General features: G+C 32.3%; 6 protein-coding genes across 6 annotated transcripts in view; 4 read left to right on the forward strand and 2 right to left on the reverse strand.

Moving 5' to 3' along the window:
- The window catches only part of Skel (DM13 and DOMON_DOH domain-containing protein skeletor), a 16,376-nt gene extending 7,971 nt beyond the window's left edge, over window positions 1–8,405 (reverse strand). The window contains exon 1 of the mRNA XM_070646557.1: window positions 8,141–8,405. Within this exon, the coding sequence (XP_070502658.1) occupies window positions 8,141–8,177 (37 nt within the window). The 5' untranslated portion in view covers window positions 8,178–8,405. The remainder of the gene's footprint in view (window positions 1–8,140) is intronic.
- Window positions 8,406–15,955: 7,550 nt separating this feature from the next.
- Phyhd1 (Phytanoyl-CoA dioxygenase domain containing 1) lies at window positions 15,956–22,877 on the forward strand. The gene is made up of 5 exons (XM_070646633.1): window positions 15,956–16,271; window positions 21,010–21,138; window positions 21,197–21,432; window positions 21,492–21,766; window positions 21,998–22,877. Exons 1-5 carry the CDS (start codon window positions 16,248–16,250, stop codon window positions 22,165–22,167), a joined length of 834 nt encoding a protein of 277 aa, XP_070502734.1. The 5' UTR covers window positions 15,956–16,247; the 3' UTR covers window positions 22,168–22,877.
- Window positions 22,878–28,375: 5,498 nt separating this feature from the next.
- Window positions 28,376–38,803, forward strand: LOC139095338 (solute carrier family 7 member 14). Its single transcript, XM_070646672.1, has 9 exons — window positions 28,376–28,738; window positions 34,099–34,292; window positions 34,372–34,525; window positions 34,586–35,177; window positions 35,243–35,408; window positions 36,555–37,020; window positions 37,077–37,214; window positions 37,277–37,677; window positions 37,741–38,803. Exons 2-9 carry the CDS (start codon window positions 34,167–34,169, stop codon window positions 38,056–38,058), a joined length of 2,361 nt encoding a protein of 786 aa, XP_070502773.1. The 5' UTR covers window positions 28,376–28,738; window positions 34,099–34,166; the 3' UTR covers window positions 38,059–38,803.
- A 4,125-nt stretch (window positions 38,804–42,928) lies between these two features.
- Chrac-16 (chromatin accessibility complex protein 1) lies at window positions 42,929–44,530 on the reverse strand. Its single transcript, XM_070646676.1, has 4 exons — window positions 44,360–44,530; window positions 44,092–44,295; window positions 43,259–43,925; window positions 42,929–43,141 (listed from the first exon to the last, which is right to left on the reverse strand). Exons 1-3 carry the CDS (start codon window positions 44,456–44,458, stop codon window positions 43,743–43,745), a joined length of 486 nt encoding a protein of 161 aa, XP_070502777.1. The 5' UTR covers window positions 44,459–44,530; the 3' UTR covers window positions 42,929–43,141; window positions 43,259–43,742.
- Window positions 44,531–44,592: 62 nt separating this feature from the next.
- LOC139095364 (uncharacterized) lies at window positions 44,593–45,625 on the forward strand. Its single transcript, XM_070646698.1, has 2 exons — window positions 44,593–44,870; window positions 45,052–45,625. Exons 1-2 carry the CDS (start codon window positions 44,857–44,859, stop codon window positions 45,344–45,346), a joined length of 309 nt encoding a protein of 102 aa, XP_070502799.1. The 5' UTR covers window positions 44,593–44,856; the 3' UTR covers window positions 45,347–45,625.
- Window positions 45,626–52,849: 7,224 nt separating this feature from the next.
- Window positions 52,850–55,595, forward strand: LOC139095380 (zinc finger protein 488). Its single transcript, XM_070646713.1, has one exon. The coding sequence runs from the start codon at window positions 53,548–53,550 to the stop codon at window positions 54,667–54,669; it is 1,122 nt and encodes a 373-aa protein (XP_070502814.1). The 5' UTR covers window positions 52,850–53,547; the 3' UTR covers window positions 54,670–55,595.
- The last annotated feature ends 5,353 nt before the right edge of the window (window positions 55,596–60,948 follow it).

Below are 60,948 nucleotides of genomic sequence, written 5' to 3' on the forward strand. Positions count from 1 at the left end.
AGAAAATTTATTGATTTCTAATAGAATTAACAAATATAGCACAAAGAAAAGAGGATTCAATAGCTGGAATGTTATATAATTGTGATTCTAACCAACTTAAGTTAGGAGATAACATTACAATGACGAATATTGGAATGGAAAGGATTGATCAGCTTCAGACATAATGTCGACAATACTCTTAAGTTATTCATGAAGATTAGTTCAATCACTTAATCCAAGTGACATAAAGTAGCCAATATTTGCCACAATGAATCAATTCAGAAAGTACTTGAACTCTGTGTAGTTGATTAAACGGTGTCACATGAATTCATGTGTCTCAAGGAATAACGACTACCCAACCCACACTAAGTAGGGTTCAAATCTCAAAGGACGGATCGAATTCAGCCGTCAGACCAACCTCTTGTCTTACCGTGAATATGGCAAGACGATGTTGTCCTAGCAAACATGATGTGCAGTTCGAGAAATCCAATTGAGTTTCGAATTCTTATGGATATCACATAGAATCATGTATCAACCGGGTTAATATGAATATTTTGGACATTACAGCCTAATTCAACAATCTACATGTCAAGTTCAAATACTTCATATTCAATCAAATCCAAATATCCAGAATTATTCTACATTCAAATCTAAATTCAATTCTAAACCAACAAAAATCCATTACAAATCCATTCGCACACAAAAAATTCCCCCCAAACCTCCCAAACAAAACAACTTAAATCAACCGAAAATAATCAATAAGAAGCTCTATCGATTCCACACGTCCAAACATTTATCTTCAAATCTGCTTGTTATGTAAATGTATTGCGGATTATGAAATATAAAAAAAAAAGATTTGGTCATTGAACTTTCGCTTTCTTTCGCATGCTTCAAAACTGATTGGCTTTTTTGTTAATTTTCTCGATATTATTATCCGTCTTTAAACGATGATAGTTAAAGGGAACTATAATTTCACTTTTTTTGATTGAAGCTGAAAAAATTAGGTCTTTCGTGAATTTTTAATGACTTTTTTCTTATGTCTTGTCTTGTAACTAATCAGATGGAACTAGTTAAAAAGAAATTTTTGTAAATATTAATGTATTCAAAGCAAGAAGGCAAGACCTTTAATTTCAAATGTCATAATCGTAAAATAGGTTGATGTAAATTAGCAAAACGTAATATGATTATACTAAAGAGAGTGGTTTTTATGAAGCAACAGATGCAGTGGCTAAAGTTGAGCTTTAATTAAGAAAGAGTAAAGTTTGTCCATAAAAACACGACAATTTTATTGCAGTTTTTTATGAAAGCATTAGATGGTAAATTAATTAAACGTCTTCAGGCTTTCGTCACTCTGAAGCAACTAGAAACATCCAAGAAACATCTTTAATAAATTCCTCAATTTAAAAGCTCTGTGATTGAGTAATGAATAATGGCAGTTTTGCAACGGTTTTTCATAATTTGAATTCATAGCTTTTTCCCAACATTTTACAAATTCATAGTTTTTGCCCTTTGGCTACTTAGTAATTAGCAAAATTTAGTAAATTTGTTCTTTTACACTTTAACATTCATCAAACTAGACTTTAAATACTTCTGGATCACTTGGAAGACGACTAAATAACATAATTGATCTTCATAGCTCACAAAATAAGTAAGTATATTGGCAAATAAGTTGTGGAGTAGGATTCAAAATCAGGAAATCAATTTTTAGCAAATAAGTGTCCAATTAACATCAAAAGCACTATATTCTCATTCAATTCTAGTCTATAATCATCACATGAACATTCTTGAACCATAATTATCATTTTACGCAGTTCCATCAATTCTACAACAGAAACTACAGTTCAATTCCATTGCAGAAGGAATTAAAAATCACATAAATACACAACTTAGAAGTCTCATTTCACCTTAGCGCCGTGAAGAATATTTTGTTCCATTTACGGTTACAGAAGTGCTACTGTTTGAAGTGTAAACGTGTTTAAAAGCTTGCATCTTGCCACTTATGAATATACTTTGTAAAATACATCTCTTCATTTTATCCGATTCCATTAGAAGCCATTACCATGTTAGGAAAATAGAATTCAAAGATTTATTCATTGTGGGAGTAAAATTGCAAATTAGATGCAAACTAATAGCTTAGTAGAAACTTCTAATATTTATTTAATAGCATCCATAAATCAAACAATGGAATTATTCATGAATTAATCATAAAAAACAGCACAGGGAATATTGCTACTGAACATTTTATCGTACAATATTGGTTTCACACAAACGAGCACATGAAAAATTAGAATAAAGTCTATATTTTATTCACGCTTTAAAGCTATGGGGATGTGCATAGCTTCAAACAAGCTCAATACTTGTTAACCCACTGATATATTTACCCAGTAATAATATTCTAGACTTGATTTTTTAACGATCGATTTTTTACTCACTTTTCTATTCATCAATGAGGTTTAATGATGTGCTTAATGAGCCTGAATATGAGTTGGATGAATTTGTAAAGCGATTGATGGATGTTTATAGAGTGTTTATTAGGTTTAGTGAATAAGTAGGTGAAATGTTCAGCTGAGTAGAGTTTAAAGTGTTTGTTGATATGGACATGAATGGTAGAAGATGGGATGTAGCTTCTGAGGTCTAGTGGACTTTGTATTCGGCTTGCAATCTAGTAGGACCATTGAAGATCATTGACTAGATGGTGATAAGTCACGTAAACGGTTCATGACACTTCAATGAAGTTATGGCGGCACACTATTGTGCCGCGGGACACAGTTAAGAAACTCCTGGACTAGATTCATGTCAGCGTTACATTAGCAATCTTTAAATATTCACAGCTACCATAAATAGAACAAGCTAAATACACTGAACTAATTCCTCAAACACACAAATTCCATCCAAAAATTTGCAGGTCAAGTCATCAATATCTTAATTCCAAAACAGTTTCATCGCCTCTACCCAATTAAAAATATCTTCATTTGCTACAGTTTTTGGCCCGTAAAAACAAAACAGAACCAACAGAATTTTAAAAATATCACGAGAATGCGAAGAAAGAGAAAGAAAAGTTAACGGCACCACATCACAAATATGCAAAAAAAAATATATACATATAGCTTTAAACACGAAACTATAATGAAAAGTAAAAGTAGTTCCAAGCCTGGAGGTTGCCCAGTTATGTGTTTAATAATATATATGAGTAATAAATAAATATTTAACACATCGCAAGTGAATTTTTTTAGAGAAGACAATAAAGAAGCGAAAATTGTATTTTAATGTGACAGTGCCTAGTATAGACACTGCTAATTATGGCAAATTATTTGCTAATTTTGGAATCTCTTGATGGTGTTGAAAAATTTAATTTGATACCCTTGAGTAGAATTTGGCTTAATTTCTTTGTCAATTTTCTCACATCTATAGTAATTAAGATGAACAGCTTAAAAGCTCATCACTCATAAAAGTCACCAAATTTATTTCAAGGGTGTTGCCATTTATTGCAGATATTATGAAAGAAAGATGCTATTTTTAATACATTGTATAGTCCATAAGCGTGTCTTTTCCTTTTATTTTTATAATGTTAACAGATTTTGATCAGCTTAAGATAAAATATAGTTTATAGATCTGGCACCTCCTGGACGCCAAAAGATTGAAGAAGCCGCTATCATATACATTAATAAACTTATACACCGGTTCCGCCAAAAAAAAAAAAAATATATGAATTATCGTTTCCAGACGGCGCCTGAGCTTTGAGACATGTCTTGATCCAGGAATTAAAATCTGTCTGAGCTGCATATTTAAGTAATAAGAAACTGGGAGGTCTGATATGAATTTTGGATTATTCTAAGAAATTATTGAAGATGACACTAATTTTATAAATAAATAACTCAGGCGTTGACACGAGTTCATGTTGTTGAAAAAGGAGGAAATCTTAATGTGAAAGGATGAATCAGATGAAATATTGTTAGTGCTTGGCACTTGGCATATAACAGTTAACAGAATATGATTGTATAAAGTAGAATAAAGACTTCATAAGACCTTAATAAAAGGTTCAGGATTAAGCTCCAATTTGAATGAATTCAGCAGTGAAAAATTGCCAAAAATTCGACTTAAATCCTTAGGTCGACCTTTGGTTAATCATATTAGGCTTGTTAAGTATCACTCTTTAGGGAGTCTGAGGCTATTACGATCGACTTCGCGTTAATTAATAAGTGAATGTTCTTAATAAAGCAGTGTTGGATCACACTGTGTGTCGCGATACACTGGAGTACCGCCAAAATTTGGAAATGACATGAATTGTAGTCTTGTGATTTGGAGGAGGCTAAGGATCAAAATGTTACAAAATTGACAAAACTTGTTCAATTTTATATGATTTTTTGAAACAAAATAACGCTATGTTCCTGAATACATGACTCAATTGGAGCTGCTCTTTAGTAATAATATCAGAATAGACGTTCTCTAAACGCGGCAATGGACCTTGTACGCCCCAGACCAAGTAAGTAAGTATGAATACCTTGAAGAACTCAAAATACCGTTCAAATCAGAGCATTAAAAACATTTTACCTCATAAGTATTAATCAACCAAAAAGTTCAACAAGATGCAATAATAGTATTTTATATTCATATCTTTATGCTTATATAAATTTTATTTTTGCATAAATTTTACTCTAAGGCGAAAGGAAAGCTCCACCAAAAAAAAAACCTCGCAATATGTAACCTTCAGCAAAAAAAAAAAAACTTGAAGCATGCTTCTTAATTTTATTAAGTAGATTTATGCATAATATTATACGATCACCGAAAGAAGAAACTTCAAAATGAATAAATGAGCATGCAGTTCTGTTTGCCAAAAAAAGAGAAGTAAAATATATAATGAAACTTAAAGTATCATCAAGGAAAGTATTCTCAGTCAAACACTTCTGACTACTTTGTTTATAATTCCTGCCAACGAGACAAAGCAATAAAAGGCAATCAATTAAGTGAATGAATGAATGATCATATTTGACTATATATCACGTTTCTGTGGCTCAGTGGTGGGCAACCTTTTTTTCCGGGACAGCTTGGTGGTATGGCTTGACCAAAACCTTACACGGTATATGGTTCTTGGTATTTTGGCGACACACTAGTCTGCCATACAAACTTTGTGATATGGCCAGCAATAAAGGCAGACGGAAGAAAAAACTAGGCTGCACATCGGAACATGGTTCCAGTAAGTAACTACCAGTCTACCGCAGCACACAAGTTGCCCACCCCTGCTATAGCAATTCAAATAAAATCTCAAATGCACTTCTTATTCTTGTTTTTTTACACCTTTTTTTGGCTGTTATGAAGTCACAAAATTAAAAAAAATTCTCAAGTGGACAATCGTGATTCATAAAAGAGATTAAATCTCTTACTATGTATCCATGAATGGACATCTGAATGTGCTCGATCGAAGATATTTTTTTTATAAATTTTATTAATTTTTTGTTTTGGTTCTTAATGAACTTGAATATGTATATGATGACAAAAAAGAGTTCTTTGTCACAGATCCATACAGATTAAGCTAAAAATAATTTATAATAAAGAGAATGACGCCAAGCTGGCTAGCGTTAACGTAATGTGTGTCTCTAAATTATAAGCCTTTTTTTTGATCGTTTAGGTCCGTTTAATTTAATGAGTTTTTTATTGTTTGGATTGAATTGTTTGAAGGCAGAGATGGTGTTGGAGTGAAGTTGGATGGGTTTTGAGTAGTTGTGGGAAATCTGCAGAGATTGTGGACATGCAGTTGTGTGCCGTAACATGCTAGTGAGTCGTTGAACAAGCTCAAGTCCGAATTCAAAGTGCGTCGTGGTTCAAAATGGATTAGAGCTTAGATTTTGGGACAATACCCATCTTATCGAGTCCAATCTCAATTCCCACCAAAAAACGTCTGCAAATTAAATCATCATTTTTATGTCCCAAAAAAAGCTAAATGCCATTCGATAATAGCCCAAACAAATCTATTATCACAGCGCCTTTCACCAAAATCAAATCCAATCCATCAAAGAAGTCGGACACATTTGAAAAAATAAAAAAGATTTCTCTGTCTGTCGCTCTGATCAAATTATCAATTAAACAAAAGTTTCATTTCCTTCTCCAGAAAAATGCTTTCATACCTAAAGCTGTCATTTTCTTAAAAATTAAGAGTAAATTGGAAATTTTTTTGATATGATTTGAGAAAATTGTTTAGAAAATTTGGTGGAAGTAAAAAATTGTGATGGTCTTTGAATGATGTCTTAAAGGTGTTATTAAATTCTTAATTATGATAGAAATTTTCTCATGACATAAAAGCGTGATTAGAGACAATTTGTAACTGTCGATTGGTAGTTAAATCTCTAATTTTGCAGCGTTTTGAAGAATCTGGGATAACACACGCTAAATATAGGCTGGATGGCTGCTTGAAGACAGTATCGTACGAGTTTTGATCCCCATCGTAGCCGACTTTAACCTGACTATTGCTCAACTTTATGCTCAGATTATTCCGCTTGTGCATTTCGGGAATTAATTAAAAATTCAAATTTAAGCTTAATTTAGTCGAATCTAATGTCAACTTTGATCGGTTGCTTAGAAATGATCCAAAATGCTTAATCAGCCTTAATTAATTTCGAAAATGAAAGATCTGCTCAAAAAAATTAATTTTTGAATTTTCAGATACAGAATTTCAAAAAGTCATTTTCTTGAATGACTAAACCGAGTGGACAAAAATATATTAGAGCTAGTCATTAACTTGAAGTTGTCCACTTAGGGAAGGATTGCTTTGGATCATCCTTAATTATGCAACAGTCTCTAAATACAGACAAATCACTCCTCGAACGACAAAAAATTGACTGCAGTATATACTGTAGCAAATCATACTTCTTGCTTTAAGATATCCGCTTCAGCGCCATTAGAGAGCTTTATATACATCAGTACATTGATTATACTCTTATAGATACAATGTTGCACTATCTCGAGAGGCTCACTGAAGCTAATCTAATTTATTCTCATTAAAATGCGACATAAAACAACCATCACAGAGTCATCAAGACATATCTTTGTCGTTTTGTCGACTAGAAGGTAAGGTTGCTAGTCGCAAAGGGACTTGCACTAGTTCTATAGTAATTATGTTATGCTGCTCGAGTATGATAGCTTCAATCAGCAATTAGTGTTAACTTTTAAACAAATTTTATCAGTGTGATCAGCAATATTAATGAGAAAGCATCTCAAAAGAATCCATGACTTGTCTAATTCCAAAATATTCACAAAAATCACTCAGAAAATTCCCACAAACCCACCTCTGTCATGCAGGATTTTATCATAATGTCGATTTACGTCAAATGTCTTAATTTGAAGAATTTTTAATTTTTTTATAATTTCATGAAACTCTTTTTTACTCGACAATCACGTCTTAACAAGCGTGTGAGAAAATAAAAAAAGAAGTTAAATATCAACATATGTACTTAAAATGTAAATCATATGTGCGATAATGTAGTGTAGGACTTTCGAGGTATGAAGTTATAAATATACAATTATACAGCAAAAAGTATCGTAAACTAGTTACTCTACTCAATTAAAACGGAATGTTGATCTTCTTTCATGTCTTTAATTTTTTTGTTGTATTATCTGTTTCACTCTCGTGCGTCAAGAAATGTATCTTGTGTAGCAAGCAACAAGCAGCATCAATGAAACGATTAGTTTTCTATTCAGACTGCACATCACTGCTTCAGAAGATATAAAATTATTGAAGAAAAAAAAAAAGAAAAAAAACTGTGGCTCTTTTTATTATTTCTTCAATAACACGAACCTGATTTTTTTGTAGACTGAAACATAACAGTACATAGTATATATGTACATCCATAGAGAGATTAAATATATATAATTTTTATATCAGCCAATAAGTAAATGATCAAAAAATAAAGTCATTTAAATTTACAATTTCTTCACTCCATTAACTCTCATGTTATGGACATTAAAAGTCATTTCCGTCCTGATCCCATCAAAAATATAAGTATATCCACTGCTAATGTCTTATAAATTCTTCATCACAACACACAAAAAATAAATAACAAAATTTTACTTTCTTTTCTTCCAGCTATTTTTCGATGTCTAAGATTTAGGCCACTTATGTCGTAGATAGATAGAGTGATTTGAAAAGTGAAATAATTTTCAGGCTTACCTGCACACAGAAATAGTACAAACTTCCATAATTCCATTATTTTTTTTATGTCCAATTTTTTAATTCAATCTCAAATTTTTTTGTCTTTTTTTGTCAGTTCCAAAAAGTTCACTTTAAATTTTTTCCAATATTTTTTTCAATTCCTTATTCCAAAAATATATTTAATATTTTTTTTCACCGGCTGATATTTCTCCAGCTCTCAAATTAACATCTTTACGCAACGAGACTAGACGAGAAACTGAATGTGAAACAATTTAAATTCTTTTATGCAGAAGGCTTTCCTCTTTGATTTTTTTTTACTGTGTTTTGATGTTTCACAATCTTTAGCAATTTATAGCGGTGAGCAAAACTTAAGCTGAGTATGGTCTCTCTATCTCTCTCTCTTTATTCATCACGTTATATGAGTGCATGTTGATGTTTTTTTTTTCATATTTTCTTCTCATCTCAGTGTTTAATCTGTTTGGAGCTTATAAGCTCTTTTGAATGGGGTTTTGGACGGAATTTGAATGTTTATTGGAAGTGATGGGATTCTTTCATTTAGATTGTAACTCTTTATGTTCTGTTTTGAAGGATTATTGCTAATTATCCCTAATAGAAGATGAGTATACTCATCTAAATGAGCATGCCCTCGATTATACTCAATCAATATTATTCAGAATGTTCAGTTTTGTGAGCTCCTTATGTTTGATGCTCCTGATCTGTTTGGTTAATACCGTAGAACTATATATAAGCAAGATATTAGAATTAAAAGTCAACTGAAATGCTATATGGAGATCAGTCCACTTTTCAACACAATATTACAGTTAATTTTGAATATGACAATATTGGAGTCAACATAATATTGCTACTGAAGAGCTCAAAGTTAACTCCAATATTGCCATTAAACCATAATGTCTTATTCCAATTAAGCTAAAAAAAATAGGTCAAAGTCTCTCAAATCGGTACTTTCTCATAATTGCACTAAAACTCAAGGTCGAATCATATTGTTAAAGAATAGATTGACGTCTTTTTTAGATGTGGTTGACTTGCGGCAATCTATCATCTTTTGTAGTCTTAAGAGAGAAAGACAGCAACCACAAATTTGTAAATTTGAAGCTTTTCAAATTCATACCAAGCAAAATAATGAATGATCGAGCTGACATTGAATTACATACATATAGTTTTATCAAATTTTATAACGACTAAGGTGTAGTTCAGTCACTGGTTTTTGCTTACTAATCGACAATTGGCTTTTGTTGCTTGAGGCTTTCTTTGTGCTTTGTTCGGTTATACAATAACTTAATACATATTGGGATCGTTTGATTATTAATTATTAATTTCTAGTTCTTTTGAAACTAGTCTAGTGATTATCTATAGGTACTATTGTCGTGGGAGATCTACCTGGGTTGCCTTTAATCTCGTACCTAGGGAGACTCAAGCTCTTATTTTAGGATCCACAATGAAAAAGCATTCAACATGACGTACTTGGTTAGAAGTGACTACCCAGAAAGTTTAGCAACCTAGTCCTAACAGTCAATGTGACTGCTTTTAGGTACCGTAGTGGTCTTTTTATAAGACCATAGTCTTTCCAGTAAGCAAATAAGTAAGGAATTTGGCCACAAATCTTGCTGATTCTAAAATTCTACAAATTTTCTTGTTGAAAACCCAAATTTTTCCCATTTTTTTCGGCAGTGGCCATTCTATAAAATCCATATAAATCAATGATCAATTTGAGACTCGAATTTGTTTAAATAAGACAGTCAAAAAATTAATAAATAATTAATAAAATATGATAAATGTAGAAAAAAAGAACTTTCTATATTAAAAAACTTATTAATGATATATAGATATCCATAAATCGGATGTAAATTATTTTAAACAAAATATATATATATAAATAAAGAAAGAATTTAGAAAAAGGTGTTTGCATTAAAACCATCAAAAGCGAGCCGAATCGCCAAGAATATTCCTGCCAAATAAATAACTATTAAATCCCCATAAAATTCACACCGCAAAAGTTCATAATGCGCGCGAAAAAAAAAGCAGATTGATAAAATACTTCCGCCAGCCAAAACATTTTATTCTTTTTTTTTTTGATTCTTTTATATTGCGACATGTTAGATTAAGTAGCGATAGAATGTTTCTTTGTCGGTATATTTAAATCAGAACAAAATGAGAAACACGAATATCTTTATCTGGCTCACGCCTTTAACACAAAAATATTCATACCGTCTTGTGTTAAACACGAAAATATTGTTGATAATCGATAATTGTTTGTTTATGGTCGTATCATTAGCTAACTAATGTGTTAAAAGAATTAATAAAAATATATATATTTTTGTTGTTTGAAATAATTTAGATAATGTGTTAATTAATTTATAATTTGTTGAGTTCTGTTGTGGCTTTTTTTTATCACAAAAATGATTTGTGTATGTTATAAATCATGTGGATTAATGCTTGGAACAGTATGGAATTATCAAATGATAGGAAGTAATTCTCTTGGTAGGATGTAATAATTCTTCAATAAATCTAATCGATAATCGTATCAATATGCTGCATGTTGTTCACATATGCTCACTTTTCTACACAAATTGAATAAGAATAACGATTACATCTTTAATGTGAACCAAATGTGAATTTCAGAAGGAGTACTGTATGTTTGGTATGGCTTTCGTCATATCAATGGTAAGATGCGACGTTGTCCTGACTTCGAGTGGATAAAAATGCACTTTTACTAGTTATAATCCACTCACAGACGCCTGATATCAACCCATTTTTATGGTGAAATGTTAGGAATGCAGTTCGTCTTATTGTTTTACTCGGGTTTATATTTGGGGAATTGGGGAAGCCGAAGTCTGACTTCGAAACTAACCAAACGTCAAGCTAACCAAAGCTATGTGCCGGGTTATGTACATTAAAGGATAGAGTAAAAGCCTATCCAAACCACCTTGTCTGAAGGGAGGCAGCCCTACAATCAGACTAGGGATTGTAAGGCTTACAACCGACAGTTCCCGAAATCAACATGTACAAAAAAAGCAACAAAAGGTAAACAGGACTGGACAACCAACGAAGATCCAACGCAAACGACACTCGGGTTTATATAATTCATGAACGTCTTTTGATTTGAGCTCGCAGTCGACTCGAATTTTGTTTAGAAAATTCAACTCAGACTCGATCCCATTAAACATTCTAGTATAATTCGTGAATACTCAAATCGAGTTATTAAAGTTTAAGCTGTAAAGAAACACTTGATTCTAACTTGACATTCTATAGGAAGTAATTAGGATCATTAGCATTGAAAGTCAAAACATGTTTCAATACCAGTTAATACCAGACTGCTTTCACTGCCTCAATCAGAACAATATCACACTGAAACCTGAACAGGCTTATAATTATAGTGACAAAATTAAACTTGCTCGATTATATTGATTGAGTATACTCATCCGAACAGCACACCGTGTTCGCTAGGGCGCCGCTACGTCGACTTATTGCCTGAAAGATGCAAAGTTGCTTTTGGCACTGTGACCATTTTCCGACAAACTCGAATTCACCGCATTCTCACTCGGTTCATTTAGATGGTTATACTCATTGTCTATTAGAGAAAAGAGGGTAAAGTGAAGAAAAATTCAATTTCTCATTTATCCATTCCTGGAAGTCAATTCCAATTCAAACTCAACAATGGCAAAATTGAACAATGATGATTGAAAACGGACTTTTCTTTGATTATTGTTTTCAAAGACTGCAACGGCTGACTTGTGTCTCTAAAGATTTTTTTTTTTTTATAAACAATAGATAAGCTTTTTGTCCTTTGTGAATAACAAAGTCGTCATCAAATCCCACACACGAACACGAAAAGCCACAGCATCCTTAACGGCGTGAATAAAAAAATACGGTAAAATCCAAAAGAATTTGCAAAAATTCTATTTTAAAATAGAAATACAGTAAAAAAAAACTTTTAAATCCGTCGGATTTTGAACTTTTTAAGAAGGAATCAACACGGCGGTCTTTCTCAATCAGGTGATTCTTTTTTTTTTGGATATTAATATCAAAGAGACGCCATTCAGTGACAGTAAAAAAGGCGAATTTTTACTTTTTGATCTCGTTAAGTATGAAATTCCTTCTGAATTACGTTGCGGCGTGCCAAAAGAAATTCAGTTCCAAAAATAAAAAGCTATTAGGTACGAGAATGCATTTTTTTTTTATTTATGTATTGACGCCAAAAGCTTTATAATAATTATAAATGTTCATAAATTTTTAGTTTAATCTGTACTTCAACATCTTGTTTCTTTTAGCAATGCGCCGACATCAATGGAATATATATAAAATCGCTAAATCGCATTTCATTCCTTTTCATTTTTTTCCATTTAGGAATAGATTTTTATTTTATTGCATGTTGTTATCATAATCATTTTCACGCTCTCCTCTCCTCTGTCGGTAGAGATTTGTTTAACTAAGTTTAGTTTATTATCTGTTGATTCATTCCGAAAAAAAAATATTTCAATATAGCTTCTCTGATAATCCATAGAACAGGGGATGTATTCAGGGGGATTGTTTTCATATTAGGATGATAATACTAAGCAGCGACACTCTATAGAAGGTTTGCAAGAGGAAGGGGTGATGGACTTCCAATTCTGCACAGTTGCATGACTCAGGGCATTCCTATGTAATACACCTAGACACAATATTTATGTCAAGAATTACACAAGTTGAGTTTTTATGGTCTGATTAATGAAAAAGCGTCCATAAACGACTTGACATTCTCTGGGATCGAACCCATGTTGTTAGGGGAAGTTGGCCGATACTCAAACCACGACGCCACAGCTGATTATTCACTGCTCTATCAAAGAAGGTCAAAAGAGTTACTTATTAAGGATTCAACCCTTCAGATGTCTGTGTGATTGATACTGAGCTCCTTAGAGACACATCTGAATCAGCAGCTTTAGGCAGAATCCAGAAAAAAGGGCAAAATTGTACAACTGTCCATGCAAAGTATTAGCATTGCACTAGCGTTTTCTCAGTGAATCCTTACTCTAAGTTACAACTATTCTTTATATGTGACTATTCCTAATTAACCAGACGTCTATCCCAAGATATTTAACTGCTTCCTGAAAGTCAGCACAACAGATATTTGCCAGGGGACACTACGTCGCTATTACATACGAGTTCTACAGGGTAGGATAACATCGTAGAACGACACTACGACGACTTATTTCGAACCATCTTTTAAGGCGAAACATGCCTTTTGCAGCATTGCCCCTGAAGGCAGTCGGAACAACATTTATATCCACTCTACACATTCTTACATCCCCTGACTACAATCCTGCCATAAAGATGATTCTTCATGAATGAGACGACAGAACATAAAATAACAGCTCTCGAAGGTGTTTAATCTGCTTTTGTTTAGTCTCTTTTTTTTCCCTCTGATTCTACCGCGACTAAATATTTTTTATTGCAAATTGATCTATAAAATTACATTTTATTAATTTTAAAAATAAATACATTAGCATTTGATCCCACATATGTATAGTCATATTAGATATATTAGTCGAAGTTCGGCACATTCTTTTGGATGCTAAGCTTACGTTGGAACAAGTTGACGTTGAAGTTGACATTGTTGGCTACCGAATGGTATTTTGTCATATTTTTGGAATTTATTTGGTGATTCTATTTTTTGATTTGTAGCTTAAAAGCATCCCAAATTTGGAATTAGACATGAGTAATCGAAAGTTTCATCATCAAGTCACAACTATTTATATCCTTAAGATGTTAAATATAGAATATTTCCATTCTAAAACTTGTTGATCACATTTCCAAATGGAATTAAGCCACAAAATATCAAATTCTTTTATCGGTTCCAAAATTCCTTAAATAACACTGAATTGATGTGTTATTACACCTACAAAATGTCAAAATTTTTGTGTATAATTATCACATGACATATTGATTATTTCATAAATTATTGAATAATTCATGGATATAGAGAACTTTTAAATTATTTACATCGCTCAACTATACCTTACACCGTCCTACTGAATTGTTGTAAGCACAAAAAACATTTTCGATTCAAATTTTTATCATGAATGTAAATGCAAACCGTTCTAAAGATGTGAGATAATGAAATTTTTCACCATTGCGTAGCTCACGGGAATACATCCTCGTGTGAATTTTTATACATGCTCTCTTTAATTAGTAAATCGTACTGTATACTTGTTGTACACTTCATTCACTGAATGTTTCTTTTTTGTAGGATTACATATTCAAGTAAAATTTGGTACATGTGTAAATATGGAAATAAGGTTGCAATCACGCCGTAGACTTTATGCTGTTTCATAGCCGAGACCGCTTTTAGGTATCGTAGTGGAATTTCTGTATCATGAATACATATTCTTTGTCTGTTAGGGTTTGTTTAATGAAACCAAGTAACTGTTAGTTAGCACTTTTGGTAATCAGTCCAAACGGCTAAAAGCTCTTTTACGTCAGCGTGTTGGCAATATGCCAAAAAGGCTCGTTTGACTCATATTGACTGCAAAATGTAAAATTCACGAGAGTTCTAGAAACAATTGAGAAAACAATGTCATTCGATTTAAAAGAAAAGATGAAAATAATAATAAGAAATTTGCTTATTGCTCGGAAGGGGCATATTCAGTGTGATTATTAGGGAACCGTTCTAATAATCTTCATGGCCCCTCCCTAGAAACTCTGAGGATTCTATTTTTCATTTGTGAAAAAAAAAAATCATTATTCTGTGACATAATAAGTAAATGGCGTCTAGAGTTTTTCGTTAACTACTTAGATCGACCTGGAGTGGACAACTTCTCACTTAACACTTCACATAATGTCTAGTTAATAACAAAATCTACGATCGACTTATAACATATTTTATTGAATGTTCCGGAGAAAATATCATTAGTCGAGTCGAATAAGTAGTTATTAATTAAGCATTATGTCAAGTTGTCCACTCGAGCATCATCGTCCTGACAGTTGTACTGAATATAATACTCTTTTAAATCAAATTTAAAGATGCTTACATTATAAGACCAATCAAAGTGAGCAGGCTTTTTGGATGCTTAAATGACTTTTGAAAGAGCTGTGGACAATAAACTCTTGGAAAAAACTGTATTGACAGTATTCCACTTTGAATTGGAAATTGGGAGACGGAAGCCAAGGATAGAGCCAGCTTTAGGCACCATCTAAGAGAGGCCATGAATTACAATTGATCTGTACAGCCAGCGAATTCAGTTAATAATAGTCATACTTATAACTGTGAAATAATCTAGAAAACAATTTTTTTTTCCATCCATCCACAAAATAATCATGTGCTGCTCGGTTTAATTTAATTGTTATTAAAACACTTTTCAATCATTAAGAAGTATTTTTCAAAATAAATTACAGCATTATCGCTTAACCATGAATATGTAAATTTTCAAATACAAAATGCTTTATCGACAGTTTACATTTCTCAAGTGTTTGTATTAGAACTTTCCAAGTCTGTCCATAAACACATGACTTTAGACTTCATCACAAACACAAAACAGAAACTTTTTTCTCGAAAAGTTTCGAAATGTTATTTACAAAAATTATATTAATTAAGTAAATATCCACTTAGACATAGAAAATGAGAGAAAAAAAAATTCCGAGAAGCTGAAAGTCATCTATTAATAATCATTTTTCTTTATATAGCATATATGAAAAAGATTTCCGTAGAAAACGAACTATTCGAAAATGACTTAAAGTCTTCCCCTTAAAATGCTCGCAAAAAATGTGAGATTTTTTAGCTTTTTTCAGCCCATTGTGACACTTGTTTGTTCGCTCGTGCGGAGGCGATCGTTCTATACATTTAAAGTATAGAAGATCAATGTAAAGAAGACAAAAAAAAAGAGAAGAAAAAATTTTTTATTTCTTTCTGTGCCTGTTAGTGATTTTTTTTAGTCTAAGTTCTGAGTTGAAGACGTGAGTTTCAAAAAAGTGAATCGTTTGCTGTTCTTTTATATTCTCTCATATTCTACAGTGAATATATACATATATTATTTGTTGTTTGAGATTTGGACATATTTTTTTATAATCAGTAAACAGTTGTGGATCAGTGATATCGCGTGCAAAATATTAAAAAACAACAATAATTCCAGCTATGGCAAACGAGATTGTTGATAGAGTAATAAAAATTAGAATTTTTCACTCAAGTTATATAATAAAATTCATAACAGATTGCATCGTAAAGGATTAATGCATTCAGTTTTTGAGACATTATAATAATGCGTTGACGGTTTATTAATGTGCTGAATATAGAATGATATAGATGAACTAAATTTAGATGATGAAACACAATTTCAAGTTTATATTAGTGAAATGAGAAATGTTTTTATAGAAATATATATATTCATGGAAACGTTGGAAGCATGACTGCGGATGAAAAAATAAAATATAAATTTTTGTCTTCACCTGAATGATCTTGACTTCCTATCAACAGACAAATTATGAGTTTATTTGGTATTTAAGATTATCAATGTTGACGATCAGGTTTCAATGTTCAAAATAGACAAGTTCTAAGACAAAAATGGTCAATAAGTAAGAAAGGCCTTGGATGTGTGGGGTATAAAGCGCATTTTTTGTGTAATTTAGAAACAAACATTGTTGAATTGGTTAAGACTAGCTGTAGTAGAAGCAGTTCAGGACAAACAGACAAACAGATAAAGCAAACAGACAAACAGACAAACAGCAAATAGACAAACAGACAAACAGACAAACAGACAAACAGAACAAACAGTTCAGACAAACAGACAAACAGACAAACAGACAAGACAAACAGACAAACAATAAAGAGACAAACAGACAAACAGACAAACAGACAAACAGACAAACAGACAAACAGACAAACAGACAAACAGACAAACAGACAAACAGACAAACTAGACTAGATAGAACGACAGACACACAGAACAGAATTTGCAGTAAATCACTCAAATATTATCACCGGAAGCACCCAAAAACAACAATTTAATCTACAAAATCACACAAAACATCCTACTTAAAATAAACTATTTTTGATAATGCATCACAAATTGAACTACAAATGTTTGTAAGAATGCGAATGCATTCCAATTTTATCGTGCTTCCGTAATTCTCATTTTCGCATTCATTTCGGTGCTAATGAAATTGTAACAAGCCAAGAAAGAGAGAAAAGTAAAAAAAGAGGAAGAAGAAAAAGGAAAAACTTAACTGATTTTAAGAGCATATCGTCATTCGTCTATTAAAATAAAAAATCACTCACTGCAACAAGTGAATCATTGAATATTCACACGGAGGTTCGTTTTTCTTCTCTGACGCGCTTTACAGTCAGGAAATTTCTATGGGCTTAATGAGTTGTAATCGTTGAATAAAGAAACGAAATGGAATTGGATTAAAATTTATTTAATTTACAATTCTTTGTTTCCGTGTCTACCTTAATTGTGGATTTAAAGGAGGGCTGATGAAAAAATTTTTGCAATGTCTATTTATAAACTTTGGATTTACTTTTTCTTTGTCTTTAAAAGATTTTAATGGAATAAATAAGAAATTTTTCAACACGCGTTTGTTAATTAAAAATTGTGCAGCTTCATATAAATTGTTTCCCTTCCGTTCATGACAGACTTATGTATATGATTATCAGTTCAAAGAACCCATTTAATAAAGAATCGCAATTCGTACATGTTTGGAAGTATCCAGAACGTTTATGAATGTTGGAATGTTCATGCATAAAGTGGTATGATGTGGGTAGTCCCCTCATTCTAAATTAGAATGTGGTCCAGGCTTCATCCAATGACGAAGATCGTTATAGCCCGCGAGAGATTCGAACCCACACCCTCTTGATAACATTTCATGCGCTCTTATCTACTGAGGTACCGAGGGTTGTTAGAGAACTTGACACAATGCTCAGTTAAGCCTTTCCTCGAAAAGCACATACCGGTTATCCGATCATAAATCCGGACCAAAGCCAATGTGGCTCTGACTTGGTGTCAAACTCGGTTTTAATCCGGTAATATGTAAGAATCACGTTGTTCTGGTGTAGACTTTGATTTTCGGTTTGTCCATGCAGTACAATTTGCATAGCTCTTATCATTGTGTTGTATCAAGCTAGCTGCTTGTGCATCCAACATGGCATACCCCGACATCTAGTCTAGTCCCTAAAATCGGCTCTTAAATTGACTCGACTCCATATAAAACTCAAGTCGACTTAAAGCTTTGTCCCTAACTTTTCAGATCAGAACTCATCACTTCTTCTCAATCATTCAAACAACAACAACACCTACCATCCGTTTCCAACAACAAAATCACATGCCATCCGGTATATCCACCTCAAGATATTTACAGCAAGTGACTCATTACATTATCACTAAACTTCTTTTCTATTTACGGAAATGTCTACTATAAACATTTAGCTATTTGTAGCACTACATTATCTATCCACATATCTCTTGTTTATTATATACAGCTAGATTGCCTATAAATATTCAGTATCTCAATGAGTGTCAGCTACTTCTGATAAGTCATTAATCTAAAATCAATAATGCTCAATCAGATGGTTCAGATTTCTTCTTAAAGTTGTTGAATTATTCATTATAAAAAATATTTGGAAAGCAATTCTCATGGATTTATCGATCTTAGTAGCTAAGAGAGGTGATATAAATGCTTAGAGACTAGCTTCTTTTTTGTGACAATTTATTGAATTGTTTTTTGATGGAGATTTTTGTTGCTGAATATTTTATTCTAAGAGCTAGAGTTAGGATGGTGAAAATCTGGTTGAGATTAGAACTAGTTTGTGTTAGGTTTAGAATGCTTGTCTATATGTGCAAGACTTTGTTATAATCCTTCATTTCTGATTGTAAAATCTAGGGACTGGTTTCATATTTATCTTTCTATCCCTGAAGTGTTGGAGTAAATTGCAATCTACGATTCGAGCCAAGTAAAAGCAAGAGAATCATGCCTCTGTGGCCGAATGGTTAGGCATCAGATATTGAGCCCTCTCATTTATGAAACTTTGGGTTCATTTCCCATCAGAAGCTGATCTCTCAATCTATTACTCAGAGTTTCGTCAATATGTCAAGAATTTGGACAATTCTCATAACATTGGAATCGTTTGAGCCTACCCTAGTATCTACCCTAAGTCTATGACCAATACTTTAGTCATGAAACATCTATCAGTGACAGTTAGAGTCAGAAAGCGATCAACTTAGTTGACGAAGATTTTCACTTTTATCGCTTGTCATCTTAGTTAATCTGATCCTGGTTAGAATATTGACAGTGTTTATGAGACCTGACCAAAAGACACAATTTTAGATTTCTGAGTAAACATGATTTCAGACGAGGATTCCATCCGAAGTCTCTCAGTTACTCTTGGCAATTTAGGTATCTGATACCCTAATAAAATGCACACAATTATTCAACAACGCCACTTTAAACCAAGAAAGTGCCAGAATTTACTTTCAGTAACTAATTATAAGCAATTCCATAAAAGATTCATGCTTCCTTCTCATTAAAAACTCCACAACGGATCTAGTATTGATTACAGTTTCACATTATACAATTCTTTAACTTTTTATAGTAAAGTAAAAAAAAATTGTGCAATAATCGTGTACTGCATGTTATGTTCTTTTATGTCGTCTTAATATCGAAAAAGATTTCCTGAACGGTTCTGCTATAGCTTCACATATCGTTGCGAACAGAAGAATAAGAAATAAAAAAATCTCGTTGTGCTTACGACAGAAGCGAAATGAAAATGTGAACATGCATGTTGAAAATGTAGCTCCTTTTCAGCTACAAAAATTTTATTTTTTGATGTCTGACTTAAACAGAAAAGTTCAAGGCTAAATATGCATATACATGATTTTGAAAATAATTACATGTCTCTGTGTATCATTAGTATTCAGCCAACGACTTCTTACATTTAGCAAGAAGTCGCTGAAATTAAATGCTCATAAATTTGACGATATTTGCAAATCGAGTTTATTGTCCGTTGTAGACATTTTTTGGCTATTAAATTTCAATTAAAAATTCATAATGAAAATTTTTACTTCACTATATTTACATGACATAATATAAACTTGAGCCGTCTATTAATCATACGAAATAAATAAATATTTTTACAGAGTAGGAACAGCTACTTAAATTTAATTTCGTTTAATTCAAAAATTGTTTCGCTCTTAGTCATAAAATGAAATGTGACGCGGATGTCGAGACCGAGTGACACAGAACAGTTGTGTGAGCGGTGCTGACAGTTGCTGTAATGTCATTAATGTATTTTTGGGGATAAAGAACCAGAATCTATTAATTAATTTACCCGGACTCATGTGTTTAGTATTGTAGTTGCACATGCATGAGTAAAGTATCAATCATTGCTTATGATGGATCCTATTTTTGGACATTATTCTAGATCATTAGTAGGCAACCTGTGTGCCGCGGCACCTAATAGTGTCTACAAGAATGCCATGAAGCGAATGCGGCTTGGGTAGAGATTTACCACCAAGATGGATCGTGTCACACAGGTTACCCACCACTGTACTAGATACATACTTTTCTGTAGTGAGTACTTCAGGTACCAATAAGTGTAAGACATTCTTAATGACATTCTTACAGTATACACTAGATTATACCAAGAATTCTGCCTTAAGAACGAATTTCAGACCACTTAAGCTACATAAAACTAGTCAGCAAATCACCCTAACTTCATATGCCTGTTCCATCTGCTCTATTTGTAATCACCGCAATAAAAGCATTTGTCTGTGTCGCTCGGTCAACAATTTTCACAAAACATTTATTTAATTTAAAATACTCAAACTGAAAAAGCATTTTCTCCTTATCAGCATTGCCTAATGTCATAAATTTAATCAAATTTGTTTGACATAATTTAATTTCAGTTTGATCGTGATGGATATATGGTCTTTGAGGATTTTTATAGCCCCGAGGAAGTTGATGAAATGCGCAAGGCTGGACGTGCTTTTCCATTTCAAGCACCCAAAGAGGATCGTTGCTCATTTCAGAATCAGGTATGTATATTTTTAAACAGTTTGAGGCAATGTCATTAATTCTGTCATATCCTGTTAGGCATCAGATCAATATTTCATAGAATCTGGAGATAAAATTCGTTTCTTTTTTGAGAAAAATGCAATCGGACCAAATAATGAGTTGTTGGTTCCAGAAGAACATTCTTTGAACAAAGTCGGTCATTCACTTCATGTCGACCATCCAGTCTTTAGAAAATACACTTTTGACAATAGAATTAGAGAATTATGCTGGCAATTGGGACTTCAGAAGCCAGCTGTTGCACAAAGCATGTACATGTAAGTAACATGAAGTCATTGTACTTGCGACATAATAATGAATGTTTATTCCAAAAAAGGTTCAAAAACCCAGGTATTGGAGATGAAGTACAATCTCATCAAGATGGTAGTTATCTTTACACAGAACCAACATCAGTCATTGGATTCTGGATTGCACTTGAGGATGCAACATTAGAAAATGGATGCTTAAAGTTCATTCGAGCATCACATAAAAATGGAATTCATCGTAGATTCTATCGTAATCCAGACAAAAGTTCATCTGAGCTTTTGATTTACGACAAGCCAGCCCCAATTTATCAGCAATCAAATTTTACATCAGTTCCAGTCAAAAAGGGTAAGGATGATTAATTTATGTTAGGATAAAAGGAAGCTAAAATGGCACTTAAAGTTTGCGAGATTTTCTCAAGACAATTTAGACACAGCCTTAAGGCTAATAACCTTTTTGCTGCCATTTTTCGGAGACATTCCTTAACAAGCAATTTAAGTCTGGAATGCAATTTAAAAACGGTCCGGAAAATTTTTCAATTACCTTAATTTAATTTCCTTCCTTTTTTCAACATTACAGGAACATTAGTCATAATCCACTCTCAGGTTGTTCATCGCAGTGAATCCAACAAATCTAAAAAATGCCGCGATGCTTATACGTTCCATGTTATTGAAACAAGAGGAACACGATATGCTAGTGACAATTGGTTACAGCCACCAGAATCCTTCCCAATTCTATACGAACGTTAACTTCCTTCTTTTTTTGTTATTTTATTTCTTTCGATTTTTCAGCATAATGGGATCATTTATTCTAGCAAACTTTATACACAAAAAAAGACTTGAAATTATTCTCTCCTTTTTTTATTGTTTTTCTTTATGATGCATATGGTTATGAAAATTGTTATGCATATTTTTATGTTGATTAGATCTTTGAACAATCGATTCTATTTTAAAATTGCTCAATATTCAACTTTTTATCGGATGTAATTTGTATTGAACCTCGTTTTCAGTTAATTTAAAATGTATAGAATAAATCAAAGAAATATATGATTTTTTATTAGTAATAAAATGTTAGTCCTGACTGGGGGTTGTTTGTTAGTGATTTCTATGTGATGTAGGCTAACAGGCAAAGAGACCGCTTTTAGGTACCGAAGTGGCGTTTCTGTTTCATGAAAGCACACTCTTTGCCTGTTGTGTGTTGGACTGTTGGATGATGTTCCTTGAAAATGGACAAAGTATATAATGACAACTAGTTAATGTCCAGTTGATGTCTAGTTAAAATGCATCATTGTCCACTAAAACCTGATACTCTGTCTCAGAATGATTCTGAATTTTTACAAAATTTGTGCCAAAAATGCCTTACTAAAAGACATAGCCAGGAATTGATACTTGATCGATTTTCCATAACTCGAGAAATGAGTAAAGAGCAGTGGTGGGCAACCTGTATGCCAGATCACTCTGGTGTGACGAAAAAGGTTTGGAAATGCCATGCGCCATATAATGTCAAATGATTTTTCAGTCATGGTTTCCCAACCAGATGAGCCCTGAAAAACAAAATATTGCCCATCACTGGTTTACAGTAAATTTTGATTTAAAGTATCACTTAGTATCATTCTCTGACAATATCTTAAAAACAAGTAGATTCGGATTTTGTATAGAATAGTCGACTTCGAGTTCTACATTAGACATCATAGACAAATTAGCCCCCAACTCAAAAAGGATAGTTAATGTGCCAATCTTCATATTTTTGTCATAAAGCTCATTGCAATCAATAAAGTACCTATGAAAAGTTCTCGAAAAATACACAAAGAAATTATTGAACTATTTAAAATGCCATAAAAAAAAACTTATCAACATCAAACATTCTCGGTTTTGTACTTGAAAATATATTTTATAATTCTTGAATAAAGTTTTTATTATTCTGCTTATACGAAAAAAAAACTTCTATTTTGTTTTGTTTTAATTAGTAGACATAAAGTGTGATGGGAACATTGTATGGTTTGTGCTTTTATATTTTATGTAGGTAAGAGAATTTTAAACCACTAATATCATGGCTTTGTATGAAATTTTATTAGGAGAATATGAAACTGGCTCTATAAATGTGGGAATGTTCTTTTCACTTTGAGTACTTAACCACTGAGTAATTATACCACTCTCGATTTCACCTATGTAGTATTTACTTTATGAGTCTAGGAATATTGAGTATCATAAATTCTAGAATCTAGTGTTAAATAACAATGTAAAAGATGTTTATTGTTTGATGATTGGAAATTGAATGGAAATTCCGAAAAAGGGGTGTAAAGCTATGAATATGAATCAATATAGTTGCTCAATAATATTCAAATAGTAAACGACCGTTTGATGATTGAAAATGAAATCAAAAATTATGAAAAGGATCTAAAACTATGAATTATGAATCAATAATTAAAAAGGGGTGTAAAACTATGAACATGAATATCAATGAAGTTGTTCAATACAAGGGGTGTAAAAAATGAATGTTGAAATAATGAATCAGCAATAATTTACATTTTGTTAACAAAAATACCAATTGACACAGTCCCGAATAACTCAAGTCGGTAATCGATTCAAAGTCTGGCATCTGGACAGTATCACTCTGGCATGGTGCCAGATTGCAAATACCGAATCCAGGACCACGTCAGAGTCACACCGTTCTGAGGCTGCACTTTTAACCGATTAAAGGATTTGTGGTCAAGCATTTGTGCAGAAAGCAGGTCGAGAATTATATTTTAGTCTCAAACAACCCAAATTACACGGAAATCCAGCAATATCCATCAAAATGCGGTTACACTATCCATACCACTCAACCACAAAGATCTCTAACACCGTGACACACACTTTAATTGTCTATCCATCATACAAATAAAACAGATGGTCACTGATTAGACCTATCTGCTCTTTGTCGTTATCTCCCATTTAATTGATATCGTTAATACTCCGCAACAAGGCTCTAATCTCATCGCATTTCTATTTTTGATTGATTTCATCCTATCTAATTGAATTAGCAGGAAAAATAAAACTTTTTTTTATACATCTGTATCTGTCATCATGCAATTTGATATCTATGACAAAACAATGAATCATACATCTTCAAATCAAGGTTTTATTGAGAAATATGATGCAAAATCTTCAGTACAGCACATATATGAAAGAATACGATTAAATTCTTGGTATTATTAAATATAAAGCTGATTTTATTATATTGTAGATTGCTCCTGTAGGATAAAGCAAAGTGTAATAAAATTGAGGTATTTTGATCCATGATGAGTAGAATGAACAACAAAGCAGTGGGAAGAACTTTCAGGAAATTCTTTGAATGATGAAAAATCGGAAAACTGTTTGATGTTTCAATTGTTCAGCTTAGTAACATACAATGTTACTGTTAATCTGAGCAGCCGTAGAGATGCAGACAATGCAACTAAAATTCTACGATTTGCAGTTGGTCAATAGGAATTAAGCGTGAATCCTTCTAACGGTAAATCACCATTCTGGGAATTAGATTCCTATAATGCAGTGGTGGTCAACCTTTTTTGTGTCACGGCACACCTCGATGGTATGCTTCGACCAAAACCTCACACGACATACGGTTCATGACATTTTCAAAGATATTTGGCGGTAGACTAATGTGTCAGGGCACACAGGTTGCTCACCACTGCTATAATGACCTTTCAACGTTGCATCATTGGGAGTACAGGAGTAAGAAGGATAGAGATAATGTATAATTTATATATGACACTTATATATGACACAATGCCATGTAGTCAAGGAACCCTCGGATAGCTCATTGTTAGGAGCATGTATGAACAAATCGGAGAGCGTGGGTTCGAATCCCACCCGTTCTACCTTACAAATCATGACTAGAGTCCCGCTTAGAGGATCCGTTAATCCAGTTCAACAACCATGCTCACCAAAAACCCAACAATCGACTCAATCCTCACCAAAATCCCCAAAGACCACCAAATTTTCATCTAACTTCATCGAAATCTTAATTAACAAAATTAAATAAGCATCAAGCATCAATTTTTAACGCACATTGCTCATCCACAATGAAGAAAATTTAATCAATAATAACAATCGACCCAATATTACGCCAAAGAAAAATATCCCCCGCAAAAACTTTTTATCGCGTTTGCTGTTGATAGTAAAAAAAATGTTTTTTCAAGATATAATCTCAACATCAAAAGTAATCAACAAATAATATAATGAGATGTTTATGACGTTAAGAAGAAGCAAGGAAGAAGGAAAAATTATGAAAAATTGAACAATATCATGAAAAACCGTCTTTCAATTTCTATGCATATCTCTTATCATTTTATGCTCTCATTCATATACAGAACTGGAAATGCTAAGGGAATAGCTCCCGTCATGCGCAATGTCAATCAAGCTCTTTCATTCCAATGAACTTCTCAGAATGCAATTTGAGAGAAATAAACATTATTGCCGCTCTAACGATAGACACTAAAATGTCATATGCTCCATGTCCTACAACAAAAAAAGGAAAAGAAAAATTTGTTTTTGGCATGAAAATGTCATGTAAATTTGTTTAAATATAAAACAAATTCAGAATCCGTACAAATAATTCTATTACACGAATATTGTGCATGTAAAGTCGTTCGAATAGTAAATTGATACTTAATTGCTATTGGCAATTATGGACGCATTATTAACAGCTTACATATCTAATTATTTTACAATTAACACTTTAATTACTATTTAAACTTTTCCAGTCTATTAGCTTTATATTGATAGTCTTGTTGAATTATATGCCTAGTCATTAAGTTGATGCTTCTGTGATTAATGACTTTAATGATGTTGCAGATTAAGTTTGATTTAAGTTTTGATGATTGGTGAATTTTTAACGCATTTTTGTGAGAGGAAAGCGGGAAACTAGGTTGTTGAGATATTGTAGGTTAGAGAGCATTCTAAATTAAGTTGAGGGATGGAAGCCAAACCTGTTGATTTTCATCTAAAGCTGATTGTGCGCCAAAGGACGAATTCTTCTTAAATTCGATCTGAATCGTTAAAAACTGATTGAAAATTTACATCGAATAGTTTCTGCTATCACTTGTGAAGTATAACATTTCATACAAATTTCAATCGATTCTTAACAAGCCGAAATGACCTCAAATCAGTTTCGACATCAAAAAAGTCATTAGCTACTCAGATCATTGAGTTCCAGAGCTGAGCTAGGATGATTCGCTGCTAATGACTGCTTAACAAGTAAGAATGCACCAGGTCTGTGACCTTGGATCTCTGCCTTATGTCACTTAAGTTCATTCACTCTTCTAACCCAAGAAAACTGCGCTAACAACAGCCACAAATCGCTATATCTATACTTATCAAGATCTTTTGCCAACTTGTAGCTTTTTTGGCATCTTATGAAGGTACTTTATATTTGTTATGTGCATTATCCGTTTCGATTCAATGCTTTAACATAGTTCTCTATTGTACATAAAGCAACAGCACAAAAGTCATTCAAAGAACTTTACTCTTTGTGTATTTCGACAAACTTTAATAAAAGACTAACAATGTCATAATCAAAAACTTTAACTGATTTTAAACACTTTAAGGAATATCCATTTTCTAAGCATATTTTAAAGCTTTTCGAGAGTTAAAACTTTTCAAATTAATTCTTTGTCATAAGAGTTTATAGAGAAAATCTTCGTGCGAAAAAACGGAAGCACGCTGTTTTTCACATTGAAGTGGATGCTTTTATCAGATAATATCTGAATTTAATTAAAAAGAACAGCAGCGAAACTTTAAAAACTTAAAGTAAATATTTATGTACTTGTTTGGATGGGGTTGGATGGAGCGATTGAGAATCTCAAGGACATCAATGGCAGTGATGTGAAACAACAACCAACAGCATGATATTAAAACTTGGAATTATGAACACTGTTGGTCATCGTAATATTGTGGATCATGTGTGATTTTGTCTTTAGATTGAAATGTATTAGCAGAGTTGGAGAAAAGCTGATTTTGCAGTTTGAACATTCAGCTTCCTGATGGTCATGGTGACCTCTTCTGCAGGTGAGGTTCTTAAGTTTTGAACTCAAGATCGCGGTTAGTAATAAGAAACAGTGTAAACAAAGTAAACGAAGGAAACAGTACACGTCATGCATTTGGCGGCTCACTATTGTATGGCGGCACAGATCCAGACCCAGACTGCTTTTCACTGATCTATAAGCATTAATATAGATTGTTTGAATTTGATAACTAATGCAATGGCTTAGAACAGTATTGTCCAAACTCTTGTTACGCCAAGGCACACCTTGATGGTAGGTTTCGATCTAAACGGCATACTACATATAGTTCGCGGAATATAAATTGGACAAAACTGACTTAGATTATCATTAAAGTCCATCCAAATAAGTATTTTAAGGCAATTCTAAACAGCAACACTATCTATTCAAACAATCACTAATTATAAGCAATCCACTGATCAGATAAATCAATAATTATACTTTACAAATAATAAGCAATCAACAAATATATCTGTACATGTTGAGTAATTAAAAATTTCTCATTTAATTCACACAATCATCACAATATTGTGCCATAAACATACATTTTGTGTGTATCCGATTACAATTTAATTATTCCCTTTACAATCTGCTATTTAATGTAAACTCCAAAAGGACTGACAATGTAAGTATCTGGCACATATCCATGTCATATTTCATTTTTTTACATTTACTTAATTTACAAATATAAAAATATGAAAATGTTTATGTCATTCATTTCTAATATGATTCCTAACACACAAAACCATGCGTGCCTTTATTCTATTTACTTGCTCTCTCCGCAACATTTCCATGTAATTCTCAGGTTTTCTTTTTTTGGAGAGAAATGAAAAACTACTTAGTCATGGAAATTTCATTCTTTTTTTTCCTTTCCCTTTTCTCAAATATACAGTCAGTATTAAAAGAATCCTTCGCTTGTTATGAGGTGTATGGTTTTTACACTCGCCTCATCAAATATTGCTTCAAAATGGCGTACACTTAGGTTTTTGGTGAAGTTATAAAAGGATATAAAAAAAAAGTCATTTTAACATTAAATTTGAGAATTTTATTCATTCAATTCAGAATCCTTAACAAGTTAAATAAATTCCTTATTAATTAACGCGCATATTAATACTTAAAAATTTATGTGAAGTTTAGTAAAATAAAGTTTAAAAAAAAGAATAAATTATAGTAAAAGTGTGGAAGAAAAAAAAAATTTAATTTGGACGGGAAAAACTTTTTCAACAAGTAACAAGAAATCGTACCGAAAATTCATAAGAGAAAGCAGTTCAGACGGGCATGTAAGAACAAGTTAAGCTTGTAGACCATTTATTTATGTTGCATTGTTTATGAGGAAAATTTAAGTTTTTTTTTGGTATTGAATTTTTCATAGATGAAAAACTTTTTGGAAAAATTTTCCTCATAAATAACGATTATGCTGTTGTGTAGTTTGTGTCTGACGTAGAGATGAGTCTAGAATGATGAAAAGTGGGGTTGGATGGACAAGAGATGACCTTTAAGTTGATTCATTGAAGTGTACAGATCAATTGTGGTCCATGGACTCTCTGAGATAGGGCCTGAAGCTGGGTATATTGCTGGATTCAGTCTGCAAGTCTAATACCAAGTGCAGTACTGTATCTATCGACAGTTGCGTTCCAAGAGCTTCTATATTCGTCCACAAGCTCTTTTACCATCTAATTCAAAGAATTTGACTAACTTATTTGAATATTCTGGCATTTTTCAATACTTAATGACTATTTCTACTAAATTCTAGGAAGTTCCTCATGTCACTAACTCTACCCACGCTCCTCTTCCCCCAAACACCCCCAAAAAAACTCAATCTCATTCAATTTATCAAAAATATTATATTTTTTACACATCACTAGTTCCATTTTTTTCATACATCCATGAATTTCGATTCAATTACCTCTTCAACAGGTTACCTATTGATTTGTACATAAAAAATAGTCTTCTACATTGTTCCACAGCCCATTTATTGATGAATAACATCTCACAATTCATTTTTCAACATTTTTTCAAAAGAGAAATTTAATCAATCAGCAATGAATGGATGTTTGGGTCTTATATAAAGATTGTCCACAAATAAACTATTTTGACACCTTCGCATATACAATAAAGTAATTCGATTGAAGCATTTGTGACATTTGTCTATAATTTAATGATCAAAATAGACATATATTGATGGATAATTGATTGAGTGTAAGGGTAATTACTAATTGTAATCGGATTATATATTTATGCTGTAATTGTACGATGGATAATGAAAAAGAAGAAGACAGTAAGTCAGTTGATTAATAAATATAATCGAGAAATTGACTATCCCATAAATTTTTAGATGAAAATGAAGCCTATAATGATTAAGGAAAAAATGACAAGATGAAAATTTAATTTAAGGAAAATTCATTGGAAAATGTGTGGGTTGGCAAGCATTAGATGAGGTTAAGAAGGGAATTATTCTATGTGAGAGAATCTGTGTCCTGTTCTGTTTCTCTCATTCTCACTTCCAATTTACGCACATCACTTCCAATAGTTTTTATTCCCATTCCTTTCCTCATACTCTCATACTAGAACAAATAAATTGAGATTTTATCGTGGACTTGTTGAATATTTTTTTTGGCAAAAGTGCAACAACTTTCTTTCATTCATAGTTCCAACTGAATGATTATTGTGTAAAAACAGTAGTTTTGAGAATTTGCCAGCAAAATTCATTCATATTGAGGGAAGTTTAGAAAATTAAATTTTAATTGGATTGAGTTATATTATCATTAAGAATCCTACAGCATTTAGAGCAAGAATGTAAGTCATTGCAAACTAATTAGTTCGTGTGAAATGAAAATAATCCAAATAGGTATTAAAGGAAGTACGATTTTTGTATAATTTCAATAAGTGGTGGGTGAGCTTTATAAGTAAGGTTAAGGTGTCTTTAGATACGTTTTGGATAAAATAGCATAAGTACATGTAGTAGAGTACAATCTGAAGAATCTCCTCATATGTAGGCGAATCTGTTAGTACAAGAGGAAAGCTTCTGTAGTTTAGTGGTTAGGCAACATACCGGATATCTGTAATCTCTCTCTTTTGTGAAGACGTGGGCTCGACACCCACCAGAAGAGATCATCTCAAACATTCTATAGAGTATTCTAGATATGACAATGTTCATGGCATTACAAAGGTGGTTTAACATCCAGAAGTCCATCTAATCTACTAAATTGAAATCTAAAGTGGCTTTGATACGGATGCGTAGGATCGCATCTAGTCTAGCGTCCAAAAGCAACAAGGCTTCTCTAATGATTCCCAATGCTTATACATAAGCATTGATGCTTATGTAAATGAATACACTACAACATTAATTTAGATTTGATATATCTACACATATCTAGACATTCTATAGAAACTTTGCGATAGTGGAACAGATAATTGGTCGCAGTGCAGCTTTTGCTATAAGCAAGCCGTACATTGTATTCTATTCAACTCTTACTTATAACTATTCTCAAGTATATAGACACAGAAATGACCAGAAACTTCTCATAGTTTATCAGTGCTAGAATAGAATACAGTAAATTGCCCGAAAAAGACGAAAAGGCACTGCGATCTGTGATCTGATGCACCATCAGTTTAAAGTCAGATAAAGAATTCAATATCCTTGATCCAACAGCCTTGTTTTGTTCCTCTTAATAAACCAAAAGGAATCAAGCTTCTCTAAAACTTGTTCTCTTTGCTTAATTCCTCTGAATATACTTAAAAGCTTCCAATTTCTCTAGAAATCCTTTCAACAGTGCTTAACATTTATTAATAAATGCTAAGCTGTTCATTTTCTCCTAATTAACTTCAAATTCATTCATTTCCATTCATTTCGATCTAGAATGTCATGACAACTTTAAATAAGCAAATCCTACAATATCAATCTTCATCATTTTCCATTAACAGCACTGTAGTTGCTTAACTACGTAAACTATCAAAGCCCTCTTTTTTGCTTCTATTTTTCAATTATCCTTAAGTAATTGCAATTTTCCATGGACTAAATTAAAATTAGCAGCTTTATCAGAATGTAATTACAATTGCCTTAGAGTACAAAAGTCCATTGCAGCAAACATAACAAGTTTGAGAAAAAGGAAAATATATATTCAGACATAACTATGTCAATATTTTTAATGCATAAAATTTTACTGCAGTTTTGTTGTCCTGACATTCTGTCATTTTTCTCGTTCCGTCATCGTCACGTATAGTACATTTAGTCAACAAGTCTCTAGCATTACTACTGACAATCACTTTCTATTTATGGATATGGGATTTTAAACTTGCCATTTTCCATTATGAATCATGATATGCAGATATTGTCCATGTATGCCTAGCAAAATGTGATGTTGAACTATTTTATATTGGAATGTGAGGAAATTGGATGTTGTACAACATAGGGCCGAATGGGACAATGCGGTGAATTACAATTTTTAAGGATAAGAATAAATCGAAATCAGCCGTTATATAGTTATCGAGGCATTCACATAGATCGGCAAAAGTTAGGCATGGGAGCCGGATGACGGCCTCATGGAATCCAAGTATTCCAAGAGTTGATCAGACTATTTACCAATCGGAGTCATATCTTGCCGACAATACTGCGACATAGCGACACTCTGGTGCTACTCGGTAGACTTTATGGCGCAATAAAAATTGCAAGCATTTTAATTGATTGACGTCACTTATGAACGACCCCTTAAAAAATGAATTAAAAATTGATAACCTAAAAAGTGCCTTGACAGTTCAATTTTTAATTAAATATTTTTTCAGATCAATTTCAATTACAATCTATGATTACTTTTTTCAATTTACTTCCTGTCAGCAACAGTTAAAGGCTTTCAAATTATTTGAATTTTTAATAAACAAGATCAAGTTGGCATTTTTAAAAATTCCACAAATATCAAGCATCGCTGGGAAAGTATTGTTCAATGCTTTTTTTGTCATTAAATTTCCATTAAGATTAATTTTGTATGCACAGCCTAATTTCCAATCTCGATATCTCTTATCATTTTCCCATACCTAATAACTAATCACAATTGATCTGATTTCTTTATCACGACATTTTGCTGAAATATTTATTCAAATTTTTGGAAGGAAAAATAAATCGTTGTGCAAATAAATATTGTATTGGAATTTATCAGGGGATGAATACATAATATGTAGACTCTACTTTAGATTCTCATGCTGTTGATTGAGTCTTTTCTCTATTTCGATATCAAATTATGGAAATTCATACGACACGCATTTAAAGTTGGCGTATTTGAAAATGTTATTGGAAAGTCAATGTAGGACAACGTGAAAGCTATAAGGGGTAATAACCGAGCAACGCATTTTCACATCTCATTGATTTTAATGAGAAAATTTAAGAGAAATTGCAGCCAGATTTTTTTTTAACAACATTGAATGACCTTAGACATTAAACTTTAGTGTAGGTACACAAAAAAGTTCTCAGATTTAAATTTTTTAGAGACAGTACTCATCGTGCTCATCTTTAATATCCCATAAACATTTTACGACAATATTAAGCATTCAAAATACTTAAAAAAAAGTCTCCGAGCTTTTTGCACTCGAAATGTAAATTTCAGTAAGCCATCCAGACTAAAATTAATGGCTCATTCATTTCATAAAAAAACACACGGAAAATTTTCCACATGACTCGATTTCTATGTCATTGTATATGTCAGGGATGGGGAACCTGTGTGTCGCGGTGCACTGTTGTGGCGCGACTCACAATTTTGTAGCGAAATTCTTCCAAAAAATCCAAAAATTGACGATATTTTTAAGGTTTACTTACTTAATTCGCTGGTGATCCAATGCTTCCCTCAGTCGGCATCTGAAGCTGACTCTATCGTTAAACTGCTTGCCAATTCTCAATCCCAAGTGTGATACTATATCTATCGTCAGCTTCTTTCCATGAGTTTTTAAGGTGTGATTTTTATCAGAGCTCGGCAAACGGCAGCTCGACATTTACTGCATTGTTGATGCGCAGACCTGCATTTTCGAGCTGTACCTAACAGTTTGTTCAAGGCTTCAGACCTGCATTTTTAATCTTCAGTTTTAGGACGATTTCTAGATTTTAATAGAAAAAGTTCAAAAAATTACTAGAATTTCATAGCAGATCCACGTGCTATTTAAAGCTTTTGAGGTTAGAGCAGATTTTTATGCTCAATCTACAAATGGTTGACCTGATTTACAATATTCATGAACCGCAATAAATTCTCTAACTTTAATGAGTGCCATAACACAATAAAGGTTGCCCACCACATCCACATATATTTATAGCATGAAGCATATGTACTTCCAAGAACTCATAAGATATTCATAAAAAAAACCAGCAAGCTTGAAAGTATTATTTTTTAATGTGAAGTTATACCAAAGAGTGAAGGACACTAGCTGCACAACAGTGCTCGATGTCGTTAAGGAATGAAACAACATATCCAATATAGCTAAATGAAATTAGCAGTATAATGTATATGCATGAGAGTTCATTCAATCATATATGATGACATAATTCCATAATTAAAAAAATTTCTATACTAGCTATATCCCCCCATGTGACGCAATTATTATTAAGCTCTATCAAATTATTTCCATGAAAACAGTTTTTTCAATAGAAATTTTTTTACAGCAATTTGCAGGCATAATCATCGCATAGGGGAAGAGAAAGTAGGAAGTTGAGATAAAGGAAGCAACAGGATGAAATTCTCGTTACCAACTCGAGGCGGTGGAACCGGTATGACGCTATTCTCAAAGCTCATACGCACAAAAGACTTGAGAAAGCTTCAAGGAGACGATCCACAAAGCAACAAGCCAAAGTTGACAGTGAGTATTATTAATGTGATAATTTGCGCAGAACATCCTTGATATCAGCATTCCTTTATTATACATTTTAACAATTTAGAAATGTCTGACAACCTTAGATTTAACATCATTAGGAGTTGGTTCGTGTTGTGGTACAGGAATGTATCTAGTTGCTGGTATGGTAGCACGCAACATTGCCGGTCCTGGTGTTATATTTAGTTTCATTATTGCAGCAGTTGCAAGCATCTTCTCAGGTATAATCTAATTACAGTTGATATGATGCATTATTGACATTAAAATACCTTCATGTTTAGGTGCATGCTATGCTGAATTTGGTGTACGAGTACCACATACATCCGGGTCAGCTTATATGTACTCATATGTCTCGGTCGGTGAATTTGTAGCATTTGTGATCGGATGGAATATGATATTAGAGTATCTAATTGGCACTAGTGCCTGTGCATGTGCTTTGAGTGCAAGCTTTGATTCACTTGCTGGTGGATCAATAAGTAGTAGCATAAATGAGACATTTGGTACCGTCTTTTCACATCCACCAGATTTTATTGCATTTATCATTGCATTACTCATGACATGCGTCCTTGCATGTGGAGCTAGTAAATCTGTTATATTCAACAATGTTCTCAACACCATAAATCTTGCTGTATGGATTTTCATCATGACAGCTGGGTTATTTTATGTAGACACGAAAAATTGGACAGAACATGACGGATTTCTTCCGTATGGTTGGAGTGGCGTATTTACTGGTGCTGCTACATGCTTTTATGCATTTATAGGATTTGATATCATAGCAACAACAGGTGAAGAAGCAAATAATCCACAAAAAAGTATTCCAAAAGCTATTGTTGGATCGCTCATAATCGTTCTCATCGCATATGTAAGCAGCAGGTAGTGACATAATATCCTTTTTTAATTGTCTTCAATCAATCTAATGTAATTTTATTTATTTTTAGTCTCATTCTTACCCTCGTAGTTCCTTACGATCATATTGACGTAGGCTCAGCACTTCTGCACATGTGGACATATGTTGGTGCTCCAAAATGTAGAGCTATTGTTGCTCTTGGTGCAACGGCTGGTCTCAGTGTTGCTATGTTTGGCTCAATGTTTCCAATGCCTCGAGTAAGTTATTCAATCATGTTTTGTAATAATGATATAAGATGTTAATGGATGAGATCCTATACATATATATTGACAAAATCTCGAGATTCATTTGTTGCCATAATATAACTGATGAAATTGATTTAAAATTAGCAGGAATTGCCAAGGGGCTTTCTTTCAAGTGTTTTTCATTCAAGTCTTATGAGTAGGCGTTCTCAAGATGTGAAGACTGTCTACTTGAAGAAATATTCTATAAGCATCTTAAGGATTTGTTTTAATATCTTTGTATGGTGCTTTCAGCTTCTTTATTTATGAATGATTTTCTCAAGTTTTATAATGGCAAAATGGCGTTTATCAAAGGATTGGGATTTTTAAGGCTGAAATTGGGCTAGTAGAGCTTAGAGTTGACTTAAGTTTACATTTCCATGAAGGAATCGAGCCATTTTTCTAAAGAGACTTTCGTCTAGAATCCAGAACTCGGATCTTGTAAGGAATAGTCGATTAAAGTCCATTTTAAGCTCTGCACTATGAACAGAAGTAATACAGCATAGAGATATCATGAGAAATATTAGAACTATAAGTGGAACCGGTACCTAAAATCAAGATTTATCTAAATTCCTTCCTAAATAGCACAAGTCGGTTAATTTATCCAAAATCTAGCATCAGAATGCGTAACTCTGATATGATTCCGGATTTAAATCATTTTCGGCACCAAGTCAGAGTCACGTCGACCGAGAGTCGAATAATCATTGAAAAATCCTGCTTCAGACTGGCGTGGGTTTGGTATGGGGCCGAATTTAAACCGTATTCGGTATTAAGCCAGTATCACCTTGGCCAAAGAACCGGATTTTGAATCAATTAACCGATTTATGCTATTTTGGCTTTATTACCATGCTTCCAGTTCAAATTCTTCACAAACTATTAGACGTAATCGATCAATGACCCCCTCAATACATGGAATACCTTAAAACGATCAAAGCAATCCAAATTCAACCTTGACAAAGACTTACAATAAGCATATTCCATTCATATATCATAAAGAACACATTGCGAAAATTAAAGCCTTATAAAGAAATATTGCATAATCTTGTTCCTTAGTATAAAACGTTTGCCTTAGCCATAAATAATACAATTTAACCCAATATATATTTCTTAATATACTTTCAGGTGATTTATGCTATGGCATCAGATGGTCTAATATTTAAGAAGCTTTCCCAATTATGGACAAAAACAGGCGTTCCAGGTTTTGCGACAATAGTTAGTGGAATATCAGCAGCGATTGTTGCTTTATTCGTGAGACTTGAAATTCTTGTGGAAATGATGTCGATTGGAACTTTATTGGCATATACACTTGTGTCAACATGCGTTCTTGTATTGAGATATCAGCCACATAGTACCTCACTTATTGACTTATTACCAGCTCAACTAAGAACTCCAGTTCCAGCAAGTACACCAGATCCAACAAATGAAACAAAAATAACGAAAAATATTACAGTAAGGAAAGTCACAAGAACATCACCAGATTCTGATGACTCATTTGTTGACGATAGTCCTGATGGACATTATTTCGGTCGCGATGATCAGTTCCTTGTCTCGGATCGTAATGAAAATAAGTTTTATGGAAGTGTGCATGGTGAGTTACTTGATGAATTCTTATGGATATCCAGTTGCTGAATATTATTTTTTCAGGTGCACCACAAGCAGGTGGAGTTCCTTTTGATGCAGTGCCTGGATTGGGAATTATAGGTAGAAAGGTTCATGAATATGCGTATCTCTGTCCTGGCTTCTTTCCGTGGATTAATCCTGGACCAGCAACAGAAGAGAGCGGTAAGAGACATTAAATAAATCAATTCAGAGCTTCCGTTAATTGAAAATTTTCTTATTTTTAGGAATGTTTGTGACAAAGCTTGTTGGCTTGATGTACATTTGTATCTTCTCGTTAGATCTCCTCCTTGCTATCGGTTTCAGTGGCTCATTTTTCGGTTTAATCTTCATCTTCTTGGTTCTTTCAATAATCTTCATTCTTTTAGTCATTTCACGCCAGCCACAAAATCGTTATGCACTTCCATTTCTAACTCCGGGACTTCCATTTATTCCAACAATCGCCATCACCGTTAATATTTATTTAATATTTAAGTTGAGCATATTAACATTAGTGAGATTTACACTATGGATGTGCTTAGGATTAATAATGTACTTTTATTATGGCATCACGAACAGTATCTTGGAGAATCCAACTGAAGAAATTGAATTGACTGTAGATTCAAATTATCTAAAATCACCACAAAAGGTAAAAAATTTAATTAAATTTGATGAAATTTGTCAATGCTAATTTGATGATTTAAATCTTTAGAATAATAACGACAGACGGTCAGAAAAAGGAGCAGTTTGGGAGAATCGACACGGTTACGAAAATAAAATGGCAACAGACGATTGGAACACAACGAATGGTGGATCAAATAATTGGTCTACATATAACTATAATTCAAATACAAATTCAAATTGGAATGAACCTAATCCAACAATAAATTACACAACACAACCAACATATGTGACAACAACAAGTCGCCAACAACCACCACAACCCCCTCAACATAGACCTAGTCCAAAGAAGGAAGGTTTTTCCACGCTATTTGTGGCTGAATCAAGTTTTCCATCGTGGGAAGATTAAGTTTGTTGACCGAATCGATGAAGCCACACAAAAAAACTATAGGTAATAATAATAATATTTCATTTGTTCATTCCATACACAATACACAATGACAGAACTAAAGAAGTAAAACCTAGTTAAGAATAAAAATGAAGAGAATATTATCAAAATTTACTTAACGATCGCCTGTCATTCGATGATGAAAGATTTTTTGTTAACTTTCATCATTAGATGACATGACAATATAAAAGTATATACACAAAAAAAAATCTAAACAAGAAGATATGAAAAATAAGTTTATTGAATCACATAAGGAAAAGTAAATTAAATAAAAAAAAATAACATTTAAGATAACCTATCTAAAAGATAACAAAGAAAACTAAGATTCTTTAGTCAGAGAAAAGTTAATAAAAATACTAATAAATATGTTCAAAATGGAACGATTATAAGAAAATTCGACGTGTTGACAAAACAAGACAAAATAGAATATTTACTCAAAATGGATATTATTGCAAGCAATAATAAGTTTTAAAGAGGCAAAAAAAGTATATATATAAACAGTTTACAAACTTCATTAAACTCCGCGTTCATAAATAATGTGTCTAAATTATTAATTCTAATTAATTCTACTCGATTGAAGGGTTTTTGGACGGTACAAGGTTAATGAAGATTCATTCTTAAGATCAGTACTATCAGATAGTATCCTTGATAGTATCGCATTACTTATTTATTTACAATTCCAGTAGAGCAGTGTTGTTCAAACTGTGCCGCGGCAGGAATCAAGGATTGCCACGAACCGTGTAGGGTTTTGATCGGGACTTGCCATGATGGTGTGCCGCGGGACGAGGTAGAAATGGCACGAACCATATGTCCTGTACGGTTTTGGTCGAGGTTTACCACCAATATGTGCAGTTGGATGATGTGGAAATGCCAAGAACCATGTGCCATATATGGTTTTGGTCGAGGCTCACCACTATGTCCCACGTCACACAGCTTCAACTACACTGAAGTAGAGCATCTCAACAAAATTCTAATAAATCCAATCACTTTCATAAAACTATCAACATAGCAAACATGAGGAAAGGCACTTAAACTCCACTTAAGCTTACTGCATTTGCTACTCTAAATGTATCAATCATCTCTGATATGTTTACCTTTTAATCAAAGAAAGCTTCACAACAAACAACTTAAGTAAGATAAATTTACCATAAAACACTGAGTGAGCTTCAATGAAAAACAGTAAGCTGAGAAAGCTACAATGCTTGTCATAATTAGGATTAAAATATTGACAATAAAAACCCCAAAAATAATCTCTCAATGAATAGATTGAGAGCCTTTCTTGCACTCTTCTTACATAAATGTATTCAATTGCAGGAGAATTTGATCGATGAGATGCTCTACGAAGAAGCAACATCTGAGTAAATAATCTGGAACAGTGTTGTCTGAATGTAGCTTGAGATTTTTAGTATTTGACGCTTAGGGTTGATTTCTGCGGTGATGGTAGGGTATGGTATGGTCTGGGTACACCACTTGTACGGTACAATGGTACACCTGGTATGTTAAAGTTGTATATCTGGGTATACCTGTACCATGCCATACCATCTGTGCTGCGACAAGAAATTTGAAAACAGAACCATATAATACAGTATAGTATCATACCCAGCCACAAGCCACAGATTGGACAGCACTGATCTAGACAACAAGTAATGCAAACAACATCCCAGAATGTCTTTAAGTTTAGTCAAAATCATTCACTATCAGCACATGACTTCTTCTTCGGAATATTTTGACTATCAAGAAGCCAACAGGACTACCAGAATAAGCATATAATACAAACTAACCTCAAAACTCTAATCCATCTCTGTAAATTAACATTCTCAGTCATTATCCATTAAAAATAGCAGTTTTATAAACAAGCATCTTCTATGTCCACAAACATTCATATCCTTGTACCGTTCAACGAACATCAACATAAAAAAAGAGAGAATAATTAATTTTATATACCTACTTAGTATCCAAAGGCGTTAATTTTTATCCCTTTCTATTTATAATCCAATTTTTATGAAGCAGGCTAGTCATATAAAGGAATGAAAATAAATAAATTTTTTGATGAATATACTATTTTTAAAAAAGGAATAAATCTATCAAATTTAAAAATTGAGAGAGATAAGCTGATTGAAGCATAAATTTACAAAAACAAACATTTTTTCTTAATTATTTTTCGATAAATCTTTCTCATCTATTAATATCCTATTAACTATTTTACGTGATTGTAGGAAGTCATGCATGTCATAGTATCTGCTCCTTTTATTCATCATCTGTGCAAAAAAAAATTTAAAAGCTGACACGCAATGGAAATGCCGATGAATTTAAAACCGTTTTCATATCCTCCCAAATGATGCGACCCCAAGAGAAGTCCAAAGCAATTTAAGTCTGTTAGATAGAAAGTTAAGTAGTTAGATAGTTTATTAGCGAGATATTGAATATATTGAAGAATTTAATGAGATTCAATTGCGGTTTTAAAGGCATCGTACTGATCCAAAAAATTTATCATAAAAATTAGAAACAGATGATACTTTATGGTTGTTTATTAGCATATATAATTGGGTTGTTCTTCATATTCTAATTCAAATAATGTCCAGTGTAACTGTGAGTATAATCCAGTAAAGGAGAATTGAAATTTATTGCTCTATTTTATTCCATTGTTCTATGATAATAGCGACGGTAACGACTACTATTAGTAGTTATTATTGTTCTTATAAATCACATGCTTTATCTGATAATATCGTTTGCTGTTCACGAGTGATAAGTTATGGCTAATTTTTTTCCATAAATTGATTGATTAATTGTAAATTAAATCCAACATCCCTAACAAGACAACATCCAGTAATCTTAGTCGACTTAATTTTTCCCTTTTCCAAAGTTAATTTCCTTGTAGATCTGATACTAACTTGTATCATCATCTCATAGCGAAAATGAAAAATAAGATAAATGATGTGAAAATTTATTCAAAAAAAAAAAAAAAAAAGAAGTTGACACATAAACACTAATAAAGGAACATATCATTTTTGATTAGTTGATAACGATGTTAAGGAAAAAATTTTAAGGCGTAAAAAATGCGAAAAAAAAAACAGTAAAATATAAGTCGATAATTCGATATGAAAAGTTATTGATGAACGATTAACAAAAGAGACAAGACAAAAAAATAAAGTAAATTTAATTAAGTTTAATTTAACTCACCAAACATTCCGTTGTTCATGCTGATTGTTTTCCATTCAACTTAGTCTCAATATCTATACCTCAATGAGTTTGATTTAAAGTCCAATCTCAGTAATTTAATTAATAATTTTTCACAAAATTTCCAAAACAAGCTAAAATATGCTGTTGTATGGTTTTAGAATAAACAATTGTAAAGATTTCAAATATTTCCTGACCGTTAACTCATTTAAATTCAAAAAATACGTTAAAAATGATTGGACTTTGAAATTTAATTTAAAAATACCGAAAATTATGGTTCGAAGACAAGAAAGTAAAAAGTACATAATGTAGAAAATGCAACTAAGCACACACCATTGATAAAATATGGAAATATATAAAATATTTAATCAATAGATAGATTGCAACATTAATCCAAAAGAAAAATAAAAAAGTATCACTATGTTGACTATGATTTAAATGAAAAGTATTAAAAAAGCAAACACTAACCAAAGAAAAAACATTAAATTATGCAGTTTTACGAGAGTTACGTTAAAATATATCACAAATACATTTTTCATAAAACATTTTTTAGATTGTTAAAAAATTCTTAGTTATGTTTGGAAAAAAGCAGTGGATTTAAAGGAATTATCTATAGTAAGAATATAAGAGAATTGTAAAGACTTTTGAGCATTTTTCCAATGTTTTCATGATTAATAATTGATAATTTTAATGTTAACGATGATTATACGTGTTCAGAGTGATAAATTGATTGATTATTGCTCCTGGAAAATAAAAAGAAAATTCAAGGTTAGGTGAAAATGTGGCGGTGATTTTGATCTGATGGATTAAAAGCAATGCATTGCATTAAAACCACCCCACACGAGATTCTTCATGAACAAATCTTGAAGAATTTACAGCCAAAGCTTGCAGATTACAACTGACACAATATTTTATTTTTCTCTATTTTAATCCAAATTATTTTAAAGTTTTAGACTCATTAAGATATTAATAAAGATCATTCCCTTATCTAAAGAAAAAAAATTTGTGTTGTTTCTCTCGCTGTTATACTATCATATAAGAATGATGAAAACATTTAAATATAATTGGAGCATGAACAAATCAAATAAATTCTAATTATAACATAACTAATAAATAAAATAAATAAAAATAATAAATAATTATAAAAGCATATTGAGAAAAAGAATTTTTAATGAATCAGTTAAGCTAAAAATGTGAAAACATCTTTTGATTATGTGATAATAAAACAAGAAACAAATTATTGAAAAATCTAATAAAATTATTGAATGATTAAATACAAAAAATAGACTTTTTTGATTTGTTGTGTCCAATCTTCTACTCTTACCTTTAGATTACGCTAGTAACAATCAATGTGCAGGTCTACATTCATCATTCTATGTTTCTACATGCCTAATTTCACCAATTAACCGAATCCAGTGTTTGTACCAAGGTTATGTTTGAAAATTTTCAAAGTTAACTAACATTTTTTAAATTTTCAGATAATTCTAAGAGTTTTTGAGTTTCCTTCACGCTGTTACTGTTTAACAATCTTTGTTGATAACTTTCCAATAATTTATGACTGATTCTAACACTAAATAACTTGAAAATACAAAAATTCCTCATTGATTCTCTTAATTTTATTTTATTTTCAAAAATCTTTTAAAAATTATCCCTAAAGATCCTCATCACTATCCAGTTCATCCTTAATTTCTACATCCGTATCTTCTGTATTGGTTTCTTTTTTAATTTTAATTAGGGAATGGGCTCTTTTAATAAATTCCTCCGCTTCCTCATCATTATTTAAAGCTTTATATCCTTTCACAGCGTTCACCAGCATTTCATGTCTATTTGTGATTTTTGGATCTATTTCTATTGCAGCATATAAGTACTGGAAGATGCAATGTAAGTTTAGTTTAAGTGTTTACCATCCAGAAAGGATTTATGATAAGAATTATGAGATCCAGTAAGAATTTAGATCCAGAATACCCAAAAATTATAAACTTACCTCAAACAACTGCGTTGAGAAGTAAAGATCCCGTTTTTCAAGTCCTTTGTAAATGATTTCATACAATACCCTGAAATTTCTATCCTCAAATGCTTGTCGAGTTGCTTCCAATACATTTGGATGATTAAGTGCCGGTTCATGTGTATTAAAATATCTGTATTCCTTTTGATGGCAATGGTATGTGATTCGTGTTGGTTTTCTAAAGTATTCCGATTTCTTCTGAATATCGTTCATTGCCTCATCGTAAATAGGCTTAGGAACATAATAAGTAGGCAGTTCATTTGATGCATTAAGTCTTGACATTTTATTTTTTTAATTAATTTAATTCAACTTAACAAAATGTTTTAGGTATTAATGAACGAATAATTTTTGTTTATGTTTACAGTTTGGGTTATTTTGGTAGAGGTCGCTGACATCATTGAGTAGGTTTGACATGCAATTTAAGGTATATTTATAACGTAATTTAGAGATCCAGTTGATGATTTTACTTTTCGTCCTCTTCAGATTCCTCTTCACCTGACACTTCCTCATCTTCCTGCTCCTCTTCCTCTTCCTCCTCCTCTTCTTCGGAACTACTGCTCACGTCAGATCCACTGTCAAATACTTTATCTTTGTCTTCTTTTAAGATCTTTTTGTACTGCCTTACTGTTATTTTGTGTGGAATGATCTGTAAATGGATTGAATAATTAGTGATATCAATTCTGTGTCCATCAAATTTGTATATGCATGCAGAAAGTAAGATCCAGCATGCTTGAATGTGCAACAAATCTTAGATCCAGTATCAAGTTGAATACAGGATTTAGCACAAAATTACACAAACAAGACTGTCATACCTGATGTAAAAAGTCTAATTTCTCTTCATCCTGGACATATTGAGCTAGTGACTTATACGAAAGTGCCTTTTTATCAAGATTGTAAGCTTCTTTCGCCAAATATCTAATGAAATGTTCTGTTGCTGATGTGATCAAATAAGTTGCTTCATTTGCTATGTTATCTGTTATGTTTGGATCCATTTTCATGATTTTCTTAATCCTTGCCTGAAAAGTTAACATAATTAAGGCATCAAAAAATGAATAATTTAGAAAAATTTAATGAACTTACTATTGGAAGAATGTTATCTGTATATCGTATTTTGCCATTTCCAATAGATCGTCTTTTGTCATCGCTTGTATCAGCAGTTTTTGTATCCTCTCCAGCCATTATACACTAATTAATATTTTTTGTGAATTTTTGTTGTTTGCCGCTTTAAAAAAGTTGTTGCTGAGAATTGCTCTAAAAGTTTATTGAAAATAACGGTTTTTAAAAATTCAAATTCAAATTGAAAACTTCAGCAAGTCAGGGAAAAACGACCGAATCATTTGTTTATAAAATATCAAAGTTAATTATATTTTTGTCATTTAGTGTTATATGCTCTGATGAGAGCTGACAGAAGGAAGTAACTAATAGTATATTAATCTTTAAGGATCAAAGTATAATTAACAATCAAAATAATCGACAGAAACTCATAGGAATAGTGAAAAATATTAAAAAATTTAAAAGTGGCTAATATTTTTAAATATAGATATATCTAGTATTTAACTAATTAATAGTGAGACAATATGGCTAATATTGGGTAAGTCTATAAGATAATAAAGCATTGAAATAACTGTAATTTCACATATTACGTAGACAAAATTCCTTTGTCATGCTGAATTTCACATAATTGCGTTCTAATGCAGCATAACATTACATCCTGTCCTTCAATCATCATCTCTTTGTTAACACAACATAAATTTCCCTTTGTATAATTTCAGATTCCGAAAAAGGTCAAGGTCGCGTGAAGACTTTGGTGAAGAATTTTTTCCACTGTCCAAAAGAATCAATAATCTACAGATATCAGGTGAATTTACATTTACACAAATTCCATTAAATCAGCACATACAACAACCCGAAGAAGTACAATGTCAATCGAATCAGCATAATGCAATGCCAACATATAATCCAGAACTGACGTTTGATGAGAATCCAAACTACTTCAGAGAGAATAATGTCCTTTATGATCTATACCTCGAACGAATGAAAAGGAACAACAAAAATCCAGTGCTATAAATTCATAAGTTCCCTCCTCCTCATTCAAATCCATTCTCAAAAAATGCTAATCTTTATATATTTTATAATAAGAACAGTCCAAAGAATTTTTGTGTCTCATTTGCGAACTATCTGTTTTTTGAACTAATAAGATATTGCTGTATTATCAATTTCGTGTGATAAACATAAAAAGTGCGTATGGTTCAAGTTTTAAGAATTTGGAAATTTAACTGATTGAACAATATTTTTGAAATTTGATACGATTAATAAACAATATCCTTTATTTTTGACTTAAAATAATTTCACTTTTTGGTCTTAGTATGTCATGTTAGGAATTTGTTGAATTCGTCACGTTATGTATGAAAATATGCATCGTCACCTTGATGACTTAATCATTCTAATTTAAAGCAACAACTATATCAAGGCTAGATTGTTGAAAAGCGGTGAATACTGTGCGAGTTGATCGACTCAAAAGTCATCTGGATCACATCAAATTCTACCTGGAAGTCGTCTCATTCTCTATTCTGATCAGGTAGAGTATCAACTTCAACAAGTTCCTGCAAGAACTCCTCCGTCTACCTAACATTTTCGCAAAACAACACTGTCTAATTCCTCAAGATCCAGCCAATCAAAAGCATCAACATGGGCCGATTACCTTCAACTGACAGGATCCACTGACTTGATTTATTTCATTCAATGTTCACATCAACTTCACTTTCTTAACTAAGTTCAAGTTATCGTCATATTCATGATCAGATTCGAGCAGCAAGTCAACCTCAGAATCACTTGATATTACTTCAGGGATGATTGTCAGCCAATTTACACGATTTAGTTCCTCTGTATATAAAATTGGACGGCAATCGACAGTTAATTCACAGCTTTTAAGGACAACGTATGGAACTGATGAAGCTTCTTCGCACATCACAATGTCACCATTGATGTCGATACATTTGAATAGTTGCTTGAGCATGGCTTGTTGATTTTTATACGATGCAAAGCCAAAAGGTCTTAGATTTTCAGTTTTATAGCGATAAATCAGCTTTAATCCAATTAAATCAGTTCCTCCCATCTCTTCCAGTGCTACAATAATGTCATTGAAATATTTGCTGATTCCTTTGCTTAACTTTTGTATCTGTGGTATGCGTAGTGAAACTGGAACTCCTTCAACATCTTCTGGACTCGCTGATTCGAATTTTTTTATAAATTTAGCTGATCCCACGATCCAGTCATTGAAAATTATTGGAATTTCTCGTCGTCGAATTATTAATGACTTGAATTTCTGCAATGTCATGTAGTCGTCCTCGTTGTACACTGATATGAAGATCCTGTCAATTTCTCTGCCTTCTGGATATTCACATATACGGTAAATAGCAATTAATGATGTAAATCTCCTGTGTAAAGCTTCAGTGATGTAGCTCAATGGCCAGTTTGTTGGAACTTTAGTTAATAATGCTGTATAAATATCAATGTTGTTGGTTTTATGTCGCATAATGCTGTGTTGAATATTGATGCTTAGTAAATGGTCAAGGTATAGGTAAAAATCAGCATAAATTGGGAATCACTCACTGTCTATCAAAGTAAATATCAACAAGGGGTTTGAAACATTTAGGTCATTTGTATCGTATTTTTGAAATTTGAATTTGAACCGGCTCTTTTAAAAAAAGATGCGAAAATTCAAATTTAAAATGACCGTTATTTGGAATTTTTCTATCAAATCATCAATTCTATCAGTTAACCCTCACCCAGACATAATAACAAAGTGAAAATCATCAGTAAACAAAATTTTCAGTCCAGCAAACCACAGTAATCTTTATTCACACCTCGAGCGGTTTCTCCTCCACATTTTAAAACAATTTTTAAATCATATCACATAAATTCTCGAAAAACAATTCAAACAATGTAAGCGTGAAACAATAAGCATGGATGATATAAATTAGATTTAAACTGTACAACTTGTGGAATCATTCTGTCTGTATTCCAATCATGATAAAAAATCTGGTTTGAGCGGATTAAAAAAAATGTGACAACATTAGGGGTCTATGTGGTAAGGGATGAATGCTATCATCACGAAAGTTCTCGTTCCTATAGAAATGAATTTATTTTTTGCTTCATGAGCCCAACACTTGTGCAATAAATTATCATTTTGTTTTCAGTAATGATGAAATTTTAAGCCGATTTGTCTCTCCTTTCTCTTTATTTTTTTGTGTGGGATACACAATGGTTGTTCATTAAATAACAGTATTTATGTGAGTAAATAAATATCAAAAATAAATGTTGGAAGTTCTCGTTCTTATCGCTTGACTTCAGCGCATTTTTGACTCAAATTAATAATTTAACGGTTTTTTGCAATTCAAATTTTTTAACGGTTTTCAAAAATTTGAAAATTTTCTGTAAAAAGTGGCTAAAAAGAAGAAAATATATATAACGGTTTTTCAAAATTCAAATTTTCGGGTAAAATTTTTATTCGCAGCCAACTTCAGGTATGTTTACAAATGAAATTAAAATATTTTTTATTAATTATAGAATTTAGGAATGATTGCAAGATTTAAGACGAAATGGCGCGCCAATAACGACAGCTGACCGACGAACCGACCAGACAAACTGCTTCACTAAGCTGCCTTTCTTCCAAAAATGCGTTAAAAAAGGAAAAATCTAATTTTTTTGTTGGGGAAATGTTCATATCTTTTCAACATAAACACATTATATTCTATTAATACTTAGAGTGGCTAAACGAATTCCTCAAATATTGTTAAATTAATTACAAAAGGGAAATCAAGGAATTAAGTTCTTATCGAAATGATTTTTAATCGATTTACCGAAAGGGGTCACAATTTGAAAAAGATATTCATGAAGTGTGCTTGGTTAATAAATTATGATTATAATTTGTTATTTGAACACATCACAAATGAATGAGGGTCGAATCATGTTCACTCATTTGGATGTTATGCATCGTATCTTATTTGATATTATCGTTGTTCCTCCCCTTTTTTTAGTGCTGAATAATGTTTATATTTGGTAAGGAAGTTTCCTTTTGGAGTATGAAAGAAGTCATAAAAAGTGATGAGATATGATTGCATTTTATTTCTTCAAATTAGCATATTGGTGGTTTAAATGTGCTACATATATCATCTTTAGTAGCTCATGAATTTTATTTGAGTTGTTTGTTATCAATGGAACATTTGAATAGTAATGGAAATTCTGTGATTTTGTGCTGAATTGATAGCAATGCATATGATCAAGTGATTTTAAGGTCTAAAGTAGGATTTTTGAGTGAGCAACACAACAACATATGACTCCTCTATTATAACGTTCATTTGAGATTTGAATAATATTTATTTTACATAGTTGAACACCCCTTTTAGTTCAAAAGTTCATTCTGCTTTTGAACTTCGAAGAATAAACATTATTGTGCATTTAATTAACATAATTTTGGACTTATATGATGATTAATTAGCTATTACTTCTACATTTGAGCTTGAGCTTCAGTTTCATATCAAAAAAGTCAATAAATTTGACAGTAAATCAATAAATTTTCATTTACTTGCAATTCTTCATTAAATTTTCCAAATTTTGAAATCTGTCTAGCAACATACCAATAAATACGACATTATTTATCTAAGAAAACATAAAATATGGTTCAACACTTGTGTATAACGTTGACAATATCATGATAAAAGCAACAGCGCCAAAAAAAATACGAGCAATGCAAAATTTAATAAATAACTTTTTTTCACAGTCTTCTGATAAGACTTCTTTTCATTTTCTATGGTCGTTTTTATGTGGCTTCCAAAAAGTTTATGTGGCTGAAAATTTGAAAAGTTGTAAACTATTTTGTTGTTTCTTTTTAGTTTGAAAAATATTGTTGATTATTTTCTCGCTGAAATGAGAACATAAGATAGGACTTATTTATGCTTTTTGTTGTAGTTTTTAAGTTAAAGAAGAGAGGAACTTCTTAAAGATGTTTTTATGAGGTTGCTTGGATAGTTAGCCAACCTTAGATCTGCTAACTGGATCTTTCAAAGGCAGAAGATCAAAGGCATAGCCATTGGGGAAGGCTGTCGGATACTCAAAAATGTTCACAGCATTGCACTTGGCATGTAGTGTTTGATCAGCAGTTGTAGGAGCCGAGCGCCATCCAACGAAGCTATCAAAATTCAATCCCGAAGCAATTCGAGCTGTATTCTAGACTAGTCCTGTATATATCATAGTTTGAATTAATTTTACAGCCATTTGACACAAAAATTTTGCCAATTAATCTCATCAAATCCCGCAAACCTCAAATAATTTAAAAATCTAATCCAACCGCATTAAAATAACATAAAATAACACATTGTGCCATAAAAAATATCATAAATACAGCACACACATATTTATGTGAGCATTTTTGGCCAGAAAAATATTCCCGAGATATATTTACCATATAAATGATCATAAAAAACCATTGACAATGATTTGTTTTAAATTCGAACCAGAAAAACATATTGGCAAGAGCGAAGAAACAAGAAATATAATACATAAAGGTTCAGTACAGCATATGGATTAGTGGTTTTCATACTCAATGGTAAAATAAACACATATTGACATAATGTAGTCGCATGGGATCAGTGCAATAAGGTTTCGTTAACAAATTGCAATCAAATGCTTCATTTATGAGTTTTCTGTCTAATTTTTATTCCTTTATATACATGCACAGTTATATAGGGTTCGCCTGTTGAATAGACAAAAAGTAAAAGAATTAACAAAAGGGGATTTTTCAATTTTTTTGGTATAAAGCATGTGTTTTGAGTAGAACATATGGCCTGATGACGATGAAAGAGGTGCTCATTATGATGCAATCTAGTTTATATAAAGGAACTGCCGATCATCATTGTCGTCTTTGTGTTTGATTTCAAATGAAAAATGCATTCGAATATGTTTTAGGTATTCGGGGTTAGGGGTTGATTTGCTTTGGTAGCATTTTTCATGACACTTGTTATGCTTGCTACATGATTGGAATAATTTAGTGGACAGAATCATTAGGAGACGTTTTTTTATGAGCATTTTTTTAGTATTTTGGAACTATTAGGGATGATAAATTCGGGAATTTTTATAGATTCTGTTGCATTTTGACGATTTGTAAGGTTAACGGTCAATTCAGATTCAAAAATTATATTGGAAAATTGATATTGGAATGTTGGAAAGTTTTGGAAGTTTTTTTGCATTTTTAGATGTTTAAAATTGGAATATTGGAATTTTTTGTTGGAATACTGGAAAACTGGAAGTTTTGAACTGGAAAACTGGATTATACCGAAAGTGTTTCGCTAGAATGCTAGAATGTATTGGAAATGTGAAGTAAATTGTGGAAAACTGGAAGTTGTACATTAGAATCCTGGAATAAATTGGAATATGAGAAGTAAATTGTGGAATATTGGAAGTTTATGCCAGAAAACAGGAGGAAAATTGTAAAATTTGAAGTAAATTGTAGAGAAATTGAAAGCTTTACAATAGAAAATTGAAATATTTCCAATAAATTCCCATAAAATTTAGCCAAAATCACTGAAAATAATCAAAATTACCAAAAAAAATCACATTTAAACCCGAATTCGACATGCGAATATCCATACTCAATCCTTACCCTTATATCAGTCTACTCGCATGTTAGTTTTTCGGATATATATACTGAAAAAAAGCAGTACATTTAAATCGTTCCACCCCTTAGCAACATAAATACACTCTTTGTGTGTTAAAGTGGATTGAGAAAACATCTGTGCAATTTTTTCACTTGATTACATTTACTTTTGATCAGCATAATGGGATTGATGACTTTTTTTTTCGCCGTTCTATTTATTTTTTTAGCAATTTACATGCGTTGCTTGTTGTGGCTGTAAAGTGTTTTAAATACCCTGATATTTAAAATACAATATGATCAAATTTAAATGCCGAGCAACATTTTCTTACTTCCAACACAAACTAAGAGTGCCAATTCATCTCTTCCTACATATGTTGGATTATCGTCAAGAATAATAATTCTGATTGATGTTTCTGGGCTTTTTTTGACACTTTTTTCGGTACAATAATATTATGAGACTTTTTCGCTCAATTTGCTTTAACACTTTACATAAATTTGATAGCCACATGTTTGCATATGTTTATACGAGATAGCACGAAAAGGACCATTTCTAAATGAGAAATCGTAAAAATTTATGACAGAATGAAAGTTTTTTTTTTTTTTTTTCATGAAAAAAATATGTCAAGTGGGTTTGAAAATATCTTTTTAGAAGGCATGACGACATGTCTGTCATTTAAAGTAGTCACAGAGTATCATGTTTAAAGGGCACGAAAGAGTTGACATGTTAGCATGAGTAAAATATTGCAGTAACTCGAAAAAGCGGATCAAAATCAGTTGTCAAGATGTCGTCAGGACAACTTTGTATGTTACCGTTAATATGACGACATAGCGATGCACTAGCACATTGGTGGCCAACCTGAGGTGACACAAAAATATTGACACGCCATGAATCGTGTGCCATGTAGGGTTTTGGTAGACGCGTACCACCAAGGTGTGCCGTAAAAAATAAAAGGTTACCCACCATTCTCCTAGCATTATTGTGTTATTTTCGGGTAAGGTACTATATTTTATAGATTCGAATATCAGAATATATCAGATTGATTGAAATGATTCGATAATTAAAATGCAGCGAAAAAGCAGGTTGATCGTTGAGTTGGTAAAATATCATAATGACTAGGGTTCGATTCCCAGAAAATGTCAAGCTAAAGGTCTGGTTAGAATCGGATGTTTCTTACTCTGTTCTAGTCATAATAACTCGATAATATTGACAAACCAAGTATTCCAACAAGAACTATTGCCTAACAACAAATCTGAGGTAGTCAGGGACAAAACATTATTGCCAGTCTACCGCTATGTCACTGTTTTAACAAGCAAATGCACGAAGACGTAACAGCACCCTTACGACATGTGACAGATGTTTGATGACAAAAATGAGATCAATTCACATCATATCACTTGATAACAAGCTACACAGTCATTAATATTGCATTTAATTTCCAGCAATGATCCTTAATTTGCATTTCTCAGATCTCAGATACTCGCAGATTCTTAAATACTCAAATATCAGTTTCCCTACTTCTAATATTTCAAAGGATTCACCCATAAGTCTAATTCAATTAACGCACTTTAACCAAACTCATCATTAACAGTCCCGCATTAAACAACGAGTACCACCCTTAAAACTGATAAAAATGCTACATTGCATTCAAAACCAATTTGTATTATACACATAAGTTGTATTCGTACCCTGCGAAAAAATCTGTTCTGGTTTTTGACAATCTGTTACTTTTTTTTCTGAAAATGATATGAAGCCTTCTGCTTAGTCTATGAATATTAAAATATATTATGGCATATATGTGAAAAATTTCATATTTTGAGGTTATTTAATGGCAATAAATAATTAAAATAAAATGCACAAGCACTGCCACATATATAAAAAAATATTGTATATTTCATAAGATTAATTCACATCGAATATTGAGGAACATAAAAGAACTTTATTATAGGACTTAATAGACAAAATCTTGGAAAATATTTGTCCTTACACAGGATTTTCATTATATATCATGCTCACTCCCATTCACATAATATCTAAAATATACAGCATACAGACATAAACCACGCCCTTCAAAATGGTGGAGAGAAGAGAAAGGAATGCTATGCTGTAAGCCTGTAAGAATGTTCACCCTTACAAATATATAGCACCGATTCAAGAGAATGAGAGAGAGAAAAGAGAGCTGTGCTTAATGTGCATGGAAATATGTTATATTTTTGAAAACAGTATTGTTATTGTGGCGCACATATTCACATATTTCAGTCACCAAGTATACAATATGCGCATTTTTTTCGTGAGATGTTATATGGGTGGGATTGGGTAATGAATGATGAATTGAAGCATATAGCATAGCATCATTGCCGTACGGTTTTATCGAATGAAATGTTTCTTTATATACTCGGTGCTACTTCATAAACGTACGGCAGTCGACTTTATGTTCTTGTCGGGATCTGACCGAAAAAATTTTTTGTGCTTGTGATTCTAATTTTTGTGGATATAAATTGAAGGACAATTTAAAAGGAAGGAAGTGAAAAAATATTTTTGTGCATCTTGTGGAACTTTAATAAAAAAGTAGTGAATACAATTCCGGAACTATAAAAAAATATAAATCATATTGCAATGACAATGGATGTCGCAAGTGAAGCTCAAATAAATTTGAAAATATCGTCATCGCATCTAGATGAGTCGAATGTCCAAATAAAGCCATTAAATGAAGTTCAGACAAAGCTTCCGATGAAGCGGTCATTTGATGTAGCATTTTTGATGCTGCCTGATGAGAAATTAAAGCAGAAAGAGAAGATCCAGTCACAGCATGAGCTGCATTATCCATTGACTGAGTTGACTGTTAGATCTGATCTATTAAATCGCAACAATCATCCATTGACTAAAATTGGTAATAAAGTGTTCCTCAACAGTGATTATTCAGCTGTATTTAAGTCATGTGAGGATCAGTACAGCACACGATCATTAACAAGCAGCACAGTCTCGTCAGACAAAAGTGATGAGTCAATTGAGATTGAATTACCAAGAAGTGCATTCTCAAAAGTAGCTATAAATGTTGATTCGCCGATTCCACCTGCTGCAAGTCCAGATCAACTTAGTTGCTCCTCAGCTAGTCCACCAATCTCATACAGTCCACCGTCAGCAAATTTTAGATCTGATTATGGACAGTTAATTAATTCCAGTGCATTTCAAGCTATTAGTCAGCAATCATTTGGATCTACAAAGCAACAGCAAAAGGCACTTTTCTATCGTAATAGCTCACTAAGTCCAGCAGCTACAATTGCAAATAATAATAACAACAATATCAACAGTCATAGTCCAAATGGAACCACTGAACCTTCATATTTCCATCCATTCCAACAATTCGGACCAAACATTCCGCATGTATTTATGCAGCAACAAGATCAATTTATGAGAAATCCAGCAGCTGCAATTTTATCAACACTAATGCCAACGTCAATCGGAAGTCTGTCACTTCCAGCTCAAAATGTTTGTGCTAAATGCAATATAAGCTTCCGTATGACCAGTGACTTAGTATATCACATGAGATCTCACCATAAGAATGAGAATGTTCAAGATCCAAACCGAAGGAAGCGTGAAGAGAAGCTCAAATGTCCAGTTTGTAGTGAGTCATTTAGAGAACGACATCACTTGACTAGGCATATGACAGCACATCAGGATAAGGAAGGTGACTTGATCGAACACGAAATCTCGGAATATCATACACGACGAAAATGAAAGTTTCTGAAATTTCCATAAATGTTCTGGAACCAAAAATGATCATTCTAGTCAATTTGTGATAAAGCAATAGAAAAGTTGATACTTAAGTTTTTGCAGATGCCATTAAATCAGTTACAGATTAGTTTAAACTATAGATCAAACTAGCTGAAACTATTTATTAGTTACTTTTTGAATTCAGATGTGGATGAAAAGTTTGGAAGTTCTGTAATTAAGTCAAGCAAAATCATGTCAAAATTATATTGAAACTTTGAGTCGAAATATGAATTCTGGTGCATTTATAACAACTATAAAGTGAAGAACAATATGATGAAAAGTAATGTTAGTGCTAATTGTGAATCCAGACGATTTTATGTACTTGAAATGAGATGAAATGCTGAAATATATAGTTTGTACTTTAAGAGAAACTTCTTGAAATGTTTGAAAAGCTTACTTAGTTAATTTCAATTCCTAACAAGCAAAGAGAGCGCATTAAGGTGCCGTATTCGTGCTTATATACCAAAAAGCAAGCTCTTTGCCAGCTAGGGAATATTCTGAGGCTCCTAGTGCTGACTTAAACTCAATTTTTCTGGAAAAAGTTGAGTTTTCTCATCCAGGAAATCAAAAAGCATTTAGAATATTGTAAATTCATCAAAAAAAGGCACTAATTCCAGCAAGTTAACATTCATAAACCTAGAAAATATCTCAAAAATCCCTAACAGACAAAGAGCAAAAGAAATACCACTGCAATACCTTATAGCGGTGTCCTTGCCTGTCAGGGAATCCATGTACAGCCCTACCCACTACTCCTAAACCATTTTCTAGTCAACAGTCTGGATGATCAATAAGTAGCACTTAGTTATAAGAAGAAATCTAATGTGTAGATTAGTAAACTGTAAATATTAATGAAATAATTAATTAAATTAATAATTAAATGTTCAAGAAAAAATTTATATCGATGTCTGTAAGCAATTTTGTCCTTATACACTTATTAAAGAAAAAAAAATCGATTTAAAACCTTAATAATTTTGTGAATTTGTTTTATTTTTTTATGATTATTTTGAAAAATTTATTACAGGATAATCAGGAAGTAATCTCACAAGTAGGTTAATCGATCAAAAATCCGGTTCCAGGTCGGCGTGACTGTGGACTTTAAACCATAAATCAATATCATACCAGCACCACGTCGGCCTGGTGCCTGCTTTTATATCGATTAATCGCCTTATACTTTTCTGGCAAAGTGGATAGTCTTCTATTTTTTTACTATAAACTTTCATTTTACAAGAATGTCAAGCCTTTATCAGATTGTAAGAGTAGTGGTTCCAAATAATGTGTCCTGAAGCATTCAATTCTATGCAAAGAGTTATGAGATTCCCATCATCAGTCATACTAGCCATGAATCTCAACAAAAAGCTTCTACTAGACCTCTAAAAAACTACTTACTTACTTACTTCGCTGGACGTATAGATCAATTGCAATCTATTACATCTTGTAGACGTCGTCTAAAGCTAGTTCTATCGCAGGTTTCCGTTTGCTAATTACCAAGTGCAATACTGTCTCTATAGACAGATTCCTTCCAGGAGTTCTTTGGTCCTCATCTACACCACATCATATGTATACACATTACACAAGAGTCCCCAGAACTACAATCATCATTACAAATTCTAAAGAAAACATCATCACTAACAATTAAACTCATAACTTCACCATTGAAAAGGTTAATGAAAAATGAGTAAAAAAGACAATGATGAAATGTAACATACCAATAATACCGACACCAGCAAATAATAATGAGAACATTAATAATTGGAAAACTTTTTCCGTTTCTTCCGCTCTTTATTATTATTTTTTCCATCTTACCAGTAGAAAAAAAAAGGAACTCAATTCATTATGTCTTCCGTTCGGAAACACAATTAAACTTTGGTTTAATGAAATTTGGGGATAAATCTTCTTTTATTTCTATTTGATATCATTTTCTTCAAACCCTTGAGGGGTATTTTCTTTTGTTATTCATGCTTAGGAGTAAACAACGGATGCAGGGATGGAGCTGGAATGTTTGAAGGGGTAGGTTAAGGTGGGAAATTGTGGAACTTGACTGATTTTTAGTCAATTATGGAAATTAAGGTAAAATGGATCAATGGCATGGTAAAGTCAATTGCGGTTTTGTAGCTGATAATGTGATATTTCGAGTTTGTACCTGAAAATGTATTGTCATGATAACGATTTAGGTTCGAATCTCACAATTCTCATTGTTCAAGATCTCCTCATTTATGTATCCGTGTTGAGCAACCTAGACCAAAACCGTACACTATATATGGTTCATTAGAGCACTTTAATGTTCCACGACACACAGTTTGTCCACCACTGCCATAAACCATTCAACAAGGTCGTCTGTAACATCCACCAGCTCCATCCCTGAATACAGCCAACTCTAACTACTTACTTTACAGCAAAAAAAAAGACTCAGAATTTTCAAATTTTTAGAGATATTTCCTTATGAATATGGAATGAGACAGCACAGGAGAGTGAGTTTATTTATGTATCATGTTAATTTATGGTGTTGACAAAAATACTCGTACTTGGGGTCAATTTACATAATCTCTCTGTGGAATAATCATCATCTCTTTATTCCCTCCCCAAACAAAAGCAACAACAAGCAAGTTTTGTAAACCATCATCAAGCTGTTTAACAGAATCAAAACAAGCGATTAAACAATTTTTTGTTGCAAGCACCGAGTTTCCCACGAAATTGAGATTTCTCATGAATTGCTCGCAAAATTTTAACAAGAAAAGCGCAACGAATTAGTAACTTGGCGCGACGAATTTTCTTTTATTTATCTCGTATATGTAGCAGTCGTATGCTGTGAAGAAGATTGAAACATTAAATGTGTGTACAAATGGAAATTATTATTATTTTAATATACAAAATACAGGGGTCGTTCATGAGACATAAAGTTGTAAGCATAATGCATACAAAATGAATTTTTCTACGCTTTTTTACAACAATATTATAAAATTTAGTATGCGATACGATAGAAATTATATCACAGTATACTTATGTTAATGATTTACATTCTGAAAATTTGCATTTTTAAGTTATTAATAATTTTTTTGTGATATTTTCTCTAGTGTCATTAGTCATGTTTTAGTTCTTTTAAGTCAAGTTTGAAACAATGAATTGATTTACTCTTTATAGACTGTATCGAAGTTATGCGGATCAAAATAGTTTAAAGAGTTAAGGCAGTACTCGTTCTTATTGTATTATAGACTTCAGCGCATTTTTGTTTTAGCGATCAAATTGGCAAGTGGAGCCAAAAGCCAGCGATAGAGCCAGCTTCAGACGACATTTGTGGGAGGTTATGGATCACAATTGATCTGTACTACCAATGGAGTAAGAAAAAAAGATCAGAAATTGAAAAATCAGTTTTTGAAATTCAAATTTTCTAACGGGTTTGAAAAATTTGAAAAATCCTAAAAAAAAGTAGTTAAAAAGACAATAATAATTGTAACGATTATTTAAAATTCAAATTATCAAGTAAAATTTCTCATTCGCAGCCAACTTCAGGTATGTTTACAAATGAAATATGAATGAAATTAAAATCATTAATTATCGAATTTAGGAATGATTACAAGATTTAAGACTATGTTGTACGTCAATAACTCAATAAAACTGATCTATTACAAGTTATTTTGGCTCTCTAAGATGTCTGGTTAACGAATTTTTAATGGCAACCGGCCAATCGACAAAGTTGCTGACTGACTGATCGACTGACGAGCCGACAGACCGTCTGATTGACTGACTGAAAGACATGACTGGTTGAATGACCGGCTGACTGACCGACCGAACGACCGACTATACAAAGTGTTGTATTAAGCTGCATTTTTCTTTTAAAATGCTCCAAATACAAAACTTAAAATGATTTAAATGCCAAATGATTCAACAAAACATTTCAAAACAAAAGATTACATTTCCTTCTATTGAAAAGTCATTGATTTTATCCCGATAACCTGTCAAAATGTTCATATATTTGAAAACATTTCAAGCTACTTTCCACTTAATAATTACTAATCACAAATCCTTCAAACAAAAAACACATTCAAGAACTCTCAAAAATAACTAAATAACTACAAACCTCTCAAAAGTAACAGTCTAACATTTTTTCATGGCAAGTATCCTTGAAATATTTCCAAATAACATGTGTATTCAATAACCTCCTTTAACAATAGCGAGTGAAAAAAAAAAGTTAAAAGACTTTTAACCACCATACATCATTAAACCTACATACATCTGTTCAGATTTTTTTACATGGAGGGGTTGACTCAAAACCTGTCAATTTATGCCGTTTTACTTCCTATACATCCCTTATTTTCTTTACATTGATTCCTCTTAATACTTTATAGCGTTTTAATAACATATTGTTCATAATATAAAATTAATTTTAGTTGCTTTTAAATATTCAGTTTGTTTTTACGGATTATGGTTTCAAGAGATTCTCTGTACCTTCTTATACATCACACTGATTTTTAATTGTGTGCACATCTGGTGTTTATTTTTTTGGTTCAATGTATTTTTAAAGAATTATTGATTATTTCTGTGACATTAGTTTTGTAATATGTTGTAATTAGATTAGGAATGAAGCTATTTTTATGGGATGAATATGCTGGATTGGATCTTGTTTATCTGGAATTTTAGAATATATTCAGTTTTCTGTCAATGTTTAAATACAGCAAAAAGTTAGTCGATATTGAAAAATATTGAGTCAAGATTTAAAATTGCCTTAAATTAAAAGCATAGACTTGGGTTCAATTCCAAATTTCTGTCAATTAAGTATTGCAACGGTGAGATATCAGATTTTTTTCTTCTGATGATTAATTGCATTTTGGTAGATCAGATCAGATCAGATCTTAAACTTTGAAAGCATACCAATTATTGGACATAATTCAATCTTTTTTTTGCCTGTCTACATAAAAAAATTAGAAAATTTTACTTGTGAAGTATGTAATTTCATCGAAATTTTTCAAAAATACCTTAATTTGCTTTCCCGAGTGCCATACATGACAAAGTTCAGTCTCGGGTATCTTATGTATATATTTGTCACTCAGGTTTCTTATGCTAGCTTCTCTAAAGTAGTCATTAAAGTGATCACTACTTTGGCTAATTTGACTAAACTTCGAGTTCTGATTTTAACTAAATGATAGTTGAGGATGCGTATATCACAGCGCACTTTTGAACATTTTTACTTTCACTAAGGACATAGGCACTCTGAAGAGACTTTAGGATAGTACAACAGATCATTGATCGCAGTGCTACAAGCTAATCCTACATACTATTCTATTTTACTATACTAAACCTCACAAAAAATTACATTTTTCCAGAAAAAATCATTCCCAAAAATTCCATTAAATTCTTATTCCAAAACCAGCAATAAAAACATAAAGAAAGCATATAATTTATAGTTCAACATTATATCCTCGAGGATGAATAAATTCCTCTAACTAGTCACATAACAAAAAATGCCATAATCTTCAAAAAATAATCACTTTCCGGCAATATGTTTCATTTTTTATGTAACGCGCACTTTGATGTCATTTAATATGACCCTCACGAGAGTAACTAAACTAAACAGTTATTGATGATGCATTGCATGTTCACGACAACATTTAACAAGTGATAAAATATTGCACATTAAATGTGTATTCATTTGAAATAAACTTGTAAATGGCTCGGAAATCATTTTCTTGTCACTTGCTTCATTTTATGTTCTCTTGGATGCTCTCCAAAAAAGAAGATTTCTCGTCGTTGGCGTTGAATATGATGATGATAAATATTTGAATAAAAAACAAGAATTTCCGCCCAATAAATGACACTAAGGAATGATATTTTGATAAATTGGAACTTCGTTTGACCTTTGTCACATCTGTATAATCTCATTTTCGATCCCTTCTTCTTTAAAGACAATCATCTATCTTTTTATTTATGGAACTACAAAGACGAACGGACGAGAGGAAAAAATTTGATTTTCCCGATCAATTGAAAATGTCGTGAAAATTGACACATGATTTATGTTAGTTTATCTAGGGGCAAAATGAATTGATTATCTTGATAATATACTCGAGGGGACAGGTAGTTATTTGTTTTTTTAACCTTACAGTTGCCTTCCTGCCTTCCATTGATTGATGTTGAACGGGAAATAAATTGATATAGATCAATGATTCAAGAAATTGAGTCAATGTAATTTAATGTGAATTTGGATTTGATTTAAGGATGTTTTAGTGCATTTTTGTGAACTATTAATTACAT

This window comes from Chironomus tepperi, unplaced genomic scaffold (genome assembly GCF_022539635.2).
Source record: "Chironomus tepperi strain 1889 unplaced genomic scaffold, CSIRO-AGI_Ctep_v1 contig_364, whole genome shotgun sequence".
NCBI classification, from domain to species: domain Eukaryota; kingdom Metazoa; phylum Arthropoda; class Insecta; order Diptera; family Chironomidae; genus Chironomus; species Chironomus tepperi.

Coding starts and splice junctions, on each gene's coding strand:
- Chrac-16 (XM_070646676.1), bottom strand. CDS start 44,458: ATGGCTGGAGAGGATACAAAAACTGCTGATACAAGCGATGACAAAAGA. Junction 44,296..44,359: donor CAGATAACATTCTTCCAATA/GTAAGTTCATTA, acceptor TTAACTTTTCAG/GCAAGGATTAAGAAAATCAT. Junction 43,926..44,091: donor AATTAGACTTTTTACATCAG/GTATGACAGTCT, acceptor ATCCATTTACAG/ATCATTCCACACAAAATAAC.
- LOC139095338 (XM_070646672.1), top strand. CDS start 34,167: ATGAAATTCTCGTTACCAACTCGAGGCGGTGGAACCGGTATGACGCTA. Junction 34,293..34,371: donor GCAACAAGCCAAAGTTGACA/GTGAGTATTATT, acceptor TTAACAATTTAG/AAATGTCTGACAACCTTAGA. Junction 37,678..37,740: donor ATCTAAAATCACCACAAAAG/GTAAAAAATTTA, acceptor TTAAATCTTTAG/AATAATAACGACAGACGGTC.
- LOC139095380 (XM_070646713.1), top strand. CDS start 53,548: ATGACAATGGATGTCGCAAGTGAAGCTCAAATAAATTTGAAAATATCG.
- Phyhd1 (XM_070646633.1), top strand. CDS start 16,248: ATGGCAAACGAGATTGTTGATAGA. Junction 21,433..21,491: donor GTTGCACAAAGCATGTACAT/GTAAGTAACATG, acceptor ATTCCAAAAAAG/GTTCAAAAACCCAGGTATTG. Junction 21,767..21,997: donor ATCAGTTCCAGTCAAAAAGG/GTAAGGATGATT, acceptor TCAACATTACAG/GAACATTAGTCATAATCCAC.